This window comes from Artemia franciscana, unplaced genomic scaffold (assembly GCF_032884065.1).
Source record: "Artemia franciscana unplaced genomic scaffold, ASM3288406v1 Scaffold_1507, whole genome shotgun sequence".
Lineage (NCBI taxonomy): Eukaryota > Metazoa > Arthropoda > Branchiopoda > Anostraca > Artemiidae > Artemia > Artemia franciscana.
Window position 1 is genome coordinate 10797 of NW_027062850.1, and position 72089 is coordinate 82885.

Below are 72089 nucleotides of genomic sequence, written 5' to 3' on the forward strand. Positions count from 1 at the left end.
TATTTTAAATCCTGACCGGATCTGGTGACATTGGGGGAAGTTTGGGGTGGGGAGACCTAAAATGGTGGGAAACGCTTAGATTGGAGGGATTGGGATGAAACTTGGTTGGAATAATAAGCAGAAGTCTTGCATACGTGATTTACATAATTAGAACGGATCCGCTCAATTGCGGGGGGGTGGGGTAATTCTGAAAAATAAGAAAAATGACGTATTTTTAACTTACGAAGGAGTGATCGGATCTTCATGAAACTTCATATTTAGAAGGACCTCGTAACTCCGATATCTTATTTTAAATCTCAACCGGATCAAGCGTAATTGGGGGGGCAGTTGGGGGGACCGGAAATCTTAGAAAATACTTGAAGCGGTGAGATCAGGATGAAACTGGATGGGAAGAATAGAAACCTGTCTAAGATACGTGACTGACATAACTGGACCGGATCTGCTCCTCTTTGGTGGAATTAGGGGGGGGGGGGGTAATTTTGAAAATTGAGGTATTTGTAACTTACGAAAGGTTGACCAGATCTTAATGAAATTTGATATTTAGAAGGATCTTCTGCTTTAAAGTTCTAATTTCAAATTCCGACCAGATCCTGTGACATTCGGGGGAGTTGGAGGGGGGAACCGGAATTCTTGGAAAACATGAAAATTGAAGTATTTATATCTTACGAATAGATGATCGGATCGTAATGAAATTTGATTTTTAGAAGGAATTCATGTCTCAGAGCTCTTATTTCAAATCCCGACCAGATCTTTTGACATTGAGGGGATTTGGAGGGGGAAATCTTGGAAAAACACTTGGAGTGTAGGAATCGGGATGAAGCTTGGTGGATAGAATAAACATATGTCCTTGATACGTGATTGACAGAATCGTACTGGATTCGATCTCTTTTGGGGAGTTGTGGGGAGGGGTTCAGTGATTTGGCGAGTTCGGTGCTTCTGGACGTGCTAGGGCGATGAAAATTGGTAGGCGTGTCAGGGAGCTGCACAATTTGACTTGATAAAGTCGTTTTCCCAGATTCGACCATCTGGGGGGCAAAAGGGAGAGGAAAAATGAGAAAAAATTAGGTAATTATAACTTACGAGTGGGTGATAGGATCTTAATGAATTTTGACATTTAGAAGGACTTTGTGACTCAGAGCTCTTATTTTAAATCTTGACCGGTATTAAGCCTCTTATTTTCCTTTTTAAATCAATCTATTGATTCATAGAATTTTGTTAGAGCTCATACCATATGATCTCTTGGCTCTTAGCTCTTCTCGCCTCGTCACAAGTGCCATATGAGCTCTTAGCTCTTGTTTAGTTTCTTTTTATTTTTTTTTTGTAGTCTTAACCTTTTTTAGTTTTTTTTTCTTCTTTTGTATTAATGCTAAAGCAAAGGTTCGAACCTGGAACCTCTCGGACCTAGAACCTGGAACATAACGCTTTACCAACTCAACTACTTCAGCTTGAATACATTTACCTTTTTTAGTTTGTTTTTATTTTTATTTTTATTTTTTTTAGTTTTATTTTTCTCCTTTATTTTTCAGTTTTTTTCCTTTTTTTGTTTTTATGGCACTTGGTATTAAGCAAGTGACATATAGCAATCGCCAATTCTGTCGGTCTGTCTGTCGGTCCCGATTTTGCTACTTTAGGCACTTCTAGGTAAGCTAGGACGATGAAATTTGGCAGGCGTATCAGGGAAGGGACCAGCTTAAATTAGAAACATTCGTTTTTCCAATTTGACCATCTGGGGGTGAGTGGGGGTCGGTTAATTCGGAAAAAATAGAAGTATTTTTAACTTACGAACTGTTGATCAGATCTTAATCAAATTATATGTTTGGAAGGATATCGTGTGGATCAGAAGGATCAGAAAGATCAGAGCTGTTATTTTAAATCCCGACCGGATCTGGTGACATTTGGGAGGATATGGGAGGGGGAAACCTAAAATCTAGGAAAACACTTAGAATGGAGGGATCGGGATGAAACTTGGTGGGAAAAACAAGCACAAGTCCTAGATACATGATCGACATAACCGAAACGGATCCGATCTCTTTGGGGGGGTAATTCTGAAAAATAAGAAAATGAGGTATTTTTAACTTACGAACGGGTGATCGGATCTCAATGAAATTTGATATCTAGAAGGATATGATGTCTTAGAGCTCTTATTTTAAATCCCGACCAGATCCGGTGACATTGGGGGGAGGAGTTGGGAGGGGGAAACCTAAAACTTGGAAAAAACTTAGAGTGGAGGGATCGGGATGAAACTTGGTGGGAATATTAAGCACAAGTCTTAGATACATGACTGATATAACCGGAAAGGATCCGCTCTCTTTGGGGTAGTTGGGGGGAGGGGGTAATTCCGAAAAATTAGAAAAATGAAGTATTTTAACTTACGAACGGGTGATCGGATCTCAATGAAATTTGATATTTAGAAGGATATCGTGTCTCAGGGCTCTTATTTTAAATTCCGAACGGATCTGGTGACATTTGGGGGGAGTTGGGAGGGGGAAACCTGAAACTTGGAAAACACTTAGAGTGGAGGGATCGGGATGAAACTTGGTGGGAAAAATAAACACAAGTCCTAGATAGATGATTGACATAAACGGAACGGATCCGCTCTCTTTGGGGTAGTTGGGGGGGGGGGTTATTTCTGAAAAATTAGAAAAAGTGAGTTATTTTTAACTTACGAACGGGTGGTCGGATCTCAATGAAATTTGATATTTAGAAGGATATCGAGGCTCAGAGCTCTTATTTTAAACCCGACCGAATCTGGTGACATTGGGGGGAGTTGGAAGGGGAAAACCTAAAACTTGGAAAACACTTAGAGTGGAGGGATCGGGATGAAACTTGGTGGGAAAAACAATCACGAGTCCTAGATACATGATTGACATAACCGGAACGGATCCGCTCTCTTTGGGGTAGTTGGGGGAGGGGTTAATTGTGAAAAATTAGAAAAAATGAGGTATTTTAACTTACGAACGGGTGATTGGATCTCAATGAAATTTGATATTTAGAAGGATATCGTGTCTCAAAGCTCTTATCTTCAATCCTGACCGGATCTGGTGATATTGGGGGAAGTTTGGGGTGTGGGAACCTAAAATCATGGAAAACGCTTAAATTGGAGGGATCGGGATGAAACTTGGTGGTAAAAATAAGCAAAAGTCTTACATACGTGATTTACATAATTGGAACAGATCCGCTATTTTTTGGGGGGGGGGATTCTGAACAAATAAGAAAAAATGACGTGTTTTTAACTTACGAAGGAGTGATCGGATCTTCATGAAACTTCATATTTAGAAGGACCTCGTAACTCAGATCTCTTATTTTAAATCTAAACCGGATCAAGCGTAATTGGAGGGGGGCAGTTGGGGGGGGACCGGAAACCTTAGAAAATACTTAAAGCGGTGAGATCAGGATGAAACTGGATGGGAAGAATAGAAACCTGTCTAAGATACGTGACTGACATAACCGGACCTTGAATGTAGAACATCACCTGAAGTAATCCGCAATTTTTTTTTTTGGGGGGGGGGGGGGTTAATTCTGAACAAATAAAAAAATGACGCGTTTTTAACTTACGAAGGAGTGATCGGATCTTCATGAAACTTCATATTTAGAAGGACCTCCTAACTCAGATCTCTTATTTTAAATCTCAACCGGATCAAGCGTAATTGGAGGGGGCAGTTGGGGGTGACCAGAAACCTTAGAAAATACTTAAAGCGGCGAGATCAGGATGTAACTGGATGGGAAGAATAAAAACCTGTCTAAGATACGTGACTGACATAATCGGACCGGATATGCTCTCTTTGGTGGAATTGGGGTGGGGGGGGGATAATTTTGAAAATTCAGGTATTTTTAACTTACGAAATGGTGACCAGATCTTAATGAAATTTGATATTTAGAAGGATCTTGTGTAGTTTTTTTTTATTTTATTTTAATTTTTTTAGTTTTCTTTTTCTCCTTTATTTTTCATTTTTTTTTTAGTTTTTTTTTCTTTTTGGTTTTGTTTTGTAGTTTTTACCTTTTTTTTAGTTTTTTTCAGTTTTTTTTTCTTTTTTCGTTTTTAACCCTTTTTTTAGTTTCTTAGCATTTTTAGTTTTTTTAGTATTTTCTTTTTTTTTGTAGTTTTTACCTTTTTTAGTTTTTTTTTCTTTTGTATTCAAGGTTTGAATCTGGAACCTCTCGGACCTAGAACTTGAAACTTAACGCTCTACCAACTCAGCTACTTCGGCTTGATTACATTTGTTTTTGAATTGGTATATGATGAAATAATTCAGACCTCATGTGCGGACAGTGAGGTCACTCGACAGACAGACAGACAACTTATTTTTATATCTATCTATATATATAATATATAAATATTTATTACAAGTCCAAACGGGAATACTAAGAAAATGCTTGCAGAACCTAAAGAATAGCGATTGGATTTGCTTTTTATAAGATGCAGAGAAAAATTTCCAAACAGGTGGCAAAAATAATACATGCGGTGTAAAAAACGCATTAAATAGCCGACCAAGGGTTCTCTTATCTAACTGGCCCTTTTCTCTGGCGAGAAGACCATAAGATTTTCTTAGTTTTTCTTTCAAAGAACAAATTATAAGATGCCTAGTGGGTCTAATTGAAGTTCTAAATGGAAGACCTAAATACCTGATGATAAATACCTGGAAGATGAGATTGTGGCGGGATCAACTTCGGATTTTGGAGGCGATCTCTAGTCCAAGGACAAGAAACTCTGTTTTGGAAGTAGCAACTGAAAGACTGATTTCTTTCAGTCCGTAGCAAACAACATCAACAGCGTATCGGAGTGCCCCAAGATTGACAGCCAAGAGAAGGATGTCATTGGCATAAGACAAGTGACTTGCGTCAATATATGACTCAATTAAGTATGGTGGAATCTGTCGAGTGACTACTCTAATAGAGTTATCAAATATTGCTGGACTAAGAACAGGACCTTGCTTAACACCATGGCGTGCACGAATACGATTACTAACAGTATCTTGCCAGAGAATCTGGATTGAGGAGTTCTGATACCACTGCCACAGGCAGGTGCAAGCAAATGGATTAACTTCACTTCCAAAGAGAGACAAAATTGCTAGAGAGTGAAGAATGGATTCAAAAGCCTTTGAAATATCAATGGACCTTAGGATTAAAAGTCCCACGCTCTACCGACTGAGCTAACCAGGTATTAAAAAATATCAATAGCGCAAACGTAGAGGTTATATTTTGTCTTTTTATGCCTGTCAAGAATCGCTAGAAGAGTTACGTGGGCGTTCTGCACGCCAAGATCTTTCCGAAAACCAAAGCGCTTGTCGCCATGATCACATTTCGTGCTAATGTCATTATAGATAAGCTTCTCAAGAAGCTTGCCAATCGTCAAACACACGGTTATCAGTCTAAATGCGTTACAGGATTTTTGGTCTTTATTTTTATGGCACTGGGTATTAACCTAGTGACATTAAGCGATCGCTAATTCTGTCGGTCTGTCTGTATGTGCCGGTTTTGCTACTTCAGGCACTTCCAGGCAAGCTAGGACGATGAAACTCGGCAGGCGTATCAGGGACCGGACCAGATTAAACTAGAAATAGTCGTTTTCCCGATTTGACTATCTGGGGGGGGGGGGGCGGTTAACTCGAAAATAATGGAAAAAATGAAGTATTCTTAACTTACGAACGGGCAATAGGATTTTAATGAAATTTGATGTTTGGAAGGATATCGTGTCTCAGAGCTCTTATTTCAAATCCTGACCAGATCCGGTTACATTGGGGGGAGTTGGAAGGGGGAGCCTAAAATCTTGGAAAACGCTTAGAGTGGAGGGATCGGGATGAAACTTGGTGGGAAAATAAGCAGAAGTCCTAGATACGTTATTGACATAATTGGAACGGATCTGCTCTGTTTGGGGGAGTTTGGGGGGGGGGGGGTTAATTCTGAAAAATTGGAAAAAATTAGGTATTTATAACTTACGAAGGAGTGATCGGATCTTAATGAAATTTAAAGTTTGGCAGGATATCGTGTCTCAGAGCTCTTATTTTAAATCTCGATTGGATCCAGTGACATTGGGGGGAATTGAGAGGGGAAACCTAAAATCTTGGAAAACGCTTAGAGTGGAGGGATCGGGATGAAATTTGGTGGGAAAAATAAAAACCTTGGAAAATGCTTAGAGTGGAGGGATCGGTATGAAACTTGGTGGGGAAAATAAGCCCAATTCCTAGATACGGGATTTACATAACCGGAATGGATCTGCTCTCTTTGGGGGAGTTGGGGAGGGGGGAGGTTAATTCTAAAAAATTAGAAAAGGTGAGGTTTTTTTAACTTGCAAAAGAGTGACCGTATCTTAATGAAATTCCTTATTTAGAAGGACCTCGAAACTCTTATTATTTATTTTTTATCCCGACAGGGTCTAGTGTCATTAGGGGGGAGGGGGCCTGAAAATCTTGGAAAACGCTTAAAGTGGAGAGATCAGGATGAGACTTGGTGGAAAGAATAAGCACAAGTCCAAGATAGGTGACTGGATTCGCTCTCTTTGGTGGAGTTGAGAAGGGGGAGTAATTTGGAAAAATTAGAAAAAATGAGGTATTTGGAACTTACGAACGGGTGATCAGATCTTAATGAAATTTGATATCTAAAAGGATCTTGTGCTTTAAAACTCTCATTTTAAATCCCGACCAGATCCGGTGACATTGAAAGGAGCTGGAGGGGGAAGCCGGAATTCTTGGAAAACGTGAAATCGAGGTATCTTACGAATGGGTGATCGGATCTCAATGAAACTTGATATATAGAAGATTCTTATGTCTCGGATGCTCCATTTTCAATTCGAATCGGATCCGGGGACATGCAGAGCTGGAGGGGGGAAACAGAAATCTTGGAAACTGGAAATCTTCAAAAACGCTTAGAGTGGAGATATCAGGATGAAACTTGATGGTAAGAATAAGCATAAGTTATAGATACGAGATTGACATAGTTGGTACGGATCCGTTCTCTTTGGGGGAGCTGGGGGTTGTTAATTTGGAAAAATTAGAAAAATTGAGGTATTTTTAACTTAAGAACGGGTGACGCTCTTATTTCAAATCCCGACCAGATCTGTTGAAATTGGGGGGATCTGGATGGGGAAACTAGAAATCTTGCAAAATGCTTATAAATGTCGTAGATACGTGGCTGACGTAACCGGACTGGATCCGCTCTCTTTGGGGGAGTTAGGGGGTGGGGTTCAGTGCTTTGGCGATTTTGGCGCTTCTGGACGTGCTAAGACGATGAAAATATGAGCTCGTACCATATGAGCTCTTGGCACTCCCGACCTCGCCACAAGTGCCATATGAGCTCTTAGTTCTTATTCTTAAAAATGCACATTACTAGGCCTTCGCACAGCGCATCAGGAATATGCTGCTGGGCCATACAAGCCTTAAATAAAATAGCAAGCTGTCCAAACAATTTTACTGTCCCATATATCAGATGTTCGGGCTTCAGGCCGTCCGAACCCGATGCTTTACAAAGCTATTTCTACGATGACTCCCTCCACAATTAGTGCACTTAACAATCTGAGAAGAACATGCTTGGTCCTTGTTAGTGTGATCCCCTCCACATTTATTACATTTAACAGGGTTCTTACAGTCCCTTACAAAATGCCCAAATCCTTAGCAATTTAGGCACTGCTTAGGCTTTTCAATTGGCAGAATCACTCGGGATAGGCAATATTCAATCTTGATGCCAATCTTGATTGCAATACCAAGCTCTTCTTTAGTTTTAAAGTTCAGTTGCACTATTCTAGAACTTCCATACTTTTTCGCACTCACAACACTGCTATCGAGCCCTAAAATCTGGGAGAAATCATAGTCGGGATTCATGTTGATAATACCGGCATGTTCAGTTTTAATAACTCTGGCATGATTTGGGATGGCTGCAACTGCTGCAGTGGCCGACTCTTCATCGATTGAATGAACAACCGACTAATTATGTGCTTTGCTTTATCTGCGCAGCCAATTTTCTGCATAAATTCACGCTCGTTCTTCGGGTTATGCACGTTAATACTTGCAGGAATGCTCTTTAGCACTAAAGGAACGGTGGGTGGCTGACGTGGTGACGCTGATGGCCAGACAGTTGAGACTGGAACCTTTGAGCAAGTTTCTTGCTTTTCCACCAAGAAATTTAGCACACGGACACACTCATTTAAGCGTGAAGCCACAATCGTAGGTGAATCATTTGGAAAGGATGGCACATCCAAGAGGTTTATAATGACAAAAAGTGGTGGAAGTTCATCGTGTTGCACTAAGCCAGTAATTAATTCGTAAATATCTGATAGGGAAGATGTAGCATGGTGCGAACCTCTTCGTTTTTCAAAATTTCCACTTGAAAAGCCTTTTTGCACGTCTCGATCACTTGCTTAATTGTATCTTTTCCCAAAAACCTTGCAGCAATTTGAATGATTGAGTCCTTATCTTTCGCTATATGCCGCTGCAAAAAGTTCAACACCGGACAAACATAGAACATGCCTATCATTGTTTAATTACCATCCAACCAGCTCTCACTTCACAATAAAAAATCATCGTCACTATAGTTCTTATTGCAACATGATATAAATCCTAACATAAAAAACCTACTGAATTAATAATGTCCGTGTAATATCTTTAATATATAGCTCAGTAAGTTTAAGTAGGGGTTAAACGTCACTACAATCCTTATTGCGAATTTTTTTTTTCTTCAGATAAAACCTACTGAATTCATATTCCCCAAGCAATATCCGATTTAGATATTGACACTTTGAACTCTGAAACAATACTCATATATATATATATATACATATATATAGCACAAGATAATTCTATTCTCATAAATTATTATTCATAGGGGTCTATATTCCCTATAAAATATTGTGATTGTATTAATAGTGATCTAAATCGTATCCAAATGTTGAAAGTTGTTGGAAAAATCAGTGGCAGGGTGAATAATTCTGTCTATTATATTATGTCTATTATATTTTTTCTCTCTCTTTCTTCTTTGTCATGTCTTTCTTTGATTGACTATCCACTTATTTTGTATTTGTTTCTTTAATTGTTTTATCTGTGCAAACTGAGCCTGTCTCTCTGTCGGATATTTGTATATTTAGTATGTCATGTATATATTATTGAAATTTGGATGAACCTGAATCAGAGGAGGATTTCAAGCTCACACCTCCATGGTAGATGGGTAATATCTTGACACAGTTTGCATGGTGTAAGGCTATGATGGGGTGGCTTGGATAGACGCCAGATGTTCCAATCCTTTGCTAGTTTTGTCTGGTACTGACAGAACGTATACGAGAAGATCTTCATTGATGTATCTATACCGTATATCCAATTAATATGATTGCTTTCAAAATCGATTTACATGATGTTTATTTATTTTGCATATTAATGATTTTTTTTATATCCGATTAATAACCTCCCTTCTTCCTCTCTAGATCCGGAACAAGACCTTTGTTTTTCTATTTTATTCCATACATTGGTACAAAAAAGTGCCCTCTCCCCTAGATTTTGAGAAATACCTTTTCTGAATATTTCATTTTTTAAATGACTAAAAATTCCCCCCCTCTCTATGTTTGTTTGAGTTAGCGCCGCGGCTAAACATGTTACCATACCTAGCTTGACCATTCAAAATTGATATTTGCGCAGAATTTGCGGCGGTTTTCTATGTTAAATAATTGTTTCGATTTAAAAAAAAGAACAAATAGAAATAATTTTTTTTTTCAGAGCCTTTATGGAAACGTTATTGTAACTGGTGGCAATTCATTGCTTCAAGGTTTTTCTGAGCGATTAACTAGGGATCTTTCAGTTAAAACCCCATCGGTGAGTAGAGATTTGAGTTTATTATGTTCTTTCTTACCAATAAGCTGATTTTTTCTTTTTCTTAATTATATTGGATTATGGAGATTTTTGCATAATCAAATTAAAGCTCCAGAATTAAATTTTAAGTTACGGGTTGCTGCAGGTGGGATTTGAATTTGGGACTCGTATTGCTACCCAGATCAACCATAATGTGTCACCGCAATCCTAACCTATTAACCTAACCTCTTTAGCAAAGGTATTAGCCTTATATGGTATACTAGACAATTACATTAAAGTGATTAGTGCTTTGTACCAGAATGATACTGCTGTGGTTAAGGTAGGAACTTAGTTAGCAGCTGGTTTTGTATTAAATCAGGAGTTAAGCAGGGTTGGGCTCTATCCCCCTTTATAGGGATCATTTTGATGGATTTTGTCTTAAGGAGCACAGGAAAAACAATATGAGACCACGGAATCAAATGGGGAGGAAAAACTCTCATGGTTTAGATGGTGATTTTAGCATCCTAGATGAAAGTGAGCAAAATTAATTTAAAGGTTTTGCGAGTTCAGGGTGCTAGAATAGGTCTGAAAATTAAGAAGACTGAAATTTAAGAAGACTAAGTGACAAAGGCTAGGAATAAGCGAAGATGAAAAGGTGACGTTGGGTAACGAAAAGATTGATCAGGTTGGCATATTCACTTACCTTGGTAGCATTATTAGTAAAGACGGTAGGAGCAGTGAAGATGTTAAAAGTAGAATAGCTAAGGCTCAGGGTGTCTTTTCACAATTAAAAAAAAGTTTGTAAGAATGGGAAGATAAGTCTGCAAACCAAGATTAGATTATTGGAAGCTATAGGGATGACAGTGGTCAAATATGGCTCTGAAGCATGGGCGCTTCGAAAAGCGGATGAAGATTTACGAAATGTTTTCCAGAGAAATAGCCTACGGATTGTTTTGGGTACCCCGCTGACTGATCGTATTTCAAACAGTAGGCTGTACGAAGTGTGTTTCAATCCCGCTTCCTAGGGCTATAATGAAAGAAAGGGTGAAATGGTTAGGGCACGTTCTGTGGATGAAGGATGAAAGATTGCCAAAGATTGTCCTTATCGGCCAACCGTCTAGGACTAAGAGGAAAGCAGGTCGTCCTCTTCTGGGGTGAAAGGATGTCATAAAGAAAGATTTAAAGGAAATGGGAACTTCCTGGGAGTGTGTAAAGAGAGAAGCCTTGAACAGATTGGGATGGAGGTTGAGCGTGCGTAGCTTTGTTGGCCTCAGGTGGCTTGGTGCTGCGGTGAGTTATTAGTTGTAGTAGTTAAGTTTGAACAGTAAAAATTATAGATGGTGCGTTTTGGTCTAATAAGACTTGCACACATTCACTGGAGAATCTTTATCGCTAGCTTTACTGGCAGGGCCATATCCAGGGTTTTTTTTTCGTTTTTTTATAAAAACATTTTTTTCGGGAGTGGGGGGTACAAAAATGCATCAAGAATTGGTTTATATTCATTTTTGTGCGTTTTTACGAGTTGGACAAATATTTTGAGGGGTTTGGAGTAAAATCCCCTATCCCTCCCCCCTGGATATGGCCTTGATTACTAGAGACAATGTTTATTTATGTAATCTTACGAAATAGATTTTGGCTGTATCGTAGTTAGTGCCAAATGAAATCGAGCTCTCCATATAATTTTATGTTATGTTTACATGTCACGTTTTGAAAAAGTCAACATAATAGTAATAAATGGAAAATCTAGTTGAGGAAGTCATAAATTTTGAAAATTAAATAAATAACTTTTCCTGGAAGGGTTTCACTCTTGTTCATTTTTGGATCTCCGTTAAACGTTTTTAATTGCGATTAAAATTAATTTTGGTACTATTTTAATTAACTCTGAATAGTTTGTTTGTGATGATCTAAATGATTATTACATTAATGTACTGTGTTCATGGCTGTATATTTGGCTTTAAAATACACTTATCTATCTATCTATCTATGGTGGTTTTATGAATTTTCTTGTCAGTCTGGTGTAGAAAAGCTTATTTAAGTGTAAATGGTTAAGGTTAATGTTATTTAACCCCTTAGCATAGAAAACTAGGTGGTAGCGTTGATACTACTAAAACTAGAACGAGTCTTCTCTGGCTACCTAGCTCCTTTCTTGTACCTAAGCTGTTTTTCAGGCTATTTTTCGAATTATGATAGATTTGTTTTCGTAATTAACTTTTGCAATTAACGCTAGTCAAAAACATAGCTACTATTTCCAAATCAGCTTTGAATGGTGACTCTTCCTTACTTGACAGTTTTTTTTTTAATACATTTTTCAGTTTATGGTTACTCTGGGTTAGGGTTCGATATTTATCTGGACAAATGACCTGACTTTCTTTCCATTTTATATAAGTCCAAAGGAGCTTCGCAAGGGATCCTATAGCTGCAGAACTGTAATAACTAATTGAAATTCATTTATTGTTTTTGACGACACTATATATCCGAAAATACTGTAATTCAAAACTTTAATTTCGAATATCAAGTGCCCTATAGTATTGATCGACGTGGTTTCCATGCATTGTTTATTTGCTTTTTTCATGCCCATGTAGAAACAGTGGTCGTGGAAACATGGGAAAAGGTTCATTTGATTGAAAATTGACTCTTTGAGCCCTTTTTAAGAGTCGAAAGCGATTGGAGGGTAAATAAAATGTGATTAGCTGCATTTTTTACACATTATCATCTATATGACTTGATTGCATCATGTGGATATTCTATTACAAATAGTGATTCGTTTTGAAAAGGGTCAGGGGTTATGTTGGTAAAAAGAATGGGTTGCTAGAGGAATAGCATAAACGTGGGTATACGGAACCTTTTCTGAGCAAGACTATAGCAAAATACTTTTTTTTATATATATATATTTATATATATATATTTTATTATATATTTATATTTATTATGTTTATATTTATTTTATTTTTATTAATCTTATTTTTCAGCAGAGCTGCAACCTTGTAAAGAACGAACCACAGTCATAGTAACAAAAATTTTTAATATGTGTGAAGAAAACTAATTAGTGAGAAAAATGCCATGCGTAGCTGATTGAGGAATAGTAGGTATTATATAGCTTTAATCTTAATCCTAAATAATCCTAAATCCTTAATCCTTTAATCTTAATCCTAATTACTTTGAAAGCCAATTTATGGGAATTTCGAATAATAGCATGAGACTCCTTGAAAATGGCATAGTTGCGAAAAGAAAAATACACCATTGGGATCACTATTACTGGAAACCCTATATTTTCAATATTTTTCTATTTTTAGAGAATGAAATTGAAAATTGTCAGCTCTAATTCACCAGCAGAGAGAAAATATGGAGCTTGGATTGGTGGATCGATCCTTGGATCTCTTGGAACTTTTCAGCAAATGTGGATATCTAAACAAGAGTATGAAGAAGGAGGGAAAAACCAAGTTGAAAGGAAATGTCCATAATTTCAATTAGGCATACAACTCTTTTTTTTACTGAAATCAATTTTTAAATCTCTTATAAAATAAATGTAAGAAAAGTGATATTATGTTGTCTTTCTTTGCTATATAGGGTAAAGAAAAATAGATAATCCCAGATTAGGCTGGAATAAAAATAGAAAAAAAAATCATCTTACATAAAGATTCAGTATTTATTTGCACAAAGAAAAAATTTAATTTTTTTTTTTTTATGTTGGCCACAATTGAAACTGAACTGTAGAATTATTTTTTATAGTAAAGTAAACTTTTGTTTTTTATTAGTTTATAAATACAGCAAATTTTGTATACAGCTCAATTGTTCAGACTAAGTTTGAAAGAAAATGAGACTGTAATAAAGTTGCCCCCTAGCAAAAATTCTAGATTTGTGGTTTTTCTATTTTTATTTTGTTTTATTATTGATTTTTTACGCTCTAGATCAGGCTTGTCAACCGATTGGCTCGAGCACTGGTTTTAGTGATGTGAGTGTTGGAAGCCGATGTGAGCGTTATGAAATGTGAACCCACAGCTTAGATACCAATATACAGTTATGGAAACTCGATTTATTTTTGGGACACAGTGCGCGGTTCGATGCTAGCGGCTGGAGACAGGAAACTGGTATTGATAACCAACTGGTAACAGGAAATTGATATTGGTATCTGAGCTGTGTATGCAACAAAACAAAATTGCGTTCCCGCCTATGGTGTTGTAGTACGATCTACGTGTCGGGACGCGGGCAAGGAGGAGGTGCCAAGTTCAGAGCTCTGTACCAAAAGCTTCTCATGGGCAAGATAGAAGTTTTCATAACTGTATTGGTATCTAAGTTGTGCGTGAACCATTCAATCTTGACTGAAGGGAGATTAAAAGACACCAACATTGGACACTGCAATGCAAGGGTCTAAAGCTTGACCGAGCGGAGAGAGACTAGGCAAAGTGAAAAGAGATTCATAGTTGCAACGAGTGAAAGAGTCACAGCCTCCCATAGGCTATTAAAAAAAACTTAGGCCTCAAGCTGGAGCTGTAAAATTCGATGTTGTTAGTTTGAAAAAATTCGGTCTCTCAGATTCCAATAGATTAGGTAAGTACCAGCCTTTTGGGGTTGAAGTAAACAACTATTTTTATAGTGAAGAGTTGGGGATACCTAAGTTTTAAAAACAATATTTCTAGGCTTGGATTTCTGATTTTCTATCATAGGCTCTTCAGATGAATATAGATTTAGCCATTGACTTCCCTTCAGATGATAGAGTATAAGGATAAATGAATGTACAATCAATTGTGTAAAGGCTGGTGAGGGTGCTTAAAGTTCCAACTTATTACGGAAACAATAGTTTGTGACGTGGATGTTAGTTTTTAAATACCAGGAATTTAAATTGGAGCTTAAACGTAGCTTACTTCCTTCTCATTTAAGAAAACCTAATTTATTTTGAAAAAATTACTTTATTTTGACCCCCCCCCCCCATGGATACGGCCTTGGTTTAAATATACTATATCCTATCTTGTACGGTTCTCATGGGTATTAAGAAGTCTCTTTTTCCCAAAAAATTATGTTTTCCTCCATAATATCCAGCTTTTCCTTCAGAAATAGTCGGTAAGAAGAAAACTTCTGATATCTAATAACTTCCAAAATTTGGTCATTTAAAAAAACTACTTTTCATAAGCAACCATGTCTTGAGACTCTTTTGGAATGAGGCCTTGCTAATACTGGAATTTAGCTACCGCTAATTTGAGTTAAATTTTCTGATTGAATGAAAAATTCTGATAAGTTCAAACTAGCCCCAGATTTCCGTATTCTAAATCTAGTTATGTATTGGCCTTTAATAAGAGTAGAAAAAAAAAATTAAAGTATTTTTTAGTTTTTCCGCTCCCCTGAGAAATCTATGTCGTGTAACATGCCGCCTTATGGTTTACTACGGTCTATTTTTATTGCATCTCTATCATTTTATCTTTTTTATCCAATTTTTAGTCTTCCTTTTTTTTTCAAAGTATCTTTATACAATATTTAACCTTAATATAAACAGTGGAGATTTAGGGACAATAGCTTCTTCAAATTCAAGACACCCTTGGGTTTGCATAAAAAATGAAAAGTTATTAAATGAAAAAAAAAAATGCTTTAACTATGATTGCCACTGCAGACCGGCCTTAAATCGTCCTACAAAATCTGAAAGACTTTTCATGGGCACTGCGCTGCGATATCTGGTTATAAAGAGTGGGTGTAAATTTCATAACGGACAATGGTGTGCCATCTATTAAATATATAATCCGTTAGGACAACTTAACCAAGCCAGCAAAACAAACAGTGCAACACGTTGAATTAAAATTTGTAGACCTGATTTTCTTCTTAAAGGACAAACAACACGACAAAAATAGTTTGAAAATTTGTTGATTGTTTGTCTGTGTTTGATTATGAAGATAATTCTTGAGCATAAATTAGGATGTATAAATCTAAATGTATAATGTTGAGTATAATCAAATGAACAAAGAGTGACTGACAGAAAATAATTCGTTGTCGTCTAAACAACAAATGGATAATGTCCTTAAAGGACTAAGTTAAAAAAAGAAAAAGAAAAAAATACAGCTACACAGGCTATTTTGCATCAATTAATGTTTGACTTAATTGTATTACAGGCTAATATAGCAAAATAACCATTTTTTGTACTTTTTAAAAGTCACCACACGGTACACTGCTACATGCGCCAGTGGTTTTTAATCCATATCTTCCCACGTTAAATTAGCTAAGATTCAACTCTTAAAATTATTCCATCCTCCTTGGATTCAAGGTTGGTTCAAGAATTTCTTGCAAGAGTTGTTTTCAGTTTAGCTTCTTCTTTTTCATCTTGATATGCAATCCAAGGGCGAATTGATTTTGGTATTTTTGGTTTTCCTACATGCCATTTGACTTATATGATGTAATCGAGGTTGAGTTTTTTCCAATCCACAACAACAACGGGCATGATTACCTGAATCTGTTGGTTTTTTGTTGTTTTTTCTCAAAAATTTTAATTCAGAGATGCTGCTAATATTTGGAAAACACTCTGTGTGGATAGAAACTTGAAGATAAAATAATAAACTCAAATGAAAAATGCCCGAAAACAGCTAAGTTAAAAAGGTGATGCATGTAGGGTGTGGATTTTAAAAAAAAGCAATTTTGTCACGTAAACTAAGTTCAACTTTGTTTTACTAGGAGATCCCAATCATCCATTACTACCTTAAATGGAGTCAAGTGGGTATTTGATTTTATCCATATTTTTCAATGGTGTATTACCAGTGCTTAGAGGAAAACTAAGAAGAGCTTCTACTCTTGAATTTTTCTTATTTTTAATCCAAATTTCACTAAAATTTTATTCAAAATTTGATTTCCCCCTATCCTCCTAGAAATGAAACTATATTTTTCCAGAGAGTTCCACTGAATGTTCATGAAAAGCAAATAAACGAAACTTATTTAAGAACCTATTGTCCAATTTTCAATTTTTTATTATATTAGTTTGATTTAATATTAAGAGAGTACGTTCAATAAACAACAGTTTATCCGAATTGGAACACAGGTTTATCACTTCAAGCAAGATTGTTGAGTGTGAAGGCAATTGTGCCTAACAGCCTGAACTTCAGGCGTTGGGTCTACCTTTTTTGTATTGTCGATGTTGCATATTAGCAAGATAACAGGTATTTCACTTTTGTCACTTTAGTCATATTTGCTTTAAAATTCTTTGTTGATGCAAATCCAAATATAGCACTAGCTGCCATTGTTAAACAAAGGTGACGTAAAAGATTCCCGAATGAGCCTACTTAGGTCACTAGTGAATATGTTACGTAGGCTGTTTGTTTACAAAGGAAACTGATGCTCTATTTAGATAGTCCCCAGTCGATTGCAGGAGACGACGGTAAAAAGAAGTCACCAGCACAATGAAAGGGTGCCGAGCGCACATATAAAGATGACATATTCCATTTATACAATTATTGCATTGATTAACGATTATTCTCTTCTGTCGGCAGTTTGCACCATTCCAAGACATTGTTTAAAAATTGTAAATTCAGCGTGAATTGATAAATACTTTGTGAATGATGATGATCATTGATTGACCGCACATTTATACAATTTCTCGCTGTTCTTCGTAACGTAATATTTTTGAAAAAAGCTGACGTAATCCATGAGGATTTTTGATCCTTCGTCCGAAAAAACACACTTCCTCGAAAAAACACACTAAGAACCTTTACTATACCCTAGATTCCCCTGAATCCCTAGATACAAAATAAGTGCCACTAAAAGAAGGTATTTGCCCTAGAAGAAGGAGAATGCCCTTGCAGTGAAATCCAAGGAACCAAGTAAAAATCTACGACGTTTAAATTGTCACTTTTGTTAGAAGAAAAAGAAGACCAAAATCTTGTTTTTCCATCAGATTTCTACAAGAAAGCTAACCAAAGAGTATAACGGATAAGATCTAGCTAATACATATTTTCTTATAAAGCCTAACAGAAAGCCTCTAGATGACTTACTTATAACTGACGTACAACTGTCAGTGGACGAATACAGAACCCACGATAAGTCCTTGAGTGCGAAGCTTGGGAAAAACACAAGCATTATTAAAATTAAAAGGTAGAGAGCCAGGAGGCTCACAGAAAGCTATAATTTTTGGAAAATAGAAAAATGGAAAAGATTCTTAGGATATAATATTATGCCAGCTATCGAATATATGGTATGTTCAGAAGCCGGATTTGCAAAACCAGCCCTGTAAAAATTTTAAACTGAATTTTATTGCTAATTCTATTTTAATACAGTTTCCCTTAGTCTGCCGGGTGCAATTGCAGAATTTGTTGGTATCTGCTTTCATGCTTGATTATGAAGAAAATCCTTGAGCATATTTGAAGTGCATAAATCAAAATACATGATCTAGAGCATACTTAGACCAAGAAAGAATGGTTGATACAAAATAGCTCGCTTTCATTTAAAAAGAATGATTTTTTTTTCAAAACCAGTAGCTCCACCCCCACTCCGTCTATGGCCCTCTTTTTTAAAACCGTGCGTGCACTCCATTATTATTATACTTTTAAGAAGGTTTTTTTTCTTTTTTTTAGTTAATAACTAAAATGCCCTATGATCCAAAAACAGTTTTTCAGATATTCAAGTTTTTCCTTGTCTTTCCCTTTGAAATATTTACATCGGTAAATATTCAAGCATTTCAGAAATGCAAAGCATTTCATGCAACACAGAACATAAATTTCCTTTTGGTAAGTTTAAAAATGCATAGTGAATATATAGTAGATTTTCTCTTCAACTACATTCGTACTTAAATAGAACTGGCCTTGTTTTGATATTTTTTCCATTTCCAATGTTTATATAACCTTTTTGTTTTCATTACATGAACTCGAACTAAGCAGAAGAATTACGGAATCAAACAAACCAAAAAACCAAACCATAATGAATTAAAGACTGTTCACCGATTAAATCGGGCAAGAATTATCTGCTTAGTGATTGACTTAACTTGTCTACTGACCTAATTTTAACCTAATAATTAACCCTTGACTGGGCTTTTTGAATTTAAAAAAGAGGGAATAGTTGTGGGAAAAGTCAAAGTCATGGCCAATTGTAGAAAAAAGCCAAGGGTTAATTTTATCCCTTTGATTGGCGTTGTTACTGTCTGCCATTTATGCTACACCTTTCCGTGCATGTGTGTCCCTTCACAAATGCCAAACTAGAGTCGTACCTGTTGGAGGTTCTCGCTGGAGAACACACGCAGGTTGACTACGGGTTAAATTACTTGAAAATTTTCCTCTCATGGCTATCACTCGACAACGCTGAACTAGAGTCAACCCTCTCATGCTAATTCACGGTGGGTTGGGTTCAACCTGTTGGAGGTTCTCTCTCAGGTTAATTCACGGTCGCAGAAAGGGGGAAGCAGCATATTGACATATATTGACGTATTCGAAATTGGCAATAGTGTCGAAAAAATCATCAACGCCATCTAGCGCTTGGTGATGGTCAGACCCAAAGTAACAAATAAGTAATTGGATTGACGACACTTGTTGACTACTGAGGTCCTTAAATAAACCCGGCAAAGTATTGCTACATTAATGTTCGATCTCTGGGACCTTAATTACCACGCTAAGTTAAAACCTGCTGCGCCACTAGAGGACTGTCTGATCCAAAGAAGTTACATATTTGTCTTTTCAAAAAAATGACATTAAGCCGCAGGAGAGGTTAACTAAAGCAGATATCTGCGCCCTGCTGGCCCTCTACCTTAGAATTAACTACTTTGCTTAACCTACCAAGCTCGCACGGGGGTATTGTCTTATAATGTTCCAAGTGTTACATTTATAGCACAGATTTGCCAATTTCTAGAGGGACTTTTTTGCGACAGTCAGGTCCTTTGTTTAAAAAAAAAGCACAAAACATCCAATAGTCTTTTTCTTATTTGGGGCCGTCCACATAAATTACGAAGAAAGAGTGTTAGGCAATTTGGACGTAATGGGCTGTTGAAGTTCAGTTTAACGATTTCTGGAGGTAGTTCTAATTTTGTATTATTATTCCTAAAATTAAAGTCAAACGAACAGGAAGGGCATAGTCCATCGGTATTTTCTATAACGTAGGCCTGAAGTTGGAGTTTTAAAATTCAATGATATTACTTGGAAAATATCGGTCTCTCATGCTCTTAATGATTATAGAATAAACCATATTATGCAGCAGCCTCTAGGATGGAGGTACACGATTTTTTTTCTTTATTGTGAAGACTCGGAGATACTCAAGTCTCAAAAACAGCATTTGTAGGTCTGGATTTTTTGATATTCTATCAGTGACCATTCACACGTGGCTTAGTCTTAGTCGTAGTTGCGACTACAACTACAGCTTAGCAAAAACTTCTTGTTCTCACGGGTCTCAGTCCCAGCCATAATAGTAGTTTAATTTAGATTAACTGACCAGAAACTAAGACTAGGTTTCAACCAGTTACATCGAAGATTAGTGGCAAGAAATTTGACAGGAATAGAGATTGAGCAAATGGTACAAATAAGGAATATTTATGATTAAGTGCTGATTTTCTTGAAGAGCTTATTGTGCATTTGGAGAACAAAAATTTTTTGTATGATAAGACAGAGAACAATTGCAAAAATACTTCGATGAAGCAAAAAATCTTCTCGGCTCTCTGAAGATTTCCCTTGTCCATATCCTTCTTTCTCTTTTGTTTTGCGAGCTTGGCTTGCAATGAGTATATATAGTTCTAATCCAGACAAAGCCCTAAGAGTCCTCATCCATATTTTTCAACTGTCAATTCTTGCACCAAACACATAAGCTGATTGGGCATGATTGGTCGGTTTCGTAGAACCAGATTCCAGAAAGAACGCTCCGTGTGAACGGAGAAGCGTGGAAACTAGGCACAATTACGACTACGCCCAAACCCTGTGTGATTGGTCACTCAGAGGTCCTTCAAAAGAATATGACATTGCGAAACATTGGTTTAGCAGCAACAAGACATTGGTGCAGCAGCAAGGTCCTTCTAAGAAAATATGCATTTAACCTTTGACTTCCCTTCAGACGGTGAACCATAACTGAATATCATAAATGAAACAGCATCGATTAATAAATGAAATCCAAAACGAACAGAAATTACAATGAATAACCGAGTGAAATTCAAAACCAACAGAAAGTAATATGGGTTGGGTTCAAAATTTTTATACCTTCCCAAAGGCCAGAACATAATTTGCACTCTACTGAAAAAATACAAATGAATACGCATTATCAGTTTAATATCCATATACTGATATTTTTTTTCTTATAATTTTAATAATATTTGACATATTAAAGTTGTAAAAGTAAAAACATTAAATTTGTTTTCCCTATATGCAGAAGGTCTTAAGAAGAACAAATAAATGAAGGACATGATTAATAGAAGGACAAATAAATGAATGTAAGACGGACAGTGCAAAGTGGCTGTTTAGGGTACCGAAGGTTCCATCTTATTTTAAAAACAATGGTTTGCAACGTGGATTTAATTTTTTAAACCTCAGTGATAAGAATAGGCCCTAGGTTTAATAAAACTTAGTTTTATATTGAAAAGAATACATTTTATAATCTTTTTCTCGGAATATAAGTCTGAAAGAGTCACATAGCCACTGCGCAACGATAACTGGTAATAAAGACTACACCGTGAGTTCGTCATTATCATGGCGCCTTAGAGAAATGGTGAATGGAGAGAAAGGCGAGGAATAAAACCAGAATAAATGTGTAGCGGAGAATAGAGTGCAACACAAACAGTGCAACATGTTAATAAAATTCTTGCGATTGACTTTCATCTTAAAGCACGAACTGTCTGACAAAAATAGCACGAGCTGTCTGGAAAGTTTGTTGATGTTTTGTTTGTGCTTGATTGTGAAGAATATTCTTGAGCATAAATTAGGATGTATAATATAGATCATAATTAGATGAACAAACAGTAACTGATAAAAAGTAATTCATTATCATCAAACAACAAATGGATAATGTTTTAAGTTTCGAAATTCAAATAGAAAAATACTGCTATACAGGCTTTTAAAGTTTACATTTTGCATAAATTGATTTCTATTGACTTAATTGTACTGCAGATTGATAGTAAAAGCAACCTTTTTTTTTTGAGCGTTTGGTAAAGTTGCCAAACCCTACTCTTTAAGGGGCGCTTAATACTACTTTTTACTCATTGCTTGATACCTTGAAGCTTGGCACCAGAGGCACCATTTGGGGGGGGGGATCAGGGTTGGACAAATGCCCACCCCAGATTTCTCAGGGGGGCCCGAACTTCCACCAAAAAGGGCCCTTTGTTGGCCATAATAATCCATTATGTCCAACATAATCCATTCTGTCGAATTGATTTGAAATTACTGTACGCCTATTACTTTCACCGAAGTATTGTTTACTCAAATAAGAAAGTTTCTCGCTGAGGAGGGCCAGCCTTTAGTCTGGTGGAATTTTCCACTTTCAGTTTAATCACTAACCTCGTTGATTATGATCTTTGATGTTATAATTCATCTTAGAGGTCAGTGTGGCTGAAATCCACAATGGGTTACAGTGCATTTCCATGCAACACACGGGTGCTGAAAATAAGTTTTTACTTAGAATATTCGACCGATGTGCTTCCAAAACTCGCATTTTTTCTTACGAGAAAGTTGGGGAGGCCAAAATGGAGTTCATGTCCATCCCAAGATTTGGCCCAAATGGCGCCAGTGCTTGGTACTACTATTTTCTTATATGCCAAGTAAGAATTCAGACAAATGGCCGTCTTATGAGAGCTTCAGTAATATAGCTATTTTTCTGAGTTTTCGAAAATCAGTGCCAACTGTCAAGCATCACCTACAGAAAAGAGCAATAAAGCTTTAATGGATCATTTTTCCCCAGATCCACTTCATATGGAAGGGGTGGTCGTAGAAACTTCGTAGGAGACTAAATCAAATGGAAAATGACAGTTTTTGTTCCCTTTTAAGAATATAAAAATGACCAGAGGGGATTTAGCCCCTTTCCAAGGTCCTTATTAGCTGTTTTTTCTCCAAAGACATTCTGTCAAAATTTTAAATACCCATATTGTTCCAAATAAATTTGAAAATGTCAGGGAATGTTGAAAGGATGTTGCACTATAGCAAAAAACACTAGGTGCTTAACCTGCTGAAGGTATCTTTGCTCATTTATATTCCTCTAGCAAAAAGGGTGTTTAGTCAAAACTTTCAGGAAATACTGAAAGTCTTCAATTAATCAAGAACTTTTTGGAGAAATATTAAGTTTAAATGTTTAGAGGGAGTTCATAAGCCAACCTAATATATTATCTTATTGTAAACCAAAGAATGGCATGATCGATATCGATAAGATACTGGGGTACATGACCTAATCCCCCACAGCCCCTGCAGGAAGGGCTACAAGCTATGAACTTTGCCTAATGTTTGCATAATGCATTTATTACTGGGAGGTATACAGACGTTCTTAGGGGGATTTTTCTGATAGGGAACAAGACCAGGGGGATGGAGTTACATGGTAGGATCTTTCCATGTAGGATTTCTCTATGTGAAAGGGAATTTTCTATGAAGAGGGTGTCGGAAATCCATGCCTTTAAAAAAAAGAAGGTCAGAAATTAAATAAAATAAACAAGTTTTCTTCAACTGAAAGTAAGGGCCAACATTAAAAACCAACAGAAATTATTACGTATATGAGGGGGTACGCCCCCTAGTCAATGCCTCACTCTTTATGCGAAATTTTTTTTAATACTTTTAAAAGAGCTCTTTATTCTAATTAAACGGCTTTTGTAATTCAGGGGTTATTCTTCAAGAATTGGAGCAAAATTCGAACTTTTGCGTAAAGAGTGAGGTATTTACTAGGGAGTGAGCCCCCTAATATACGTAATAATTTCTGTTCGTTTTAAGTGTTAATATTGCTGCTTACTTTCAGTTGAAAAAACTTATATTTTATTTAATTGACTTTATTAAATAAATGGTGACCAAAGGCTTTCACTTTTTAAGATTAGCCTCTGTGACATAACCTAAATTTCAGCAATTTGATTAAAATCGTGGTTCAATTTATAAATTGGAATTTAATATTTACGGAGTATTTTCAAAACAAAATTTATCAGGAATTCAATCAGTAAAGGCAATTTAATTTAATTATGGCAACTGGTCATGATACCATCCTTTGCTTTAACACAAGACTAAGAAAAACAAAATGTGTTTATTTAAGAGATGTTTTGAGAAAATTCCAGAGCCATTTTTTCAACTTTCTCATATGCTTGGAATTTGAGGCATAATTCTTCCATAATATCTCAAACATGCTGTTCAAGATGTAAGTTACTCAAAAAATTATTCTTTTCAAAAGTGCCCAATGACAAGTTGCACAACATCAAATTGAATACCTTTTCCTCTCAACTGGCTAATGGGGGACATATAAAAAGGGCCCAAAGGAAAATACATTTTAATGTGTGGACAGGGGTTCACGCGAACGTAGTCCCCCAATACCAAAAATAATACTGTTGATTTACTCCATTTCGGGTAATCACAGGAGTCAGCCAGTCCAAAGTGCAATAGAAAGGAGCAAGCAACATTCACGATCAAGGTGACTCCCCAGTCAGGTAAGTATGAATCCTTAAAATCTGACTGAATAGTCAAACCTTTAATTTCTGAAAACCTAGTGGCCGTTTTACTGATTATGGCAATTATTTTCTCGTTAACAAGCAAAGGGGGCTTTAGTCATCGCTACAACTACTAACGGCTCACCACAGAACCAAGCCGTCTGAGGCCAAAAACATTCGCTTCAGCAATTCTACTCGAATCCTGGTTCAATCTAGATTTCAGGAGTTAATAATTACGGACTATTTAAAAAAAAAGCATGGGGACTTCAATCCAGTTTTGACACTTTAATTTGATTAGGCTGAAGGGTCATTAGATTTTTCATCATCAATTTTATATACAATTTTTCTCCTTCTTTTCAGATAAGAAAAATATGATTTTTAATATATTACAGGACTAGGAAACTACAAGGGTGGTTTATATTAAATTTGAAAAGCGCATTATTCACATAATTGGTTTGGGTTCATTGACTTTGGTTTCCCCTCGAAAGTGGTGTGCCGATCCTGGAGATACAGCAATACCTTTATTTTAAACCCCACTCCCCTGAGTGCGGCCTTGGTTGAATATATAATTACAAATCTTATATGGTTCTGATGAATACTTACAAGCCTCATTTTTTTCCTGTTTTTCTCCGTAATATCCAACTTTTCCTTCAGAAAAAGTCGGTAACAAGAACACTTCTGATATCTAATTACTACCAAAATTGATCATTTAAAAATATTACTTTTTACAAGCGACTATGTCTTAAGACTCTTTTGGAATGACCTTGCTAATATTGGACTTAAGCTAATGCTAATTTTAGTTGAATTTTATGATTGACTGAAAAATTCTGATTCGTTCAATCTAGCACCAATCAATCAATCAATCAATCAATTTATTGATACTAAAAGAAAAAACTATTACAAAAGTAAAGTGGTTACTAGGCCCAAGAAGCTTTGCTTGTAATGGACCAAATCTCAGTATTCTAAATCTCATTATGTATAGTCCTTTAATAAGAGTAAAAATATAAAAACGATTAACCCCGGCCCCTCAAGATTTTTTCTAGAACCCTCTTTAATAATAACTCAGTTTCACGTAAAAATAGTGATTTTTTTTAAGATTAAATATTAAAAATTTTAAGAGAATAATAAAAATAAATATAGAAATGGTTTATATTTTGCATTAACTAATAATTGTGAATTACTTACCTTCTTGAATATTTTCTAATCACTAATCACTTATCACTAATATACATAAAATATAGCAGATGTGTGCACTATTCGTGTACGCTCAAAGGCCAGATAAAAACATAAGAACGTATGCAAAAAAAAAACAAAAAAAACACTGGATTAAGACTTATAACAACAAGCAGCTTATGAATATATATTGCAGACCCCATCCTAACAAAACTGGTAGGTAATAAACTTACATTTAACAAAAGAGATATTTCTTCTTAGGGATGCAAGATGTTTCAATTAGTGTGTGTTGACACAGAGTCAGCAATATGCACAAAATGTTCAAAATTACTCTCTCAAAAATTCTTAAGTAGGTTTTGCAGGTTTAGCCTTGGTTTGGTTTGGTCTCTCAAGGTCAGATATATTTTTTGTTCCTGAGACTCATCAATCCTTAAAAGAAGAAATGCAGTCTGAGTATAATTACAAAAAAATTGATTTATACCTATACATACACGAAGGGTGTAGGGGATCCCTTCGCCCTAAAGGTCAGCCTTTAAGCACCTACACTATTATTGATTTATCATAATTTTTCATAATGAACTTGGACTGTGGGAATGAACGTTTTAATCTTTTTTTTTTTTTCTGTAAAGCTTCTTGTTTGAAATGAAGTTGCTTGAACTAGTACATTCCACACAAACTATAAACCTCGTTCGCTGGGTTGATCACACCAGTACTATTCTTGTATTGTAGCACATATTGCGGCTCTTGAACATATCATGGCAACAGCTGGCTATTTTGTTATGCAAAATAAAGTTTGAAGCTCATATATTTTTGTTCGGCGGGGGGGGGGGCATTTTTTCTTCTTCTCAAATCAAAAAAAATCTTTCGAACAAATCAAAAATATGTTTTAATGCATATTTATTACGTTTTATGATTTTTAGGGGGCGGGGGCGTAAACTCAGTAATCTTCCCCTGGATACTACCTTGGTCATCAATACACTTTATTTACTATCATTACTTTTCACCGAGTTTTGATTCTGCATTTATATATGAGGATATAAAAACAAGATAAACTTTTCAGCTTTTCTTTACTTGAGTCCAGCCAAGAGATCTCTCCGTATTAGTATTTTTCCTGTATCATTGTGTAAGTTTTTGTGTAAGAAAAATTGCGTAGTTTTTGTAAGAAAAAAAAAAATGCATCCCAATCTAGTCCAATCACGTTCGATCTTAAAAACGCACTAGCATTTTCAATTTCAGACATAATGAGTAAAAAGACAAAAAAGATCAACAACTAGAGCAGAAAAACCTTACAGTGACAACCACAGGGAGTATATCTGTAAGTTTGAAGTCACTTATTACTTTGAGTCTATGGCAGCAATATATAGCAATATATATATATATATATATATATATATATATATATATATATATATATATATATATATATATATATATATATATATATATATATATATATATATATATATATATATATATATATATATATATATATGTATATAGCTAATAATCTAACATTAAAGAACGAATAACAGCCAAATAATGCCATAAAATATAACCCCAAGACCTGTTTTTGACATAGAATGGTACAGACCTGGTTTCTGTAAGCCTCAAATTACTTATCATTGTGATAAGTTTATGGTAGTAGTAAAGTCTTAACTAGAGTCAAATAATTATTTAAATCCTAGTTAAATTCGTCTAACCTCTACCAAAAACCTAGCATTTAAATTTTTCATAAATAATTAGTTTTTTTTTCAGTTCGGAAAAGGGAACAAATAGATGTAAATATATAATTTCGTCAATTTGTGTTCTAAAATTCGCGCTATTTCCATCTTTTTCCTCTCACTTGGATGTAGAAAGCGGGTTTCTTAATTCTGTTAAGTCTGTGGTAGGTTTTGGATATTAAAATTTTGTAGAATTTATTTTTACCTACTTTAGATACGGGATTGTATCTTCGAAAGTAGGGGACGAGACTAGGGGGATTTTTAAGCGTTTTACTTTGTACTTCTGCACTGTTGACGCTGTGTTTGTGAATTTTCAGCCTTATAAAGAGGCCAGTATAAAAATTTTAGGTCAAGGAGAGAAAACAGTTTAAGGTGGTACAATAACGGATAAGCAATAAAGACAATCTTTCGTTTGCATCTAAGTTTTCACAACCAGGGTCATCACACTCCCAGGAGTTGCAACCTTAGGCCTAATATCTGGAGTGAATCTTGTTTCTGGCAAAATGTTGTTGGTGATGTAATTTAGACCTTCGATGACTTTCAAAAGAGGGAAAAGGTCATCTTCTGAGGTAAGGGGATAAGGTTTTTAAGCCGTTTTACAAAGAAGACAAAGTTGGATAAGATTTTATGTTTCCTTCTGAGATTTTAGTTTTAAATAACCTAGCATTGTACATTTTATTTTCAAGCATTTTATGTTTTGATTTGAAAAACCAAGAATGGATTTGTTGAGAATGGAATAGGAATAAGAATGGAATAAGAATGATAATAAGGGATAAGAGAATAGGAATAAGAATAAGAATGGAATAAGAGGAATAAGAATGGAAGAATGGAATAAGAAGAAAGTAGACAGCCATCAAAAATTTTACAGCGCCCACAAAAGCTAGAAAAATTTTCTTCCTTGACTCTCCGCTAAGTTATACGTAGGTTGTGAGATTTTGACTTGACATACTTCCCGTGTGCAAAGGGCACATAGCCCGGAAGCACTAACAACAATACCGCTATGAAAATATCGTAAGAAATGTAATCTCCTTGCAAATCGGATTAAAGGGCATCGAATCTATTAACGCTTCGGCCCTTTTTTGGCAGGGCAGATCTATCTTTCAAGCTTTTTTATATACATTAAGTACTTTAAGACTTGCTTTCTTGACTTCTGCTATAAGCCTTTCAAGGCTTACTTCCAATAATGGAATTTATCATGGGAATAAGTAATATAGACCCACAAGTGAAATCAAAATAAATGACTTTTCGTGAAACACCCGAAACGTACAGTGGCGCAACTAGGGGAAGATATTGGGGTTTACCTGACCCCAAAATCAGCACCTGCTGGGGCCCATGTGACATTTTTTATTGCCTCAATCCTCCGAAAATTTATTCAAGTGTGTGGGTTGGAAAACTACCATTATCTCAACACGCGGGAAAACCAATTTAATCCTCCAAACCCAAACTTTAACAAAGTAATAAACATGAGATAAAATAAATAACTGAAAAACGCCTCCAAATACATTAAAACACCAAAAAGTAATATTCCTCCCTCTTACTCAAAAATTCAAATTATAAGACCAAAAATGAGCGTGTGGGTGAGGGGAGGAGGGGTCTTGACAAAGGAAGTTGTCTTTGAATACTTATGAAATATAACATGACCGTTCTGCCTCTTTAATTTTTAGTCTTAAAATATATATATATATATATATATATATATATATATATATATATATATATATATATATATATATATATATATATATATATATATATATGCAGATCTATAAAAAAGAAAAAGAAGATAAGACTACATATCATGAAGTAATTTCCCATGATAAACAGCCATACCTGCTACCCTCCCAATAAACTTGAAATACAGTAAATGCTGTTCATTGCATAGACCACTTGATGCATTAATTTGAAGTGTGTAATTGTCACTGAAAAAAGGAAAAAAAAATCCAGAAATAACCGATTTTTTTCCCCTCAGAAACAGTTTTTACCCTACTCTTATCGAACAGGTGTTTTATCCAATAAAAATTATTGAGGGGGTGGTTTCCTTCCAATAACTTTCAACTAATAGAATAGTACGTGAAATTTTCAATCGAATGAGCCCCTTTCAGAGTTTTTACGACAGCTCCTTCTATACGGTGCCCTGGTCTAAAGAAACTAAGAAAAAAATTAATAATACATAGTGCCCACGTCCCTCTTTATTTAGGCAGGCGTTATTGGGCAGCCTATGATAAACATAACGTTTTTCGTTCTCGCTGAGCTGAGCTAAAAACTTTCGACAAAATGTGCTTAGGAAACTCAAACGAAATGCAAATTTCTCAACCAAAAAATTCACGCAAGCTTAGCGTGAATAAGACTTCCAGAATAGCATAAACAATATTGTACGGACTTAAAATAGCGTGTTAGTAATAGCGTTATAGTAAATCTAACTATATTCACAGGTGGGACACAGGGATACAACTACAATGATGCAACTGTTAAAACTGTCCATCAATTAACAAATTAGATAATTAAAAAAGACACTCAGTAACTTTCAGAGTTGACCAATAGTTTTAAATAGTGACGAAGACAACACTACCTTTCCATAACAAAGAAACACAACTTAAAAACAAAGGAAATTTTCTCAGGACAGTGGAATTAAATTCAGTGAATGTTTCGGCCTTTTGTACGAAGGCCGTCTTCAGTAAAACACAAGAAAAAGAAATATATATATTAAAACTCACATTAAAATGCAAAATTATAAAGCTAGAAATATTTTTAAAAAACTTTTTAAAACAGCCTAGCATCCTTACTTCAATGAAGTTCAACCAGACCTGATAAATATTAAATAATGAAAAAATAAGTTTTTTAACTGCAAATAAGGAGCGACATTAAAACTTAAAACGAACAGAAATTATTCCATGTATGAAAGGGGTTGTCCCCTCCTCAACGCCCTGCTCTTTACGCTAAAGTTTGACTCTTTGTCGCAACTCTACTGTTTAAAACAATAAAAACATCCCATTATTTTATTTTTACAATAACCTTTAACGTAGGGCAAAGTACCTTGGTAAAACAAGCAAATAAATTATGTATTGTGCCCACTTTGCTCTTCATATCACTTCACTACAATATTATCATGTAATTTTTAATGTGACGTCATTGCAACCTCCATATAGCCTTATATATTTGTAGGTGACTTCATTCTGAGCATCAAAGTAGTTTCATAAATATGACGTTATCTTTACCATATAAATTGGAATCCACATGGTGTGGTTCAGTTATTGATTGTATTTGATACGGCACAAAATAATGTTTAAGACCAATTTAAAACATAAAGAATATGAAATGGGCGCATGTTCAAACAGGGAAGACGAAGAAAATAAACTGAATACTTCTGAAAAACCGAATAACAAGGGAACAAACCTGAATTTGAAAGAGAGGGATAAGAAAACAGATTTGCGTCATCCGAATACTAAGAGAACACTGGGTAAATGTACACTGCTGCTGAGCAACAAAGTCGATCAATATTTTGAAGAACAAGGATTGGAGGGCCAGGAAAAATTGGCAAAAAGAAGGAAAATAGCCATGTTCGATAAGGAGGAAGTAAACAGTAGTTTAAATCGTGCAGTTCGTGAAGGAGACTTAGAAGGAGCAAAGGAGTTAATCAACTCTTTTGGGCTGTCTTACATCAAAGAATGGTCAGATGGATACGTGCTACTTTGTCAAGCTCTGATTAACAAAAACACAGCAATTGCTAAATTACTTTTAAATCACGATTGTAAAGTCAACATTGAAAATGGTCCGTATGCTGGCTTTGGAAGAATTATTCCATTTAAGATTATTAAAAATAGAAAACTTACTGGTACGCCACTTCATCTGGCAGTTATTAGTGGTGATTTAGAAGTTATTAAGATGGTTATAGATAAAGGTGCTGATGTTAATGCAAGAGATATTTATGGAGAAAGTCCACTTCATTTAGCAGCTTCAACTAGATGCTCACAGACTGTTGTTGAATGTCTTTTAAAGTTTGGTGCAGACGCTCATATAAGAAATAGTGAACAACTAAGTCCACTACATTTAGCAGCTCATTGTGGGCACACACAAACAGTTGAACGTCTTTTAAGGTCTGGTGCGGATATTAATGCAAGAGGCAAATATGACGGAAGTCCACTTCATTTAGCAGCTATTCGTGGACACACACAAACAGCTGAATGTCTTTTAAGGTCTGGTGCGGATGTTAATGCAAGAGACGTTAAGGACAGAAGTCCACTTCATTTAGCAGCTCGTCATGGACACACACAAACAGCTGAATGTCTTTCAAGGTGTGGTGCGGAAGTTAATGCAAGAGACGTTAAGGACAGAAGTCCACTTCATTTAGCAGCTCGTCATGGACACACACAAACAGCTGAATGTCTTTCAAGGTGTGGCGCGGAAGTTAATGCAAGAGACGTTAATGACAAAAGTCCACTTCATTTAGCAGCTTTTCGTGGACACACACAAACAGCTGAATGCCTTTTAAGGTCTGGTGCGGATGTTAATGCGAGAAATATTAATGGTGAAAGACCAATTCATTTAGTAGCTCATTGTGGGAACACACAAACAGTTGAATGTCTTTTAAGGTCTGGTGCGGATATTAATACAAGAGGCAAATGTGACGGAAGTCCACTTCATTTAGCAGCTGTTCGTGGACACACACAAACAGCTGAATGTCTTTTAAGGTCTGGTGCGGATGTTAATGCAAGCTGCATATATGACCAAAGTCCACTTCATTTAGCAGCTTTTCATGGACACGCACAAACAGCTGAATGTCTTTCAAGGTGTGGTGCGGAAGTTAATGCAAGAGACGTTAATGACAGTAGACCACTTCATTTAGCAGCTTTTCATGGGCACACACAAACAGTTGAATGTCTTTTAAAGTCTGGTGCGGATATTAATGCAAGATGCAAATATGACGGAAGTCCACTTCATTCAGCAGCTTTTTGTGGACAAACACACACAGCTGAATGTCTTTTAAGGTCTGGTGCGGATGTTAATGCAAGAAGCATATATGACACAAGTCCACTGCATTTAGCAGCTTTTCGTGGACACACACAAACAGCTGAATGTCTTTTAAGGTCTGGTGCGGATGTTAATGCAAGAAACATTTATGGCAAAAGTCCACTTCATTTAGCAGCTTTTCGTGGGCACCAAAAAACTGTTGAATATCTTTTAAAGTCTGGTGCAGATGTTAATGCAAGAGACATAGATGACGAAAGTCCACTTCATTTAGCAGTTTTAAATGTACAATCATCAAATATTTCGGGATCAGAAACCAATGTCTATAGTAGGCCTCGAGACAAGGATGACATGACATCACTTCATGTAGTTGCAACTCTTCTGAAGCATGGAGCTGACATAAATATTACGAATAAAAATTACAGCACAGCGTTTAATGGTTCTGTTAATGATCTTGCTTCATATCTTGCATACCACGTATTAAAAATGATTGCGGCAAACTTATATGTAAGTGAAAGAAACAAATCACTCTTAGTCCAGGCTCTTTCCTGTTCACAATGGGATCAGTGTGAATGAGAACTAGAGCAAATGAAGAGTGAGATAATATTTTGTAATATTTCGTTCTATGACATTTTTATTAAAGGAATAAGCTTAACTGAATTATACATGATGAATGTAAATTCCTTGAAAAACTTACTGAAATCAGCAAATTGGGAAGCAAAATTTCCTATATGTAAAACCATAATTGCTAGCCATTTCAGAAAGAGTATAGAAAGGAAAGTGTTGCTTGAACTAGCCAATAGAAGCTCCAATTTTCTCTTTAACAGATTTGCTGAGTTACCACATGAATGTTCTGAACAGATACTGAACTATCTAAACAACGAAAACTTGAACAATTTGATAGATGCTTCTGAGCTTCATGACAACAGTTGAGAAGGAATGGTACCATTAAGAGTTTCTGGCATAAACTTATTGGTTTAGTGATTGAAAAATATCCTAAGAGTGCAGTGGTTTGAGATATATATATATATATATATATATATATATATATATATATATATATATATATATATATATATATATATATATATATATATATATATATATATATATATACTAGCTGTTGGGGTGGCGCTTCGCGCCACCCCAACACCTAGTTGGTGGGGGCGCTTCGCGCCCCCCCCCCCAAGCCCCCCCGCGTGCGTAAGTCGTTACGCGTCATAATAGTTACGCGCCATTGTAGTTGTGTCCCTATGTCCCACCTGTGAATATAGATAGATATATATATATATATATATATATATATATATATATATATATATATATATATATATATATATATATATATGGTTTTAACTACGTAAAACTTGCGAATATACAACATTCTTTGCTGTCCCATTGTCTTTGCATATAAATAGATTGTCAGGTTTACCGACTCTTGAACATGCAACATACAATGGTCCATGGGAAAACAATCTGTATTCAGATCTATACCTCATGATTCTAATGATTGCCCTTGAGCTTTGTTGATGGTGATTGCTAATCGACCATTCCCTGTCCCGGTGTCCCGGTCGTCATTTATATCCCCCTGTTTCCCCCGGTGTCCCCGTTGTAGTTGTGTCCCTGTGTCCCGGTCGTCATTTATATTCCCTGTGTCCCGGTCGTCATTTGTATCCCGGTGTCCCGGTCTGTATATACATTCGGTTTTTAGTTTTGTTTTTCTCCTTTATTTTTTTCCTTTTTTTTTTCTTTTTTAGTTTATTTAGATTTTTAGATTTTTTAGTTTTTTTATTAGTTTTTAGTTTTTTTTTCTTTTTAGTTTTTTTGTAGTTTTTTCTTTTTAGTTTTTTTGTAGTTGTAGGAGTGTCGTCATTTATTTTTTTCTTTTTTAGTTCTTTTAAGTTTTTACCTTTTTTAGTTTTTTTTAGTTTTTTAGATGAAATTTTTTTTTAGTTTTTTCCTTTTTTTCTTTTTAGTTTTTTATTGGTTTTTACCTTTATTTTAGCTTATTTTTCAGTTTTTTCCTTTTTTTTATTTTTTTTTTATTTTTTATTTTTTTTAGTTTTTTACCTTTTTTTCGTTTTTTTAGTTTTTTTAGTTTTTTAGCTTTTTTACTTTTTTTATTAGTTTTTAGTTTTTTTTGTAGTTTTTGCCTTTTTTAGTTTTTTCAGTTTTTTTTTAGTTTTTTATTGGTTTTAACCTTTATTTTAGCTTATTTTTCAGTTTTTTCCTTTTTTTTAGTTTGTTTTAGTTTTTAGTTTTTTTAGTTTTTTACCTTTTTTTAGTTTTTTTAGTTTTTTAGTTTTTTAGCTTTTTTATTTTTTTATTAGTTTTTAGTTTTTTTTGTAGTTTTTGCCTTTTTTTAGTTTTTTTAGTTTTTTAGCTTTTTTATTAGTTTTTAGTTTTTTTTTGTAGTTTTCGCCTTTTTTTAGTTTTTTTAGTTTTTTAGCTTTTTTATTTTTTTTATTAGTTTTTAGTTTTTTTGTAGTTAGTTTTTTTAGTTTTTTACCTTTTTTTAGTTTTTTTAGTTTTTTTAGTTTTTTAGCTTTTTTATTTTTTTTATTAGTTTTTAGTTTTTTTTGTAGTTTTTGCCTTTTTTTAGTTTTTTTAGTTTTTTAGCTTTTTTATTAGTTTTTAGTTTTTTTTGTAGTTTTTGCCTTTTTTTAGTTTTTTTAGTTTTTTAGCTTTTCTATTTTTTTATTAGTTTTTAGTTTTTTTTCTAGTTTTTGCCTTTTTTTAGTTTTTTCAGTTTTGACTTCACCTGATCCAGTTTTTTCAGGTGACGTCACCTGATCCACAGATCCACAGATCCACACACAGACAACTTATTTTTATATATATAGATTTATATATATAGATATATATTTATATAAAAATAACTTTTTTGTCGACTGACGTCACTATAAGGCGTCATGTTTGTCGACTGACGTCATTATAAGGATTGAGCATTATGACGTATTTTATGTATTTTGTATGTTTGTACGTCATTATAAATTGCCGTCATTATAAGTATATAATGCTTTGTATATGACGTCATTATACGTATATAAGGCTTGCAATTCAAAGAGAATATTTAGTGTAAATCCTACAATGGCAGAAGAAACAGCCGAGGATTCAAATCGTGCCGAGGAATCAAACAGGCTTGCGGCTCAAAGAGATAATGCAAAACAAGAGTAGCGTAAAAACAGGGTTGTGGCCAAAAGAGAAAGTAACAATAGAAAGCGTGTCGAGGATTCACAAGAACGACGTGAAAACAGGCTTGCAGCTCAAAGAGATAATGCTAAAAGAAATGGTGCCGAGGAATCACATTCCCAGCGTGAAAACAGGCTTGCGGCTTCAAAGAGAAATTACCAAAGAAAATCGTCCAAAGGAATTACAAGAGCAATGTGAAAACAGGCTTGTGGCTCAAAGAGATAATGCAAAAAGAAAGCGTGCCGAGGAGTCACAAGAACAACGTGAAAACAGGCTTGCGGCGACCGGGACACAGGGACACAACTACAACGGGTACACCAGGAGGGGGGCACAGGGAGGACATCTAAATGACGATGGTGATTAGCAGCCACTATCAACAATGCTCAATGGCACTCATTAGAAAAATGCGATATAGATCTGAATACGGATTGTTTTTCCCATGGACAATTATATGTTGCATGTTCAGGAGTCGGTAAACCAGACAATCTATTTATATACACAGACAATGGGACAGCGAAGAATTTTGTATATTCGCTGTTTTACGTAGTTAAAACATATATCTATATATATAAAAATAAGTTGTCTGTCTGTGGATGTGTGGATGGATGTGTGGATGGATGTGTCAGGTGACGTCACCTGAAAAAACTGGATCAGGTGACGTCAAAACTGAAAAAACTAAAAAAAGGCAAAAACTACAAAAGAAACTAAAAACTAATAAAAAAAATAAAAAAGCTAAAAAACTAAAAAAACTATAAAGGTAAAAACCAATAAAAAACTAAAAAAAAACTGAAAAAACTAAAAAAAGGCAAAAACTACAAAAAAAACTAAAAACTAATAAAAAAAGTAAAAAAGCTAAAAAACTAAAAAAACTAAAAAAACTAAAAAAACTAAAAAAAGGTAAAAAACTAAAAAAAATAAAAAATAAAAAAAAACTAAAAAAAAGGAAAAAACTGAAAAATAAGCTAAAATAAAGGTAAAAACCAATAAAAAACTAAAAAAAAAAAGGAAAAAACTAATAAATGACGACACTCAAAGAGAAAGCGACCAGGACAAAAGGTATGTTCGATTAGCAATCAACAAAGCACCGGGACACAGGGAGTATAAATGACGACCAGGACATAAGTAAAAAAAAAAAACTATCTATATATATAAAAATAAGTTGTCTGTGGATCTGTGGATCGTGGATCAGGTGACGTCACCTGAAAAAACTGGATCAGGTGACGTCAAAACTGAAAAAACTAAAAAAAGGCAAAAACTACAAAAAAAACTAAAAACTAATAAAAAAAATAAAAAAGCTAAAAAACTAAAAAAACTAAAAAAAGGCAAAAACTACAAAAAAAACTAAAAACTAATAAAAAAGCTAAAAAACTAAAAAAACTAAAAAAAAGGCAAAAACTACAAAAAAAACTAAAAACTAATAAAAAAAATAAAAAGCTAAAAAACTAAAAAAACTAAAAAAACTAAAAAAAGGTAAAAAACTAAAAAAACTAAAAAAGGTAAAAACTAAAAGAACTAAAAAAGAAAAAAATAAATGACGACACTCAAAGAGAAAGCGACCAGGACAAAAGGAATGTTCGATTAGCAATCAACAAAGCACCGGGACACAGGGAGTATAAATGACGACCAGGACACAAGTAAAAAAAAAAATTAACAAAACTAAAAAGAAGGTAAAAACTACAAAAAAACTAAAAAGAAAAAAAAACTAAAAACTAATAAAAAAACTAAAAAATCTAAAAATCTAAATAAACTAAAAAAGAAAAAAAAAGGAAAAAAATAAAGGAGAAAAACAAAACTAAAAAACGAATGTATATACAGACTGGTACACCGGGATACAAATGACGACCGGGACACAGGGAATATAAATGACGACCGGGACACAGGGACACAACTACAACGGGGACACCGGGGGAAACAGGGGGATATAAATGACGACCGGGACAAAAAAACTAAAAAGAAAAAAAAACTAAAAACTAATAAAAAAACTAAAAAATCTAAAAATCTAAATAAGCTAAAAAAGAAAAAAAAAGGAAAAAAATAAAGGAGAAAAAATAAACTAAAAAACGAATGTATATACAGACCGGGACACCGGGATACAAATGACGACCGGGACACAGGGAATATAAATGACGACCGGGACACAGGGACACAACTACAACGGGGACACCGGGGGAAACAGGGGGATGTAAATGACGACCGGGACACCGGGACAGGGAATGGTCGATTAGCAATCACCATCAACAAAGCTCAAGGGCAATCATTAGAATCATGAGGTATAGATCTGAATACAGATTGTTTTCCCATGGACCATTATATGTTGCATGTTCAAGAGTCGGTAAACCTGACAATCTATTTATATGCAAAGACAATGGGACAGCAAAGAATGTTGTATATTCGCAAGTTTTACGTAGTTAAAACCATATATATATATCTATCTATATTCACAGGTGGGACATAGGGACACAACTACAATGGCGCGTAACTATTATGGCGCGTAACGACTTACGCGCGCGGGGGGGCTTGGGGGGGGCGCGAAGCGCCCCCACCAACTAGGTGTTGGGGTGGCGCGAAGCGCCACCCCAACAGCTAGTATATATATATATATTAGTTTTCCGCATATGACGTCTGAATTATTTCACACTAATACAAAAGAAGAAAAAAACTAAAAAAGGTAAAAACTACAAAAAAAACTAAAAAGAAAAAAAAAATAAAAAAGCTAAAAAACTAAAAAAAACTAAAAAAAGGTAAAAATCTAATAACTAAAAAAAAACTGAAAAAAATAAAAAAAGGCAAAAACTACAAAAAAAATAAAAACTAATAAAAAAACTAAAAAAGCTAAAAAACTAAAAAAAACTAAAAAAAACTAAAAAAAGGTAAAAAACTAAAAAAAACTAAAAACTAAAAAAGAAAAAAAACTAAAAAAAAGGAAAAAACTGAAAAATAAAAGAGAAAAAGAAAACTAAAAAAATATGAATAAATATATATAAAAATAAGTTGTTTGTGGGTTATGTCTGTCTGTCTGTCTGTCGAGTGACGTCGTGTTTGTCCGCATATGACGTCTGAATTATTTCACACTAATACAAAAGAAGAAAAAAAACTAAAAAATGTAAAAACTACAAAAAAAACTAAAAAGAAAAAAAACTAAAAAAGCTAAAAAACTAAAAAAAATAAAAAAAGGTAAAAAACTAAAAACTAAAAAAAACTGAAAAAACTAAAAAAAGGCAAAAACTAAAAAAAAACTAAAAACTAATAAAAAAACTAAAAAAGCTAAAAAACTAAAAAAACTAAAAAACTAAAAAAAGGTAAAAAACAAAAAGAAACTAAAAACTAAAAAAGAAAAAACTAAAAAAAAGGAAAAAACTGAAAAATAAGAGAAAAAGAAAACTAAAAAAATATTAATAAATATAAAAATTATAAATATAAATATAATATAAATTAGGAATCAACAAAGCACCGAGACACAAATGACGACCGGGACACAGGGAGTATAAATGACGACCAGGACATAAGTAAAAAAAAAAACTAAAAACTAATAAAAAAACTAAAAAATCTAAAAATCTAAATAAACTAAAAAAGAAAAAAAAAGAAAAAAGGAAAGAAATAAAGGAGAAAAACAAAACTAAAAAACGAATGTATATACAGACCGGGACACCGGGATACAAATGACGACCGGGACACAGGGAATATAAATGACGACCGGGACACAGGGACACAACTACAATGGGGACGCCGAGGGGCACAGGGGGATATAAATGACGACCGGGACACCGGGACACAAGGAATATAAATGACGCCCGGGACACTCAAAGAGAAATCACAGACTGGAACACCGGGACACAAATGACGACCGGGACACAGGGAATATAAATGACGACCGGGACACAGGGACATAACTACAAAGGGGACGCCGGGGTGCACAGGGGGATATATAAATGACGATGGCGACTCAGGGAATGGTCGATTAGCAATCACCATCAACAAAGCTCAAGGACAATCATTAGAATCGTGAGGTATAGATCTGAATACGGATTGTTTTCCCATAGACCATTATATGTTGCATGTTCAAGAGTCGGTAAACCTTATATCTATCTATATTCACAGGTTGGACATAGGGACACAACTACAATGGCGCGTAACTAATATGGCGCGTAACGACTTACGCGCGCGGGGGGGCTTGGGGGGTCGCGAAGCGCCCCCACCAACTAGGTGTTGGGGTGGCGCGAAGCGCCACCCCAACAGCTAGTATATCTATATATATAAAAATAAGTTGTCTGTCTGTCTGTGGATCAGGTGACGTCATGTTTATGTGTTGACTGACGTCATGAAATTAGTTGTCGTCATTTTTGCTTTGACGGCAACTAATTTCATGACGTCAGTCAACACAGAAACATGACGTCACCTGATCCACAGACAGACAACTTATTTTTATATATATAGAAGATATAGAACCTCATTATTCTAATGACGTGTCCCTGTGTCCCGGTCGTCATTTATATTCCCTGTGTCCCGGTCGTCATTTGTGTCCCGGTGTCCCAGTTTGTAATTTCTCTTTGAGTGTCCCGGTCGTCATTTATATTCCCTGTGTCCCGGTGTCCCGGTCCTCATTTGTGTCCCGGTGTCCCGGTCTGTAATTTCTATTCGAACAATCCCTGTGTCCCGGTCGTCATTTATATATCCCGCCTGTGCCCCCGGCGTCCCCATTGTAGGTTCTTCAGTGATTTTACAATTAAACATTTTTCCGTGAACAAATGTCTTAAATACCGTTAATGACGTCATCGTCAAAGCAAAAATGACGACAACTAATTTCATGACATCAGCCGACACAGAAACATGACGTCACCTGATCCACAGACAGACAGACAGACAACTTATTTTTATATATATATATAGATATATATATATATATATATATATATATATATATATATATATATATATATATATATATATATATATATATATATATATATATATATATAGATATATATATATATCTTCTATATATATAAAAATAAGTTGTCTGTCTGTCTGTCTGTGGATCAGGTGACGTCATGTTTCTGTGTTGACTGACGTCATGAAATTAGTTGTCTTCATTTTAGTTGTTTAGTGAAATTAGTTGTTCGTCATTTAGTTGTCGATATCTACATAAATAATTTCCATTGTCTTGAAAAAACTTTCCCTATTGTTTCTACGTTGTATTTGTTTGTTGAATATAATGACGACCGGGAACCTCAAAGAGAAATTACAGACTGGGACACCCGTACACAAATCACGACCAGGACACAGGGAATATAAATGACGACTGGGACACAGGGACACAACTACAACGGGGGTGCCGGGGGCACAGGCGGGATATGAAAATGACGACCGGGACACAGGGATTGTTCGAATAGAAATTACAGACCGGGACACCGGGACACAAATGACGACCGGGACACCGGGACACAGGGACTACAATTCACGACTGGGACACTCAAAGAAAAATTACAAACTGGGACACCGGGACACAAATGACGACCGGGACACAGGGACAGATCATTAGAATAATGAGGTATATATATAAATATATATATATATATATATATATATATTCACAGGTGGGACACAGGGACACAATTACAATGGCGCGTAACAACTACAGCGCATAACGACTTAAGCGCGCAGGGGAGGGGGCTTGGGGGGTGGCGCGAAGCGCCACACCAACAGCTAGTATATATATATATATATATATATATATATATATATATATATATATATATATATATATATATATATATATATATATATATATATATATATATATGTATGTATATATATATATATATATATATATATATATATATATATATATATATATATATATATATATATATATATATATATATATATATATATATATCATGAAAAGAGACCAATGCAACAGCACTAACACATAAAAAAAAAACTCCCTTTTTAAGATATCACAATACAGCTTCTGACAATAAATGGCAAAATTATTATTAGCTTTATCCACTGGCACAATTACAAATTCATTCTGTAGATTAGCAATTGCTTGTTTAATCTTCGCATTATAAAATAATGATTTAGTTTTACTATTTTTTAAATTAGAATATATTTTATTTCTTATTCTACTAATAATTAAATTCTTCCACCTTTGAAAACTCTCTTTACTTTTATTCTCTTTCTTACACCACTTGTCAATAAATACATCAAAATCATTTTCCAAGCCATCAAGAACACTCGATGGTTTCAGATGATGAGAAAGACGGAAATTAGCCCCTTTATTCATTATAATTTGAAGATCATCTTGCTTTATTATTGACAAGTCCCCTGTTATAACATGTTTGTAAGTAGGATTTACAAATGGGCCAAGTTGCTTACAATTACAAACCGGTTTCCAATTTATATCACTATCTAATCTTTTAAGTATTAAATTATAATTAAAAATGTTCTGCCCAATAGTTTTTGAAAATTTATAAATTAAAACTGGACTATCATTATAATTCAAATTATATATATATATATATATATATATATATATATATATATATATATATATATATATATATATATATATATATATATATATAATTTGAATTATAATGATAGTCCAGTTTTAATTTATAAATTTTTTACTAGGTGTTGATTAAACTAGGTTAAAGTTTTAATTTAAGTCCAGTTTTAATTTATAAATTTTTTACTAGGTGTTGATTAAACTAGGATTAAACTAGGTGTTGGGGTGGCGCCAAGCGCCACCCCAACACCTAGTTGGTGGGGGCGCTTCGCGCCCCCCCCAAGCCCCCCCGCGCGCGTAAGTCGTTACGTGCCATGTTAGTTACGCGCCATTGTAGTTGTGTCCCTATGTCCCACCTGTGAATATAGATATATATATATATATATATATATATATATATATATATATATATATATATATATATATATATATATATATATATATATATATATATATATATATATATATATATATATATATATATATATATATATATATATATATATGTTTTTAACTACGTAAAACTTGCGAATATACAACATTCTTTGCTGTCCCATTGTCTGTGCATATAAATAGATTGTCAGGTTTACCGACTCTTGAACATGCAACATATAATGGTCCATGGGAAAACAATCCGTATTCAGATCTATACCTCATGATTCTAATGATTTCCTTGAGCTTTGTTGATGGTGATTGCTAATCGACGATTCCCTGTGTCGCCGTCGTCATTTATATATCCCCGTGTGCCCCCCGGTGTCCCGGTCGTCATTTATATTCCATGTGTTCCGGTCGTCATTTATGTCCCGGTGTCCCAGTCTGTGAATTCTCTTTGAGGGTCCCGGGCGTCATTGATATTCCTTGTGTCCCGGTCGTCATTCGTGTCCCGGTGTCCCAGTCTGTATATACATTCGTTTTTGAATTGGTATTTTTTTAGGTTTTAGTTTTCTGCCTTTTTTTTAGTTTTTTTTTAGTTATACCTCATGATTCTAATGATTGCCCTTGAGCTTTGTTGATGGTGATTGCTAATCGAACATTCTCTGTGTCCCCATCGTCATTTATATATCCCCCTGTGCCCCCCGGCGCCCCCGTTGTAGTTGTGTCCCTGTGTCCCGGTCGTCATTTATATTCCCTGTGTCCCGGTCGTCATTTGTATTCCGGTGTCCCAGTCTGTATATACATTCGTTTTTGAAATGGTAAATGATGAAATAAATTTTTGTATTTTTCCCCTTTTTTTCTTTTTAGTTTTTTTGGTTATTACATTTTTTTAGTTTTTTTAGTTTTTTTTTCTTTTTTCTTTTTAGTTTTTTTTTTATTTTTATTTTTTTAGTTTTGTTTTTCTCCTTTATTTTTCTTTTTGTTTCCTTTTTTTAGTTTTTTTTATTTTTTAGTTTTTTTAGTTTTTTAGCTTTTTTGGTTTTTTTATTAGTTTTTAGTTTGTTTTTTTCTTTTTAGTTTTTTTGTAGTTTTTACCTTTTTTTTAGTTTTTTTTTTACTTATGTCCTGGTCGTCATTTATACTCCCTGTGTCCCGGTCGTCATTTGTGATGGTTTGTTGACGGTGTTTTGTTGATGGTGATTGCTAATTGAACATTCCTTGTGTCCCGGTCGCTTTCTCTTTGAGTGTCCCGGTCGTCATTTATATTCCCTATGTGCCGGTGTCCTGGTCGTCATTTGTGTCCCAATGTAATTTCGTAATTTCGTCAGTCGAAAACATGACGTCAGTCGACACAGAAACATGACGTCACCTGATCCACGGATCCACAGACAGACAGACAACTTATTTTTATATATATAGATATATATACATATATATATATATATATATATATATATATATATATATATATATATATATATATATATATATATATATATATATATATGCGCGAAGCATCCCCACCAACTAGGTATTGGGGTGGTGTGAAGTGCCACCCCAACAGCTAGTATCTATATAAAATTAAGTTCACCGGTGAATGTAAATGCAACGTGTGCAACGTAAATGTAAATGCAGGGAATATAAATGACGACCTGGACACTCAAAGAGAAATTACAAACTGGGACACCGGGATGAAATGAACGAAATGAACGTTCACCGGTGAATGTAAATGCCTTTTTCTCTGCTTGTATCCAATTATGCAAGCTATGATGGTAAAATTTAGGCTAAATTTGATTATAAATATTAGAAATGGGTCAAAAACCTGACATAAGCTAACCTAACCCAACATAACTTAACCAAACCTCATCTAACATGTCATCATTTAACCTTTCATTAAATTGAAAAAGGTGACTGGCAATGCTGACTAAATCCAAGGAGAAAATAGTGTGTTTCGGACTCTCAGCCGTTTTTATGTATAAATGGCATTTACGGAATTGCTGAAAATTTTATCAACCAACATCCCGATTGACGTGAATCGGGGTCAAATTGCTATAAGATTCGTTTGTGAATTTTTACGGACGAAAACTGCTTTCCAAAACGGCTAATTAATTTAACGTATTGATTTTTACGGTTCGACGTTGCAACAGTGACGAAAATGGGATACTCCGCTAAAAACTTCATAGTTTTGAAACAGCCACAATAAAATTGCAGAGGATTGCGGTTTTCAGATTTAAATATACCTAAGATAGATCCTGGGGCGAAGAATGTTTTCATTTCGTTGTCCTTTTACTTTAATTTATTAATTTAATGTTTTTAATTTGCTTTGGATTTTAATAGATATGTATTTCGAATTCAAATTCTTAACAGCAATATATATTGCTTAACATAACTTGCTTGTCAGCAAGGGAATTCAAGGTCAGTTTAACAATAGTTTATTGACTATGCTTGGAGAAGATAGCTGGGGAAGGGGAGAAAGGAGGAGGGGTTATGCCTCCTCCTTTCAAAGGAAATGGGTTCCCCCAAAAAGCACAAGATAGAGAAAACTAGGATTTTGACAGATACTCCAGAGAAGGAATCCCTTGAAGCAGAGGCTCAGGCAAAGCTTGACAAGAAAACTAAAAAAAGAGTTCCTAAACGTAAGCCAGATGAGTCCTTGAAATTGGAGTCATTGAAGAAGTCCAAGGTTGCTTCCATTGACGAGGAGGCTGAAGATAGCATTTCAGACAAAGATATGCAGCTAATAGACGATTCGGATGATGAGTCTTTGCACGAAGTGCCACCCCAACAGCTAGTATCTATATAAAAATAAGTTGTTTGTCTGTCTGTCGAGTGACGTCACTGCCCGCATTTGACGTCTGAATTATTTCATCATTTACCAATTCAAACGAATGTATTCAAGCCGAAGTAGCTCAGTTGGTAAAGCGTTATATTCCAGGTTCTAGGTCCGAGAGGTTCCAGGTTCGAACCTTTGCTTTAGTATTAATACAAAAGAAGAAGAAAAAACTAAAAAAGGTAAAAACTACAAAAAAAACTAAAACAAAGGTAAAAAACTAAAAAAGAAAAAAAAAATGTAAAAACTACCAAAATAAAAAAAAAGAAACTAAAAACCAATAAAAACCTAAAAAAACTAAAAACTGAAAAAGAAAAAAAAACTAAAAAAAGAAAAAAAACTGAAAAATAAAGGGAAAAAGAAAACTAAAAAAATAAAAATGAAAATAAACAAAAACTGAAAAATATAAATACATTCAGGCTGAAGTAGCTTAGTTGGTAAAGCGTTATGTTCCAGGTTTTAGGTCCGAGAGGTTCCAGGTTCGAACCTTGGCTTTAGCATTAATACAGAAGAAGAAAAAAAAATAAAAAAGGTAAAAACTACAAAAAAAAACTAAAAAAGAAAAAAAAGAAAAAAACTAAAAAAAAGGTAAAAAGAAAAAAAAAATAAAAACTATTAAAAAAAACTAAAAAAATTAAAAACTGAACCGTGCCATTGTAGCCATTGTAAACCGTGACGGGGGGCACAGGGAGGATATATAAATGACGATGGGGACACAGGGAATGTTTGATTAGCAATCACCATCAACAAAGCTCAAGGGCAATCATTAGAATAATGAGGTATAGATCTAAATACGGATTGTTTTTCCCATGGACAATTATATGTTGCATGTTCGAGAGTCGGTAAACCTGACAATCTATTTATATAAACAGACAATGGGACAGCGAAGAATGTTGTATATTCGCAAGTTTTACGTAGTTTAACACACATATATATATATATATATATATATATATATATATATATATATATATATATATATATATATATATATATATATATATATATATATATTCACAGGTGGGACACAGGGACACAACTACAATGGTCCATAACTAATATGGCGCGTAACGACTTACGCGCGCGGGGGGGCTTGGGGGGAGTGAAGCGCCCCCACCAACTAGGTGTTGGGGTGGTCCGAAGCGCCATCCCAATAGCTAGTATATATTATATATATAAAAACAAGTTGTTTGTCTGTCTGTCGAGTGACGTCACTGTCTGCATTTGACGTCTGAATTATTTCATCATTTATCAATTCAAAACGAATGTATTCAAGCCGAAGTAGCTCAGTTGGTAAAGCGTTATATGTTCCAGGTTTTAGGTCCGAGAGGTTCCAGGTTCGAACCTTGGCCTTAGCATTAATACAGAAGAAGAAAAAAAATAAAAAAGGTAAAAACAACAAAAAGAAAAAAAAGAAAAAAACTAAAAAAAAAGGTAAAAAGAAAAAAACTAAAAACTATTAAAAAAAACTAAAAAAATTAAAAACTGAACCGTGCCATTGTAGCCATTGTAAACCGTGCCGGGGGGCACAGGGAGGATATATAAATGACGATGGGGACACAGGGAATGTTTGATTAGCAATCACCATCAACAAAGCTCAAGGGCAATCATTAGAATAATGAGGTATAGATCTAAATACGGATTGTTTTTCCCATGGACAATTATATCCCGAATTAAAGATCAAAGTCTTTTTATGCCTACTTTCAAAGTAAAAGGGCAAATTGATCATACTGTACTGTAACTGTACTTCATCAGTGATAGCAATGCTGAATTGGATGCACGTTGTGGAATTTCTCCCAGTGTTGAAAAGACTGTCGTTTTCCAATTGCAATATCTTTTCCACAATAATAATAATTTAGTGTGTCATTTCAAAACAGCAATCGACTTGATGCTTACTGATACGCATAAAATTGTTATTTCTGCTGACAAAATGTGTACTCCAGAATATGTGCGTAGATACAATGCTCCAACTATCAATGAATTTGCAATTGTTATGGTTGGTGATCAGTTCTTACCTCAACATATTATTCTTTATAGACGAAACAATCAGTTGACAAGAATTATTGAAACTCATCGATGCTACGATACCCTACAATATCCTATTATTTATTGGGATTGAGCCAACGGCTATCACTTTAATATTACATTGATAAATACAGCCACTAACAAAGAAATGTATAAGAAATACAGCGCAATGAAATATTATGGCTGCAGAATATTGATTTGTCATAATGAAGACAATTATATTTTAAAATGCCGTCAATTGTTTCACCAATACATCGTTGGTATGTATGCAAAGATTTCTCAGAATGTTTGCTATTCATCCGTCTGAATCATACCAAGCTCCACTCTGAACAATGCATTCATTTTCGAGATGCAGTTGTAAATGATGGTAATACTGCTAACATTGGAAGTGTAGCAATCTTACATTTGTCATATGCTGGTAGTCCACGTCATATGCATGATTATGCTCAAGATGCCATTGCGTATGTTCGTCTCTATGGTCGTCCAGATTTATTTATTACATTTACATGTAATCCATCTTGGGACGAGTGACCCCCGCTTAAATACCAGATGTAGATGTCGATAGGGGCTTACATGGCATTGTGGTAAAAAATATGATGCATAGACCTTGCAGTGAACTGAATGAATATTCACCATACATGGACAGAAGAAGGGGCTGTGAGAAGTCCCTTTCTATTATTTATTTATTACCTTATATCATATTCTATAATATAACATACACTATAAGCCATAGCTATACGACATATAATTATACGACAGGCTGGCATCCTCAAATTCTTGTTTACCCATTATTTACCAGTTTTATTTTTAGACAGGTAACCTTCACCTATGATCAAGTTCAACAGGCTGACACCTTCAAACCCTTGTTTACCCATTTTTATTTGTCTGCCCGTATTTACCTTGAGCGTTAGATAGCCTTCAACCGATAGTCAAACTCAAAGCTTTAATTTATTACAAAACCGGACCGGAGAGGGCGACCCTTAAAAGCGAATGTTAGAACAATATTCTGGGAGTTCTGATTCACAATTTCTGGACGACAGATAGATATAACAGCCCTGCTACTTATATTTGGCTTATCGATTTTCCTCTTGCATCAGCATGCTTTCTTGGATACTAGCTTTTCAATTAATACGAGGGACAGCCTGTCGTGTGTATTTACAAGATTTACCGTAAGTTTTTTTTATTTCCAGATTTATACTTCTTCGCCCAAGCAAGGACTTTTCATCAACCAGAAAGAACTCTCCAGCTCAACTCCTTTCCACTTTATATTTCTTTACCTGTTTTTACATACTCCTTCTAAAATAAAATTCCCTGTCTTGAGAGATTGTGACTTATAATAGGCCTTAGGAAACAGATAGACTGTTGCCATAGTAGATAGAAAAGTGAACCTATTCTTACGTTGAATACTAGTGACACGCTACCATAATTCAAAGCACTAGTATTCGCTTACTCACCCCATAGGGTGGGACCTTACAGGGCACAAAGCAATATCCTCGAATTTTAGTGCCTAACACAATTACCAGCAATGATGGATACCCTTTATATAGAAGAAGGTCTACCGAAGATGGCGGAAAATCAGCAATCATATATAAAGTCGTGTAACCGTTATATCAAAGTAGATAACCAGTGGGTTGTTCCATCTTCACCTTTATTATCGAAAACTTACAATGCGCACATAAACGTGGAATATTGTAATTCCGTAAAGGCAATCAAACACATTTTTAAATACGTCAACAAAGGCAGCGACATGGCAATTTTTGGCTTGCAGTCTGAAATCAGTAATATCAATGAAGTCATACAATATCAGGCTGTGAGATGCATAAGCAGTAAAGAAGCTGTGTGTTGTATTCTTTTGTTTCCGATACATGAACAAAGTCATGCTGTTGTTCACTTAGCGGTTCATTTACAGATTGGTCAATGTGTTTATTTTTCGGAATCCAACGTGCAACAAAGAGCCCTGAATCCACTGGATACAACGTTAACTGCTTTCTTCGCGTTATGTCAAAATGATTCTTTTGTGAAAAAACTGCTGTATTCTGAAGTGCCGCGTATTACACGTGGCAGGCTAATAAAAAATGGTTTGAACGTCGAAAACGGGGTGAGTCAGTCGAGGGGCATTGTGTCGACAGCCAAGTTGAGAGAATCTTCTTCTTGGATGCGCCAGGAGGTACTGGTAAAACTTTTCTAATCAAATTGCTTCGGGCATCAATTCGATCTAAAAATGATATATCGTTGGCCCTTGCGTCATCCGGAATAGCCGCAACGTTGCTACCTGGTGGGAGCACTGCTCATTCTGCTTTGAAAATGTCTCTGAATATGCAATCAGCAGAAACTCCCACATGTGATATTTCCAAATCATCTGGGATGGGTAAAGTATTGTAGCAATGCAAACTTATTATTTGGGGCGAGTGCACAATGGCACACAAAAAATCGCTCGAGACTCGAGCGATCATTGAAAGATTTGCGAGGAAATTCTAAACCCTTTGGCAGCAAATTAATATTGCTTGTGGGAGATTTCAGGCAAACATTACCTATTATTCCTTGATCGACACCTGCGGATGAAATAATGCTTGCCTGAAAAATTCTTACTTATAGGCATTCGTAAATACATTAAAATTAACTTTAAATATGCGCGTCCCATTGCAAAACGATCACTCTGGTGGAAAATTTCCAGATGAAATGCTAACAGTTGGGAACGGAATGTTCCCAGTTGACTCAATTTCAGGACATATACAACTGACTCCTGAATTCTGTAATTTAGTGACGTCAAAAAATGATTTGGTTGAAAAAGTATTTCCGAATATTCTAACCAATTATAAAAATCATAAATGGCTAAGTGAACGAGCGATTCCGCAGACGTCCACGAAATCAACAATATCATTCTGACCAAGATTTGAGACCAAGCAGCTTTTTACAAGTCAGTCGACACAGTTCTTGAATCAAATAAAGCGGTTAACGATCCGTCAGAATTTTTAAATTCCCTGAATCTCCCAGGGTTTCCACCACACGTGCTACAACTTGAAATAGGCGTACCAATAATACTGTTACGAAATATTAATCCACCAAAGCTTTGCAATGGCACGTGACTTGCTGTAAAAAAGTCACTGCTCTTATTCTTCGTATTCCCATGATTCCAACAGATCTGCCTTTTCAATTTAAAAGATTACAATTCCCAATTTGATTAGCATTTGCAATCACCATCAACAAAGCTCAAGGGCTATCATTAGAAAAATGAGGTAAAGATCCTAATAGGGATTGTTTTTCCCATGGACAATTATATGTTTCATGTTCAAGAGTCGGTAAACCGGTATGTCCACAAGTTTTAAGTAATTAAAATTAGCACCTTGCGAACGTGTTGCTTTAGGGGGGGGGGGGATTATGCTTGCAGCTCAGAGAGAAATTACCTAAAGAAAGCGTGTCGATGTATTATAAAAGCAACGCGAAACCTGGTTTGCAGCTGAACGAGAAAGTAAAAATAGAATGTGTGTCGAGGAATTACCAGAGGGTATCAGAGGAATTACCAGTTGTATATCCACAAGTTTTACTACTACTCCTACTACTACTAATACCTCAATGCAGCACCAAGCCGCTTGAGGCTGACACAGCTACGCACGCTCCTCCTCCAACTTAATCTATTCAAGGCCTCCCTCTTTACACCCTCCCAGGAAGCTATGGGTGCTCCGAAAAGCAGATGAAAATTTACTTGATGTTTTCCAGAGAGATTGCCTACGGATTATTCTGGGTACCCATCTGACTGACCGTATTTCAAACAGTAGGTTGTACGAAAAACCTGGTTCAATCCTGCCTCTTTGGCCAACTATCCGGGGCTACACGAAAACAGGTTGTCCTTGTCTGGGTTGGGAGAATGTCATAAATGAAGATTACAAGGAAATGGGAATATGATGGTGTGATTTTCGTTAAAATTCTATGACTTTTAGGGGGTGTTTTTACCTATTCTCTAAAATAAGGCAAATTTTCTCAGGCTCGTAACTTTTGATGGGTAAGACTAATTGATGAAACTTATATATTTAAAATCAGCGCTAAAGTTTGATTCTTTTGATGTAGCTATTGGCATCAAAATTCCGTTTTTTAGAGTTTTGTTACTATTGAGCCGGGTCGCTCCTTACTACAGTTTGTTACCACGAACTGTTTGATTATTATGGACTGACCATGTCAGACATAAAGGTAACTCTGCAAAATAATATTCTGTTTGTATTCCAACGGTTGCCCAGAGTACTTGGAACCTGAATTCACATGCATTGTGGATGCTATATAAAGTTTTTTAGAGTTTTGTTACTATTGAGCCTGGTCGCTCCTTACTACAGTTTGTTACCACGAACTGTTTGATTATTATGGACTGACCATGTTAGACATAAAGGTAACTCTGCAAAATAATATTCTGTTTGTCTTCTAACGGTTGCCAAGAGTACTTGGAATCTGAATCCACATGCATTGTGGATGTTATATAAATTAGTAATCATAACCCATATTTTATACACTTGGCCTATTTGGATCTCTGCACTGAGAAAAAAAACATTTAGCGTATCCTACGATCGGCGCTAAGATCTTCTATGATTATAATTTCCAAATATTTTAACAAAGCTCAAACACATGTGGCAACCAATCTCGCAGGAGTGCTTACAATGAATTTCAGAGCATTGGAATTAAGTACATTAAGATACGGAAAAAATGGTCAACCTCAAAATTCACCGAGGATTTTGAGTCTACCTTGAATGTAATTAGCTATTCAGCACATCATAGCCATTATACCAACCAAATTATTGCGAATTTTTTGGTCCTTCCTTTAATGACTAGTGCATCTTAGCCCTTTCATATAGACCGTAAATCTTTAAATGAGTTTTCGTACGCAAAAATAGAATTGGGAAAGCTGACTCTCCATTGTGCTTGTGCGTTCTAATCAAAACATATAGTTATCTTCTATTTGATTGACCTGTTTATTGTAGAGCATAGTGATGGCATTCGAATTAAGTGAATATAAAATAAGCGTGCCGTTTCCTTTATCGTTGATAATTAGAAGTAATGGAGTTCGGACTATTGTAGGAGATGGGAACTTCATGAGATCTGGTGACAGTTGAAGTTCTAACCTGAGAGGTGTGAAAATAAAGCGTGCAAATCTGTTTTGGTCTGGGGTGGCTTAGTTGTTGTTATTGGTGATGGTATTTAGCCCTGTAACGTAATTACAACCTGTATAAATTATTTTAAGTCTTTCACTGGTCACTAGTTCTTTCCTTTTCAGGGGGGGGGGGGATTCTGATATTTTGTGGCATAATCTTCAATTTCTCTTCTTTCTGAATCATTTTGTGTTGATTCATAATTATCTCTTTTTTAAGTCTACACATGTATGGTTAGATGGATTGTTTTCGGTTTTTCTTGTGAACTCAACGATAATAAGTATATGCAGATCGAAAAAATAATAGACCATGGGTGATAGTTGACTTTTGTTCTTGGCCAAAAACCTTGAGGAAGAAGCCCTATACAGTCATTGCCTTGCTGACCTCAGTCACCAAACCATGGGAGTTTTAATCATCAACAGCTATCAGATGAAGGATTGCCCCCCTGTTGGACTCCTCAAGTTGCAAGTAGTGGCATAATAACTGGGATTGATCCTCGAACAGATGGTGCATTGTCCATTATCGAATTCTACTGAACAAAATAAAACCATTATAGATAATCTCAGACCTTTGCCACCTGGGTGGGAAGAGAGAGTTCATACTGATGGCAGAACATTCTTTATTCATCATAGTAGGTGTTGCCTTTCCTGTTCTTCAGTTTCAATATAACCCTAGATACATCAAGTTTGAATAGATTACTGAGTTCTGAGTTCTTTATTTGACATTAAAATCCATAAACTAAAAATTACTTCAAGGCAATCTCCCCCATAAGGCTCCATGGCCGGGAAAGAACAGGGGAGAAAAAAATACCAACAACAAAAAAATATAAACAAAAACCAAAAAACAAAAATGAGTCGCCCACCTTAATAATCTCCAAAAATGACAAGCTAGGCAGGGGGTAGCACACGATTTCACCAACTCAATTAAATATCCAACTCAATTCAGAAACATCAACTCCAAGGTAAGCCGGAATAAAAAATAAAGAGACAAAAAAAAACAAAAAACAAAAAACAAACAAACAACAAACATACAAAATTATTTACTAGCTAGAAAATCTCTAACATAATTTTTGAACATACCAAACTAGTGGCAGTTTCGTACGAACTCTGGGAGCGTGTTCCAGATCCTGTTGCAAGCTGTCAGAGAGTTGAAGTCAGACCTCACTGACGGTGTGTAAAGAACCAGTAAATTATTGGAAGTGCGGAGATGATAAGTCGATTGATCAGAAACAAAAGATATATGATTACATAGGACAGCAGGAAGATGGCCGTGCAACTGTAAAAAAACGAAAGAAGAACAAGAAAGAAAATAGAGATTTCAAATCAAGCGAGGGTTTAAGTGAAAAACGGTTAGTTTCCTGAATAAGAGTCCTAGCTTCATCATAAAGTTTTGAAAGTGGCTTCAGAGACGATGGAAAAGTTGACATCCAAATAACAGAACAATATGAAACATAAGACTGAACTAGGCTGCAGAACAAGAGTCTAAGAATCGACCCTGGAAATATATATTTGAGCTTTCTAAGGATTCCGAGACTCTTGGAGACTTTCATTTTAATCAGGTCAATATGCTGCTTGAACGAAAGATTTTCGTCAAGCAAGATGCCTAGGAATCGAACGTAACGATCCTTAGGTCTACTTAGAAAACCTCTTGATATATTTATTTCATGTAAATCAGGGCAAGCCTTTGAGACTCTGGAGAAAATGAGAAAACATGACTTTTCGACATTTAAGGCAAGATAATTTACATCAAACCACTGGATAACTCTTTCAAAAAGGGCTTTCATCCTTGAACGAAGGTCAGACTCAGTTCTACCAGTTGTGCCAAGAGTACTGTCATCAGCAAAAGCAATAAGTGTATCCGGTAAGGACAAACTCTTGTCACAGCTAGTGACGGATACTGGTTGACAAAGACGACAGCAAATGGTAGGTTTTAAATTTTTAACCGCATTATTAAGGTCATTGACGTAGATTAAAGAGAGTATCGGCCCAATGACAGATCCTTGTGGAACACCAGACTCTATTCCAGAAGGATTAGAAAAGTCCGGATGAACCGAGATGAATCGACCAGTTAATATGATAGAAACCATGAATAAGCATTCCCTCTTATACCAATATGGGACATTTTCAGAAGAAGAATCTTGTGTGTTAATGAGTCAAACGCTTTTCGAACATCAAGAAAAAGAGCAGCATGTATCAAACCAGAGTCAAGAGCTGAATTTAAATAATTCAAGAGAGTTGCACAAGCATGCTCAGTTGAATGTTTCGCCCTAAAACCAAACTGAAAATCATGAAAAAAGTGTTTAGAATTAAGAAAATCAAGAAGTCGAGAAAGCATAGCTTTTTCAAAAATTTTACTAAACACTGATGAAAGAGATATGGGACGATAATTTGCAGGATCATTCCTTGATCCACCTTTAAAAAGGATGATAACACGAGCACGCTTTACAGCACTTGGGAAGACACCATTTTCAAAAGAAAGATTGACAAGTCTCGTGAGGGCACACACAATGACAGGAAGAATGAACTTGACAACCTTAGTCGGAATACGGTCTGGGCCAGAAGATGAAGAACCCCTCAAACAATTGACAATTCTGGCTATTTCAGCTTCAGAGACAGGTTCCAATGCCATTGATTTAGGACAAGGTGGTCCTAGATAAGACCTAAAATCAGGTAGAGAAGAAGCAGGACTTACAGAAGAGGCTGTAGTTTTGCCGATATTAGCAAAATAGGAAGTAAACGCATCTTGAACTTTTAGCTCACCCTCTACATTTTTCCCGTCAATCACAACACTTGAAGGGACAGAAGGAGGCAGAAAAGATGGCCTGATAACAGAATTGATTACTTGCCATGTCTTCCTAATGTCTTTACTTCACGCAGAGAATTTTTATGATAAAATAACGATTTAGCCCTTCGGCAAAGTGAATTGTAAACTCTACTATAAGCTTTGAAAAGTTGAAGCCAAGAATCACGCGAAAATGGCTTAGAGCATCTGTAAGCCTTCCAAAAATAATTTTTCTTCCTCCAACTTTTAAGGAGTCCAGGGTCATCCAAGGTCATCCAAGGATTCAAAGGGGTTGTTCTTTTCGATGCTGGATTCGACTGGGGTGCATTACATGTATCAAAGATAACTTCTTTCAAAGAATCATAAAACGAATTAAACAAAGAATCTATGTCAGATCCATTTTCAGAAATACTCCACGAACGGCCTGCCAACCTTGACCTAAGAATATGCAAGCCCTGATCCTTAAATTTTAAAGAGGAAAAACCAGCTTCTTGGCTCCTCCTTGGCAACGAATTGAAAAAATCATACATGGAAAACACAGGAAAATGGTCTGAGATATCACTCATCAATATAGAATTTCGCACCAACGTCAAAGATGAAAAAATATTATCAAGCAAAGAAGCGGTAGTGTTATTTATGCGAGTTGGAATGCATGCAGAAGGCAGTGTTCCACAAGCGAGCATTGTCGAAAGAAAATCCAAGGACGAGGATGACCTCCGGTCAAACAAATTAAGGTTGAAGACGCCCATAATTACAAGTTCACATGAATGAAGTACCTGAAGTTCGAAGTACCTGAAATCTAGTGCTGCTGATGTTCTGGTATTCCCATGTTCGGATCATCTCCCAGTTGTAGCTTCTGTGCCACTAGTAATGGCCAAAGAGAAAAAGGCAGAAAAAAAGCAAATACGGCAATTAAGGAAGCAGAATATGGAAAACCTTGCTGAGGAACTTAGTAAGGTTTCATGGAAACCAGTTTTTGATGAGACAGAAGATGCATCCTATGCATTTGATATTTTTATGAATATTCTCCAGCCGATATATGATAAAACATGTCCACTAAAAGTGTTGAGAAATACAAGGGAATCACCGAGAAAGCCGTGGGTTACATCAGAACTTCTTCAGATGATTAAGAAGAGGAATCTACTGTATCAGTCATTTTTAGATTGCCAAAGTGCTGATATGTTTGAAGAGTTCAAAAAAATAAGAAATCAAGTGAATACATTACGAAGATCTTGTGTCAAGAGTTATTATGAATTGAAACTTGGGGAAACAAAGGGGGACTCAAGGGGAACATGGAAGGTTTTGAGAGAAGTGTTGGGTAGTGACAAGAAGAAAAATACACCAACTTCACTAATTGTGGATGGAAAAGTCTATGAAGGCAAGCAGAGCATTGTGAATCACTTTGGTGCCTACTTCTCGACGATTGGTGAAGTGGTTCAAAAGCAAGACCAGCCACTGAGTCAAGGAACAAGTGAGGAAGCTTTCATTGATGATAGAGGCCTGGGACTAATAATGGAGGCTGAAGAAACGAATATGCAGGAGTTGAAAGAAATTGTAAATAGTATTAAGTCCAACTCTTCAGGTAGTGACGGTATAAGCCTTAAGACATTCAAGCTTATTATGGTTTATCTCCTACCATGCCTTGTTTACATGATTAATTTATCACTGAAATCGGGAGAATTCCCGCAAAAGCTTAAAGAGGCGCGAGTGATTCCTCTTCACAAAAGTGGCTCAAAGACTGATCTGACTAACTGGAGGCCGATTTCTCTACTGTCGGTGTTCTCGAAAATGTATGAAAAAGTTATGCATAAAAAGCTTTATGCACATTTAACAAAACATGGTTTTTTAAGTGATAGTCAGTTCGGATTCAGGAAAGGACATTCTACTGTTCATGCTATGCAGCATTTTCTTGATTTTCTGAATACATCAATGGAAAATGGTGAAATGACTTTATCGGTTTTTATAGATTTTAAAAAAGCGTTTGACACGGTTGATTTTAAAATTTTAATTGATAGGCTAAGGTCACTTGGAGTCACAGGTAGTATTTTAAAGTGGTTTGAATCTTATTTGATAGGGAGGTCGATACGTGTATGTTTTGATGATGTTATATCTAATAAATTTTTTATAAGTTGTGGTGTTCCGCAAGGTTCTGTTTTGGGTCCCTTACTATATCTTGTATATGTAGATACTATGCGGTTTTATGTTCCGGGTGTTGTTAATACTTCTTTCGCTGATGACACGGTATTTTCAGCTGCTGCAAGAAATGCTGATGATCTTGTGGAGAAAATTAATCAAGCTTTAAGTCATCTTTTAATTTTTACAAAGATTAGCCGTTTATCAGTGAATGTTTTAAAAACTCATTTTATATTATTTAGTAGGAAAGGAAGTCCAGTTGATTTAAATGGAAAAATATTTCTTTGTAATAGGCCATTGAAACAAGTAGCTGTGGTGAGATACCTTGGTTTCCAGCTTGATCAAAATCTGAATTGGAAAGCACATGGTGATCAGGTGGCAGCTAGGGTATCTAGAGGGCTTGGATTGATTCGGCGTCTGAGAAATCAGTTACCTCATTCTGCCCTTTTAACTCTTTATCATTCTATTGTCATGCCTTATATTTCTTATGGTTGTGTGATATGGGCTGGTGGATTTTATACAAATTTTAAACGTGTTCAGGTTTTACAAAATAAAGTTATTAGACTACTAGGAAATTATGTCCATGGTGAAAATGATACAGTTAATTGCTATAGGAAACTTATGATCTTTAATGTTAGCCAACTTCATGATTATCAACTTGCTATATTTGTATTTCAGAGTATTTATGGTTTGTCCCCTGAAATTTTTCGTCAAATGTTTATAAGGAATTCTTCATACCACAGTTATGAGACTAGAAATATGGATGATTTGGTATATGAGTGTCGCAGCTCTCAGAGGGGAAGTTTTGGTCCCAAGTTTGCTGGACCAGTAGTGTGGAATTCTTTACCAATGAGTATAAGGTTATCTGAAAATGTTAGCCAGTTTAAGAGTAGACTGAAGAATCACCTTCTGAGTAGAAAATAAATAAATAATTTAAATTGGATGGCTTATTGATTTGTTTTTTTTAAGCGTTGTTGTTTTTTTTTTTTTTTTTTTTTTTTTTTTTTTTTTTTTTCTTATTCTTTGTTTTCATGTTGTTTTCTTGTTCCCAATTTTTTTGTTTCATTTTGTTTTTTTTTTTTTTTTTTTTTTTTTTTTCTTATTCTTTGTTTTCATGTTGTTTTCTTGTTCCCAATTTTTTTTTTTTTTTTTTTTTTTTTTTTTTTTTTTTTTTTTTTTTTTTTTGTTAATGTTGTTGGTATTGGTGCTCATTAATGTTTATCAGCCACTACTAACAAGTCTCTGACTTTCTAAAGTGGCTGATGTGGTTTTTTTGTATATTGATGATATGTATAATAAAAGTGTCCTCTCTCTCTCAAAATGAAGTTGGATTATTTCCAAGACCTCATCAAGAATCTGAAGGAAAGAGGGAACAGACCCACTAGGAGATCGGTATATATTACCAACAATCAAAGCTTTAGCTTGGGTTTTAATCTCAATAAATATGGATTCAAAAATTCCTTCTTCATTTCTTGACAGGTCATGTCTAACAGAGTACGGAAGACATTCCGAAACATAAACAGCAAGGCCACCTTTAGCCATCCTTCTTCGATTCAAATATTCCATCTTGTACCAAGGGAGATGCAATAGAGATTCGTTTTTTGAATCAAGGAAAGTCTCACAAAGACCAATGAAGTCAGGGTGGGCACTACGCACTATTTTTTTCAACTCATCAAACGAAGAGCAAAGACCCTGAACATTAAGCTGAAGTATAGAGAATATACCATCTCGTTTGGATACTCGATCTAAATCAGATACGTATTTACTATTAACTGAAAAATGGGGATTTGATGGTGATTTGTTAGACTGACCTACTGAATTATTTATCAAACTAAGAACATCAATTGGGTTATTTTGAAGATGAAATAGTCGCTCACCCAAGGAGGAGATGTCACCCAAACTAGAGTTAGACAAATAAAAAAAAACATACAAACTATGATCCATCATGCGCCACCCACCACCCAGCTTGGCATCTTCATAACAATGACATGTGGACAGCAATTAGGCAAACAGAACGATGAACTCATTTTTTTACAGCAACTATAGGCCTTAGCTTATTAGCTTGGGGTTGGAAATGATTTCAGACTGGTATCTATTGTCCTAATTGTTAATAGCAATGTGGTGTCAGTTAGCACGCGGAAACAGTTGTCACCTAAGAAAAACTTGTGACTAATAATTCATGGAAGAATAATAACTTGGCCAAAACTTTAAAAATAGGACCTTCAAATCCATCCTAAACTCACAAGCCTTGGTCACGTCTTGGTTCTCATGAATACTTACAAGTCTCGTATTTCTCCAAAAGTCCTGTTTTTCTCCGTAATATCCAGCTTTTCCTTCAGAAAAAGTCGGTAACAAGAACACTTCTGATATCTAATTACTGCCAAAACTTGGTCATTTAAAAATATTACTTTTTACAAGCAACTATGTCTTAAGACCCTTTCGGAATGAGACCTAGCTAATATTGGAATTTAGCTACCGCTAATTTTAGTTGAATTTTTTAATTGACTGAAAAATTTTGATTAGTTCAAACTAGCACCAAATGTCGGTATTATATAGCTCATTATAAATAGCCCTTTCATAAAAGTAAAAAAAAATGATTAACTAGGGTGCCAGAACATTTTTTCTGGCACCCTCTGTCCCTTTTTTTCTTCTCTTTTTTTAGTTTTTTTTTAATAAATGTGTCAATTTGGTCAATTACTGTCACCTTTGTCATATTGGGCCTCCTCCAAGATTTTGCTATAGATCCCCAGCCCCCCCCCCCTGAAAAGGATTAAGTTAAAAAAATTAAAAAGATTAAGCTGCACAGGCTATTTTAAATAAATTAATGTTTAACTTAACTGCATTGCAGGTTAGTGGTGCAAAATAACAATTCCGAACTTTTTTAGGTCACATGCACTATGGTACATGCACTAGCCGTCTGAAGAATTGCTATTCTAAAAAGGGGTAAAATTAACCTGGACAATCTGTCTTGGCTTTTTTCTACAATTGGCCACTTTTCCCACAACTATTCCCTTTCTTTTAAATTCAAAAATCAACGGATCTCGGTCGAGATCCCTTCGACCTAAAGGTCAGCCTTTAAGCACCTACACTATTATTGATTTATCATAATTCTTCATAATGAACCCTTGGTCATCAATACACTTTGTTTACTATCATTACTTTTCACCGAGTTTTGATTTGGCATTTATATATGAGGATATAAAAACAAGATAAACTTTTCAGCTTTTCTTTACTTGAGTCCAGCCAAGATATCTCTCCGTATTAGTATTTTTCCTGTATCATTGTGAATAATAGCTCCACTGCCAAAGATGTAGTTTTTGTAAGAAAAAAAATGCATCCCAATCTAGTCCAATCACGTTCGATCTTAAAAAGGCACTAGCATTTTCAATTTCAGACATAATGAGTAAAAACACAAAAAAGATCAACAACTAGAGCAGAAAAACCTTACAGTGACAACCATAGGGAGTATATCTGTAAGTTTGAAGTCACTTATTACTTTGAGTCTATGGCAGCAATATATATATAGCTAATAATCTAACATTAAAGAACGAATAACAGCCAAATAATGCCATAAAATATAACCCCAAGACCCGAGTTTAACATAGAATGGTACAGACCTGGAGTGTGTAAGCCTCAAATTACTTATCATTGTGATGAGTTTGTGGTAGTAGTAAAGTCTTAACTAGAGCCAAATAATTATTTAAATGCTAGATAAATTCGTATAACCTCTACCAAAAACCTAGCATTTAAATTTTTCATAAATAATTAGTGTTTTTTTTCAGTTCGGAAAGGGAAGAAATAGATGTAAATATATAATTTCGTCAATATGTGTTCCACAATTCGCGCAATTTCCATCTTTTTCCTCCCACTTGGATGTAGAAAGCGGGTTTCTTAATTCTGTTAAGTCTGTGGTGGGTTTTGGATATGAAAATTTTGTAGAATTTATTTTTACCTACTTTAGATACGGGATTGTATCTTCGAAAGTAGGGGACGAGACTAGGGGGATTTTTAAGCGTTTGATTTTGTACTTCTGCACTGTTGACGTTGTGTTTGTGAATTTTCAGCCTTATAAAGAGGCCAGTATAAAAGTTTTAGGTCAAGGAGAGAAAACAGTTTAAGGTGGTTCAAAAAGTGAACCAGTTTAAGGTGGTACAATAACGGATAAGCAATAAAAACAATCTTTCGTTTGCATCTAAGTTTTCACAACCAGGGTCATCACACTCCCAGGAGTTCCAACCTTAGGCCTAATATCTGGAGTGAATCTTGTTTCTGGCAAAATGTTGTTGGTGATGTAATTTAGACCTTCGATGACTTTCAAAAGAGGGAAAAGGTCATCTTCTGAGGTAAGGGGATAAGGTTTTTAGGCCGTTTTACAAAGAAGACAAAGTTGGATAAGATTTTATGTTTTCTTCTGAGATTTTAGTTTTAAATAACCTAGCATTGTATGTTTTATTTTCAAGCATTTTATGTTTTGATTTGAAAAACCAAAAATGGATTTGTTGAGAATGGAATAGGAATAAGAATGGAATAAGAATGAGAATAAGGGATAAGAGAATAGGAATAAGAATAAAAATAGAATAAGAGGAATAAGAATGGAAGAATGGAATAAGAAGAAAGTAGACAGCCATCAAAAATTTTACAGCGCCCACAAAAGCTAGAAAAATTTTCTTCCTTGACTCTCCGCTAAGTTATACGTAGGTTGTGAGATTTTGACTTGACATACTTCCCGTGTACAAAGGGCACATAGCCCGGAAGCACTAACAACAATACCGCTATGAAAATATCGTAAGAAATGTAATCTCCTTGCAAATCGGATTAAAGGGCATCGAATCTATTAACGCTTCGGCCCTTTTTGGCAGGGCAGATCTATCTTTCAAGCTTTTTTATATACACTATGTACTTTAAGACTTGCTTTCTTGACTTCTGCTATAAGCCTTTCAAGGTTTACTTCCAATAATGGAATTTATCATGGGAATAAGTAATATAGACCCACAGGTGAAATCAAAATAAATGACTATAATTATTGTTTGCAAAGTTACGAACCTTTGCAAGCAAAAACTGCGGATATTTTGATGTCAAGTGCAGAATGCTCTCAGCAATTTTTCGTAAAACACCCAAACAGTACAGTAGCGCAACTAGGGGAAGACAAGGGGGTTCACCTGACCCCAAAAGCAGCACCTGCTGGGGCCCATGTGAAATTTTTTGTTGCCTCAAAATTTATTCAAGATATAAATCAAGTTTGATTTATATCAAAAATTTATTCAAGTGTGTGGGTTGGAAAACTACCATTATCTCAACACGCGGGAAAACCAATTTAATCCTCCAAACCCAAACTTTAACAAAGTAATAAACATGAGATAAAATAAATAACTGAAAAACGCCTCCAAATACATTAAAACACCAAAAAGTAATATTCTTCCCTCTTACTCAAAAATTCAAATTATAACACCATATATATATATATATATATATATATATATATATATATATATATATATATATATATATATATATATATATATATATATATATATATATATATATATATATATATATATATATATATATATATACTAGCTGTTGGGGTGGCGCTTCGCGCCACCCCAACACCTAGTTGGTGGGGGCGCTTCGCGCCCCCCCCAAGCCCCCCCGCGCGCGTAAGTCGTTACGCGCCATAATAGTTACGCGCCATTGTAGTTGTGTCCCTATGTCCCACCTGTGAATATAGATAGATATATATATATATGGTTTTAACTACGTAAAACTTGCGAATATACAACATTCTTTGCTGTCCCATTGTCTTTGCATATAAATAGATTGTCAGGTTTACCGACTCTTGAACATGCAACATATAATGGTCCATGGGAAAACAATCTGTATTCAGATCTATACCTCATGATTCTAATGATTGCCCTTGAGCTTTGTTGATGGTGATTGCTAATCGACCATTCCCTGTCCCGGTGTCCCGGTCGTCATTTACATCCCCCTGTTTCCTCCGGTGTCCCCGTTGTAGTTGTGTCCCTGTGTCCCGGTCGTCATTTATATTCCCTGTGTCCCGGTCGTCATTTGTATCCCGGTGTCCCGGTCTGTATATACATTCGTTTTTTAGTTTTGTTTTTCTCCTTTATTTTTTTCCTTTTTTTTCTTTTTTAGCTTATTTAGATTTTTAGATTTTTTAGTTTTTTTATTAGTTTTTAGTTTTTTTTTCTTTTTAGTTTTTTTGTCCCGGTCGTCATTTATATCCCCCTGTTTCCCCCGGTGTCCCCGTTGTAGTTGTGTCCCTGTGTCCCGGTCGTCATTTATATTCCCTGTGTCCCGGTCGTCATTTGTATCCCGGTGTACCGGTCTGTATATACATTCGTTTTTTAGTTTTGTTTTTCTCCTTTATTTTTTTCCTTTTTTTTCTTTTTTAGTTTATTTAGATTTTTAGATTTTTTAGTTTTTTTATTAGTTTTTAGTTTTTTTTCTTTTTAGTTTTTTTGTAGTTTTTACCTTCTTTTTAGTTTTGTTAATTTTTTTTTTACTTATGTCCTGGTCGTCATTTATACTCCCTATGTCCCGGTGCTTTGTTGATTGCTAATCGAACATTCCTTTTGTCCTGGTCGCTTTCTCTTTGAGTGTCGTCATTTATTTTTTTCTTTTTTAGTTCTTTTAGTTTTTACCTTTTTTAGTTTTTTTTAGTTTTTTAGATGAAAATTTTTTTTAGTTTTTTCCTTTTTTTCTTTTTAGTTTTTATTGGTTTTTACCTTTATGTTAGCTTATTTTTCAGTTTTTTCCTTTTTTTTTAGTTTTTTTTTATTTTTTATTTTTTTTAGTTTTTTACCTTTTTTTAGTTTTTTTAGTTTTTTTAGTTTTTTTAGTTTTTTAGCTTTTTTACTTTTTTTTATTATTTTTTAGTTTTTTTTGTAGTTTTTGCCTTTTTTTAGTTTTTTCAGTTTTTTTTTTTAGTTTTTTATTGGTTTTTACCTTTATTTTAGCTTATTTTTCAGTTTTTTCCTTTTTTTTAGTTTTTTTTAGTTTTTAGTTTTTTTAGTTTTTTACCTTTTTTTAGTTTTTTTAGTTTTTTTAGTTTTTTAGCTTTTTTATTTTTTTATTAGTTTTTAGTTTTTTTTTGTAGTTTTTGCCTTTTTTTTAGTTTTTTTAGTTTTTTAGCTTTTTTATTAGTTTTTAGTTTTTTTTGTAGTTTTTGCCTTTTTTTAGTTTGACAACTTATTTTTATATATATAGATAGTTTTTTTTTTTTACTTATGTCCTGGTCGTCATTTATACTCCCTGTGTCCCGGTGCTTTGTTGATTGCTAATCGAACATTCCTTTTGTCCTGGTCGCTTTCTCTTTGAGTGTCGTCATTTATTAGTTTTTTCCTTTTTTTCTTTTTAGTTTTTTATTGGTTTTTACCTTTATTTTAGCTTATTTTTCAGTTTTTTCCTTTTTTTTAGTTTTTTTTATTTTTTATTTTTTTTAGTTTTTTACCTTTTTTTAGTTTTTTTAGTTTGTTTAGTTTTTTAGCTTTTTTACTTTTTTTATTAGTTTTTAGTTTTTTTTTGTAGTTTTTGCCTTTTTTTAGTTTTTTCAGTTTTTTTTTAGTTTTTTATTGGTTTTTACCTTTATAGTTTTTTTAGTTTTTTAGCTTTTTTATTTTTTTTATTAGTTTTTAGTTTTTTTTGTAGTTTTTGCCTTTTTTTAGTTTTTTCAGTTTTGACGTCACCTAATCCAGTTCTTTCAGGTGACGTCACCTGACACATCCATCCATCCATCCACAGACAACTTATTTTTATATATATAGATATATATCTATATATATAAAAATAAGTTGTCTGTCTGTCTGTGGATGTGTGGATCAGGTGACGTCACCTGAAAAAACTGGATCAGGTGACGTCAAAACTGAAAAAACTAAAAAAAGGCAAAAACTACAAAAAAAACTAAAAACTAATAAAAAAAATAAAAAAGCTAAAAAACTAAAAAAAACTAAAAAAAGGCAAAAACTACAAAAAAAACTAAAAACTAATAAAAAAGCTAAAAAACTAAAAAAAACTAAAAAAAGGCAAAAACTACAAAAAAAACTAAAAACTAATAAAAAAAATAAAAAAGCTAAAAAACTAAAAAAACTAAAAAAACTAAAAAAAGGTAAAAAACTAAAAAACTAAAAACTAAAAAAACTAAAAAAAAAGGAAAAAACTGAAAAATAAGCTAAAATAAAGGTAAAAACCAATAAAAAACTAAAAAAAAAACTGAAAAAACTAAAAAAAGGCAAAAACTACAAAAAAAAACTAAAAACTAATAAAAAAAGTAAAAAAGCTAAAAAACTAAAAAAACTAACAAAACTAAAAAAAGGTAAAAAACTAAAAAAAATAAAAAAAAACTAAAAAAAAGGAAAAAACTAAAAAAACTAAAAAAAAAGGAAAAAACTACAAAAAAAACTAAAAACTAATAAAAAAAATAAAAAAGCTAAAAAACTAAAAAAACTAAAAAAACTAAAAAAAGGTAAAAAACTAAAAAAACTAAAAACTAAAAAAAACTAAAAAAAAGGAAAAAACTGAAAAATAAGCTAAAATAAAGGTAAAAACCAATAAAAAACTAAAAAAAAAACTGAAAAAACTAAAAAAAGGCAAAAACTACAAAAAAAAAACTAAAAACTAATAAAAAAAGTAAAAAAGCTAAAAAACTAAAAAAAATAAAAAAACTAAAAAAAGGTAAAAAACTAAAAAAAATAAAAAATAAAAAAAACTAAAAAAAAGGAAAAAACTGAAAAATAAGCTAAAATAAAGGTAAAAACCAATAAAAAACTAAAAAAAAACTGAAAAAACTAAAAAAAGACAAAAACTACAAAAAAAAACTAAAAACTAATAAAAAAAGTAAAAAAGCTAAAAAACTAAAAAAAAATAAAAAAACTAAAAAAAGGTAAAAAACTAAAAAAACTAAAAAATAAAAAAAACTAAAAAAAAGGAAAAAACTGAAAAATAAGCTAAAATAAAGGTAAAAACCAATAAAAAACTAAAAAGAAAAAAAGGAAAAAACTAAAAAAAATTTTCATCTAAAAAACTAAAAAAAACTAAAAAAGGTAAAAACTAGATTAAGGTAATTCGAAAAAAGAAAAATGGTAAAAAACTAAAAAAAAACTAAAAAGAAAAAACTAAAAAAAAATTAAAAATTGAAAAAATAAAAAAAAGAAAAAACCCAAAAAGAAAAAACATAAAAAAATAAAAAAGATAAAACACTAAAAAAAACTAAAAAAGCTAAAAAACTAAAAAAAAAGAAAAAACTAAACAAACTGGGAATTGCACAAATATTTCAATATATTTTGACAATATATATAAAAATAAGTTGTCTGTCCATTACGCCAGATTAAATCTTCTATATATATAAAAGAAAACAAACTAGAATGTAAAAACTGGAAATTGCATAAATATTTCGAAATATTTTGACAATAGGTTAAAGTAATTCGAAAAAACAAAAATGGTAAAAAACTAAAAACAAAACTAAAAAGAAAAAACTAAAAAAAAACTAAATAAAAAATTAAAAAAAGAAAAAAACTTAAAAAGGAAAAATGTAAAAAAAAATAAAAAGGTAAAAAACTAAAAAGAAAAAAAAACTAAAAAAAACCTAAACAGCTAAAAAAAAAAGAAAAAACTAAAAAAACTGGGAATTCCACAAATGTTTCAATATATTTTGACAAAAGATTAAGGTAATTCGAAAACCTTAAAACAGATACCCAAAATTTGAGGTTTATTATCAATAAAAAGAAGAAACTTAAAAAAGAAAAACTAAAAAAGAAAAAAATAAGAAAAGAAAAAACTATAAAAGAAAAAAAACTGAAATGAAACTGTATCTATATATCTATATAAATGACGACCAGGACACTCTAAGAGAAATTACAGACTGGGATACCGGGACACAAATGACGACCGGGACACAGGGAATATAAATGACGACCTGGACACAGGGATACAACTCCAACGGGGACGCCGGGGGCACAGGGGGATATATAGATGACGACGGGGACACAGGGAATGTTCGATTAGCAATCACCATCAACAAAGCTCAAGGGCAATCGTTAGAAAAATGCGGTATAGATATGAATACGAATTGTTTTCCCATGGACAATTATTATGTTGCATGTTCAAGAGTTGGTAAACCTGACAATCTATTTATATGGACAGACAATAGGACAGCGAAGAATGTTGTATATTCGCAAGTTTTACGTAGTTAAATATATATCTATATATATAAAAATAAGTTGTCTGTGTGTGGATCTGTGGATCAGGTGACGTCATGTTTGTCCGCATATGACGTCTGAATTATTTCACACTAATACAAAAGAAGAAAAAAACTAAAAAAGGTAAAAACTACAAAAAAAACTAAAAAGAAAAAAAAACTAAAAAAGCTGAAAAACTAAAAAAAACTAAAAAAAGGTAAAAATCTAATAACTAAAAAAAACTGAAAAAAATAAAAAAAGGCAAAAACTACAAAAAAAAATAAAAACTAATAAAAAAATAAAAAAGCTAAAAAACTAAAAAAACTAAAAAAAAACTAAAAAAAGGTAAAAAACTAAAAAAAACTAAAAACTAAAAAAGAAAAAAACTAAAAAAAAGGAAAAAACTGAAAAATAAAAGAGAAAAAGAAAACTAAAAAAATATGAATAAATATATATAATGACGACCAGGACATAAGTAAAAAAAAAAACTAAAAAAACTAAAAAAATGGTAAAAACTACAAAAAAACTAAAAACTAATAAAAAAACTAAAAAATCTAAAAATCTAAATAAACTAAAAAAGAAAAAAAAGAAAAAAGGAAAAAAATAAAGGAGAAAAACAAAACTAAAAAACGAATGTATATACAGACGGGGACACCGGGATACAAATGACGACCGGGACACAGGGAATATAAATGACGACCGGGACACAGGGACACAACTACAATGGGGACGCCGGGGGGCACAGGGGGATATAAATGACGACCGGGACACCGGGACACAAGGAATATAAATGACGCCTGGGACACTCAAAGAGAAATCACAGACTGGAACACCGGGACACAAATGACGACCGGGACACAGGGAATATAAATAACGACCGGGACACAGGGACATAACTACAAAGGGGACGCCGGGGTGCACAGGGGGATATATAAATGACGATGGCGACTCAGGGAATGGTCGATTAGCAATCACCATCAACAAAGCTCAAGGGCAATCATTAGAATCATGAGGTATAGATCTGAATACGGATTGTTTTCCCATGGACCATTATATGTTGCATGTTCAAGCGTCGGTAAACCTGAAAATCTATTTATATGCACAGACAATGGGACAGCAAAGAATGTTGTATATTCGCAAGTTTTACGTAGTTAAAAACATATATATATATATATATATATATATATATATATATATATATATATATATATATATATATATATATATATATATATATATATATATATATATATATCTATCTATATTCACAGGTGGGACATAGGGACACAACTACAATGGCGCGTAACTAATATGGCGCGTAACGACTTACGCGCGCGGGGGGGCTTGGGGGGGGGCGCGAAGCGCCCCCTCAAACTAGGTGTTGGGGTGGCGCGAAGCGCCACCCCAACAGCTAGTATATATATATATATATATATCTATATATATAAAAATAAGTTGTCTGTCTGTCTGTGGATCAGGTGACGTCATGTTTCTGTGTAACAAAGGGGACGCCGGGGTGCACAGGGGGATATATAAATGACGATGGCGACTCAGGGAATGGTCGATTAGCAATCACCATCAACAAAGCTCAAGGGCAATCATTAGAATCATGAGGTATAGATCTGAATACGGATTGTTTTCCCATGGACCATTATATGTTGCATGTTCAAGCGTCGGTAAACCTGAAAATCTATTTATATGCACAGACAATGGGACAGCAAAGAATGTTGTATATTCACAAGTTTTACGTAGTTAAAAACACATATATATATATATATATATATATATATATATATATATATATATATATATATATATATATATATATATATATCTATCTATATTCACAGGTGGGACATAGGGACACAACTACAATGGCGCGTAACTAATATGGCGCGTAACGACTTACGCGCGCGGGCGGGCTTGGGGGGGTGCTAAGCGCCCCCTCAAACTAGGTGTTGGGGTCTCACGAACCGCCACCCCGACAGCTAGTATATATATATATATATCTATATATATAAAAATAAGTTGTCTGTCTGTCTGTGGATCAGGTGACGTCATGTTTCTGTGTCGGCTGACGTCATGAAATTAGTTGTCGTCATTTTTGCTTTGACGGTGACGTCATTAACGGTATTTAAGACATTTGTTCATGGAAAAATGTTTAATTGTAAAATGACTGAAGAACCTACAATGGCAACAGCCGAGGAAGCTGCTCAAAGAGTTTATGCCAAAAAACTTGCTGCTGATAGAGAAAGTAAGAAAAGAAAGCGTTCCGAGGAATCACAAGAACAGCAAGAAAACAGGCTTGCGGCTAAAGAACGCAAAACCGCGCAGTTAGATGAAAATCCACCTGGACAGCGAGAGTCAAAACATATCAAAACTGAAAATGATAGCGATGATGATTGGGTATGGGATTTTGACTTGGATAAGGTCATCAATGCCTACCAGATTTAAGTTAAAAAAACAAAGGTTCGTCGATATGTACTTCATAGTGACGCTGAAAAATAAAGAAGAAAAAGAAAACTGAAAAAAGAAAAAAGGTAAAAAACTAAAAAAAAACTAAAAAGAAAAAACACTCAAAGAGAAATTACAGACCGGGACACAAATGACGACCGAGACAGAGGGAATAAAAGTGACGACCGGGAACCTCAAAGAGAAATTACAGACTGGGACACCCGGACACAAATCACGACCGGGACACAGGGAATATAAATGACGACCGGGACACAGGGACACAACTACAACGGGGACGCCGGGGGCACAGGCGGGATATATAAATGACGACAGGGACACAGGGATTGTTCGAATAGAAATTACAAACTGGGACACCGGGACACAAATGACGACCGGGACACAGGGAATATAAATTACGACCGGGACACAGGGACACATCATTAGAATAATGAGGTATAGATCTGAATACGGATTGTTTTTCCCATGGACGTCTGAATTATTTCACACTAATACAAAAGAAGAAAAAAACTAAAAAAGGTAAAAACTACAAAAAAAAACTAAAAAGAAAAAAAAACTAAAAAAGCTAAAAAACTAAAAAAAAACTAAAAAAAGGTAAAAATCTAATAACTAAAAAAAACTGAAAAAAATAAAAAAAGGCAGAAACTACAAAAAAATAAAAACTAATAAAAAAACTAAAAAAGCTAAAAAACTAAAAAAACTAAAAAAAAACTAAAAAAAGGTAAAAAACTAAAAAAATCTAAAAACTAAAAAAGAAAAAAACTAAAAAAAAAGAAAAAACTGAAAAATAAAAGAGAAAAAGAAAACTAAAAAAATATGAATAAATATATATAAAAATAAGTTGTTTGTAGGTTATGTCTGTCTGTCTGTCTGTCGAGTGACGTCGTGTTTGTCTGCATATGACGTCTGAATTATTTCACACTAATACAAAAGAAGAAAAAAAACTAAAAAAGGTAAAAACTACAAAAAAAACTAAAAAGAAAAAAAACTAAAAAAGCTAAAAAACTAAAAAAAACTAAAAAAAGGTAAAAAACTAAAAACTAAAAAAAACTGAAAAAACTAAAAAAAGGCAAAAACTAAAAAAAAACTAAAAACTAATAAAAAAACTAAAAAAGCTAAAAAACTAAAAAAACTAAAAAAACTAAAAAAAGGTAAAAAACAAAAAAAACTAAAAACTAAAATCAACAAAGCACCGAGACACAAATGACGACCGGGACACAGGGAGTATAAATGACGACCAGGACATAAGTAAAAAAAAAACTAAAAAACTAAAAAAATGGTAAAACTACAAAAAAACTAAAAACTAATAAAAAAACTAAAAAATCTAAAAATCTAAATAAACTAAAAAAGAAAAAAAAGAAAAAAGGAAAAAAATAAAGGAGAAAAACAAAACTAAAAAACGAATGTATATACAGACCGGGACACCGGGATACAAATGACGACCGGGACACAGGGAATATAAATGACGACCGGGACACAGGGACACAACTACAATGGGGACGCCGGGGGGCACAGGGGGATATAAATGACGACCGGGACACCGGGACACAAGGAATATAAATGACGCCCGGGACACTCAAAGAGAAATCACAGACTGGAACACCGGGACACAAATGACGACCGGGACACAGGGAATATAAATGACGACCGGGACACAGGGACATAACTACAAAGGGGACACCGGGGTGCACAGGGGATATATAAATGACGATGGCGACTCAGGGAATGGTCGATTAGCAATCACCATCAACAAAGCTCAAGGGCAATCATTAGAATCATGAGGTATAGATCTGAATACGGATTGTTTTCCCATGGACCATTATATGTTGCATGTTCAAGAGTCGGTAAACCTGAAAATCTATTTATATGCACAGACAATGGGACAGCAAAGAATGTTGTATATTCGCAAGTTTTACGTAGTTAAAAACATATATATATATATATATATATATATATATATATATATATCTATATTCACAGGTGGGAAAAAGGGACACAACTACAATGGCGCGTAACTAATATGGCGCGTAACGACTTGCGCGCGCGGGGAGGCTTGGGGGGGGCGCGAAGCGCCCCCACCAACTAGGTGTTGGGGTGGCGCGAAGCGCCCCCACCAACTAGGTGTTGGGGTGGCGCGAAGCGCCACCCCAACAGCTAGTATATATATATATATATATATATATATATATATATATATATATATATATATATATATATATATATATATTACAGATCTATAAAAAAGAAAAAAGAAGATAAGACTACATACCATGAAGTAATTTC

General features: G+C 34.4%; 1 long non-coding RNA gene and 1 pseudogene across 1 annotated transcript; one reads left to right on the plus strand and one right to left on the minus strand.

The window, feature by feature from the left end:
- Nucleotides 1-24158: 24158 nt before the first annotated feature.
- LOC136042577 (U1 spliceosomal RNA) lies at nucleotides 24159-24311 on the minus strand (annotated as a pseudogene).
- Nucleotides 24312-26711: 2400 nt separating this feature from the next.
- On the plus strand, nucleotides 26712-48417 carry LOC136042576 (uncharacterized). The gene is made up of 2 exons (XR_010621352.1): nucleotides 26712-26791; nucleotides 48286-48417. It is a non-coding gene; the product is annotated as an uncharacterized LOC136042576 (long non-coding RNA).
- The last annotated feature ends 23672 nt before the right edge of the window (nucleotides 48418-72089 follow it).